This window comes from Mytilus galloprovincialis, chromosome 10, assembly GCF_965363235.1.
Source record: "Mytilus galloprovincialis chromosome 10, xbMytGall1.hap1.1, whole genome shotgun sequence".
NCBI lineage: Eukaryota > Metazoa > Mollusca > Bivalvia > Mytilida > Mytilidae > Mytilus > Mytilus galloprovincialis.
Genome location: NC_134847.1, coordinates 15,377,114 through 15,438,061, shown reverse-complemented (window position 1 = coordinate 15,438,061; position 60,948 = coordinate 15,377,114). Strand labels below are relative to the sequence as shown.

Below are 60,948 nucleotides of genomic sequence, written 5' to 3'. Positions count from 1 at the left end.
TTTCATTGTAAAAAAATTAGCCGGGGTAGTCAAAATATTTGAAATTTAATACTCAGTCATGATACTCGCGAGTATACTCGGATGAATCTTAAACATCTATTGAAAAGTTTAGGTTTAAGGTAGGATGCAGTATTTTAGTTACTACCTTTCATAAACATATTAACGAAAGACAAAAGTACTACAAACAAAGCTTGATCCTCTGTTTTTTTTCCGATTAAACACTGAATTGCCGACTGCCGTTTCAACAAATACTAGTAACCTATCATAATAGCAATTATTGTTTGTGTTCGTGTTCATGAGCCAAATCCCAATAAAATCAAAAATATTTGCATATAAAGTCCGATAAAGTAGACAATATATGTATCATCTGTTCCTAAGAAATCGGTACTTTTTATAATACGACTTTTTGCACTAGAGCTTTTTTCTTGTTCAGACATCTGGTCAACAATTTCAGATTTTTTGTTACAAGTCGTGCACATGAAAACATTCCCTCGGGAGGAAAGGAAGTTGCTGGTACTACTATAACAAATAGTATCATCAGGATAAACATATATATATGTTGTTAATTGATTTTATTTAGTATTACGAGGTGGATATTTCAACGGAACTAAAGTGAGTGGAAATTAGAAGAGAAATATCTCAAGATGTTTAACTCGCAAACGAGTATCCGAGTACTAAAACAGTACTCGAGTACTCGGCCTTCCGAGCGAGTACCCGAGTACTCGATTACTCGTTGCCCCCTCCCCCCCCCCCAAAAAAAAAAACCAACTTCAGGTACTAGACAACAAAGCAACAATCAAAACCTATGCTTTCATATATTCTCTCACTTTTGCAGCATTTTACCATGAAATTGCTTAGCAACAAACTTTATCATGTAATCTGAAAAAGCTGATATTTCAACAGATTATAACTGATGGGAGGAGCAAAATAATTTCCATGAAATGAGATGTGTCCTATGCATGGTTATACAACTATACATATATACCATTTTGTATTGACATACATTTGGTGCACGTGCACGTGGTTCCCCTGAAACTGTCCTTATACATTACGGATTCAAAAGCTGAAGTTAAAACTGATCATGGTTGTCTACAATAATAAAATTGGGAATGGCCATTTAATGGGGAATACGTCAAAGAGACAACTCGATCAAGGAGCAAAAAAAAAAAAAAAAGCCGATTGTCACCATATGGTCTTCAACAAATAAAGCAAGAAAATCCCGCACCCGGAGGTGTGCTTCAGTTGGTACGGAAGCCTTTTAGGGCCATGCTAGTCTACTTTTTGCAATTTGATATAACAAATTATAAATTTGATATGACAAATTATTAATTTGATAAAACAAATTATTATTTTGATATCACAAATTATTAAATTGAAATAACAGATTAATAATTTGATATAACTTGATATAACAATTGTAAATTTCTCTACAAATAGTGTGATTTTATCATAATAATGATTAATTAAAAGTTGAATAACCCGAACTGGCGCATTTCGTGTATTAATTGATTGTTCATCTGACTTCCAGTAACAAATATATAATGCATTTTCAAAACTCAATTTTCAGATGTAATGTTTCTATAACCCCCCCCCCCCCCCCCCCTTTTCGCTTTTATTTGAGACAATTTTCAGGACTTGTTTCTCAATTTCGCATTTGGGACCTGGTGCCTTAGAACAAACAAATATAAGAGAGAAAAGGGGGGACTATTTGATCAATTTATATTGCTTATTTTAAAGTCAAAGCGAAACGAAGACTTCTATTGAGATGTTAGTGTTTTTAGGAACATATGAACATGTAAGGAAAAAAAATGCTTTTCCTTCTTTAAAAACCCTGGCATGTTGCTTTATTAATTTCAATAGGAACATGTTTAATCCCGCTGCAAATGTTTGCACCTGTCCTAAGTCGGGAATCTTATGTACAGTAGTTGTCGTTTGTTTATGTAATTTATATGTATTTCCCGTTTCTTTTATATCGATTAGACAGTTGGTTTCTCGTTTGAATGGGTTTACACTAGTAATTTTTGGGGCCCTTTATAGCGTGTTGTTCTGTGTGAGCCAAGGCTCAGTGTTGAAGGCTGTACCTTGACCTATAATGGTTTACTTTTATAAATTGTATAATACTTGGATGGATACGGCTGCCTCTTTTGCACTCATACCATGCACATCTTCCTATATCTACGAAAGGATTTATTAAACATCCTTCAATTCATCACTGCATTTGTCTTGAATAAATTAGTTTCAACATTAATATTTTATTCTGAATTTTTTTTATTAAAAATAAAGAAACATACGTCAGATTTTGAATGATCGTGGACTTTCAGTTTCTGTTTACAAAGGCCACACAGCACCTTAATAAGTTTGTATATATAGAATAAGGATTTCAGATCATGAACAATGGCAAACACATTTAGTTCTATATCTCTAAACAGTTTAAACGTTTCACTTATATATCCTTTATGTCAAAGAGAGAAGGGGGATAACACTAATCCATGCATCAGTAATTTGACACATCAAATTTCCTTTTTTGGTATATCAAATTCATAATTTGTGATATCAAATAATTATAATCTGTTTTATCAAATTGATAATCTGTTATATCAAATAAATACATTGTTATATCAAAATCGAAAATCTGTTATATCAAATTGATCATTTGTTATATCAAATTTATAACTTGTTATAAAAATTTATAATTTGTTGTATCAAATTGTTAAAAGTAGACTAGCATGGCCCTAAAAGGCTTCCGTAAGTTGGGCCCTAAACCAAAATGTCTACTTAACTCCTAAACATATAAATGAACTAAACTTAAAAACTAACAAATAACACAGAAAGGACACCTATAGGTCACCGTACGGACATCTACAATGAGCAAAGCCCATACCGCATAGTTTGCTATAAAATGCCCCGAAATGCAGTCTCATATATCGACCTAGAACGACACGACAAACGAAACATATGGCACCTCAAAGTTGGTTGTTCTAAATTTCTTGCACTCAGTATAAATTGAATACAAATATAAAGCAAGGTCATGAAGGTTAGGATTTCTAAAACTTTTGGATGGAATGTAAATTAAAAACGTGTAAAAAAAACACAGCAAAAGGGAAAAGTTAAACAATATTATATTCTTTATTTCTTTTTCACATACAATTAAATGACTTTTCCAGCGAATAATATGTGACCTATTAAAAGGTCTACATTTATTCCACAGCGAAAGGGTCCACCATCATGTCAGCATCAGAGGGCTAAACCCTTGTTTCAACTTCCTGTGTCAATCATTGCAATGTAATCCTACAACAAAAAATTGTATACGTCTATGTTAATAGTAATATATTTTATCAAATGAAGCAGAACTTTTATTTTCTTTTTTATATAATCTTCGTTCTGTACAAAAGAATACAAGTCCATTGTAAGCTTCCTTACATTCAGTGTCAATTTGAATAAGTCTTCAGAAAAAGGCAATTTAATTTCATAATGTATATGTATAACACTGTTCTCTGTGTTCTAGAATTAGCACAGATTTGAATTTTAAATTATCCTCATGGGATTTCAAAATTAAAGGAGAACTTAATTAATAAATGAGAGTTTTTATCATTTCTAAAGTGAAAATGTGTATCATACCATCATATATGTTATGATTGGTATGATACTAAACCCCTAACGGGAAGGATTGTGCCTGATGTTCATATGATGAAATCATAATCTTTCAGTCAGTTTAATTGAAGTCTCGAGCTGGCATGTCAGTTAACTGCTAGTAGTCTGTTGTTATTTATGTATTATTGTCATTTTGTTTATTTTCTTTGGTTACATCTTCTGACATCAGACTCGGACTTCTCTTGAACTGAATTTTAATGTGCGTATTGTTATGCGTTTACTTTTCTACATTGGTTAGAGGTATAGGGGGAGGGTTGAGATCTCACAAACATGTTTAACCCCGCCGCATTTTTGCGCCTGTCCCAAGTCAGGAGCCTCTGGCCTTTGTTAGTCTTGTATTCTTTTAATTTTAGTTTCTTGTGTACAATTTGGAAATTAGTATGGCGTTCATTATCACTGGACTAGTATATATTTGTTTATGGGCCAGCTGAAGGACGCCTCCGGGTGCGGGAATTTCTCGCTACATTGAAGACCTGTTGGTGACCTTCTGCTGTTGTTTTTTATTTGGTCGGGTTGTTGTCTCTTTGACACATTCCCCATTTCCATTCTCAATTTTATTAGTTATTAATTATGCGCTATTCTTCTGAAATAAATTTTGACAGGTATTATGTTTTGCAGGTTCCATCATTCATAATAAATTCTATCGGAAATTATAAATTAAAATTTGACGTAATTTATCAAGTTAATATATAGTTAAAAGCTTTGATGCTGTTAAACAATACATGTATGTATATGTTTTCTGCCTTATGGTCGGGTTGTTGTCCCTTTGACACATTCCCCGTTCTATTCTCAATTTTATCGCTGGAAAATACAAATTGAGAAGAATTGGTATTGATAATATAATTAATTTTCACAAAACAGTTTAGTTTGCTAGCCTACCATTTTCATAAAATAGATATTGACTGCTCAAGTTCTCTCATTGACTGTTTTCCTTTTGTTATCATCATTTTAATAGCATCCTAAAACAGAACAAAATGTTTTGTAGTTTCATTAACATCATTATTTGAATCTTTTTACATCTATGCAACTTACATAACTCAAAGAGAAAATAAGAGAGGGACATTAATTGGCGATCATACACAAAAGTCATGATCTTCTTTTTTATATTCACATGTATATTAATATCGGTGCTATGCCTTTTTGTGAATTAAAATCACACTTAGTGCGGATTTGGATAGGGTTTATGGTCAACTTGCAAAATAAAGGGAACAAAAATAGAAAAAAGAAGACTTGGTGTACTTATAACTGACAGCATAAAGATCTAAGATTAAGTCATATCACCTATCACCGGGATACGGAAGACAGAATCTATAGATCCTACCTCATCTTTCAGATGTTTGTTGGCAGTAAAATCATGTCTAATCCATTCTATAAGTTCCTTCTGTTGACTTTTATCTGGAATTCTCCGAACAACTCTCAACATACTTCTATACAACTTCAAAACTTCTGACCTCAGCATAAACTAGAATATAGCAGTAAAATATTACATTTTTGGTTGCTTTTATAACTTCTGTATAATTACATTACATGTATGTTTCAGAAGAATCCGTTAATTTGATTGGATAACTACGCTTGTCATACTAAAGTTCACCTTCATATCCCAATGAAGTCTAACATTTTTGATGACACGTGCTATTACAAAAAAGTGCAAAGGTTGTGCCGTAAAGAAATAAATAATAAAAATCGATTTTTCATGATCGTATCGAAAAAATGTATTTATAAGTATTGAATGCTTCTTTTAATAATTTCATAAGGTTGTAAAAGTGTTGAGCGTGCCCACATTTTAGAATGAAGCACGGAAAAAATGTATTCGGTCAACGCTTTTACACCCCAATGAATTTTCAAAAAGAAGCATTCAATTCTTAAATAAAGAAGTTTTACACATAAATTTCCATGCCATGCAACTTATTATTTGTCAGTGTATACTGATAAACTATTATTTATCTTCATCTTAGGCCAACTAAAATTAATTAGTAGATTTTCATCCAAATTTTTGAAAAAAATGGGGCGGGTGGGAGGATTTTATTTTTTAAATTTTATTTCATATGAAAACCTTTTGCATGTTTTGTGACGAGTTCTTCATATATGCAAGTGAAATAATAAGCTTATATCATGTGTCACCAAGAGCCAATGCACGTCGAGTTTAAGGGGGACTATCGAACATGCATAGCCCAAGGCACAGGGGGTCAGTCTTTCGCAAGACTTAAGCAATGGCAGGCAAAACTATAAAGCAAGCAGCAAGTTGTAACAATTTTATATAGTAACTGGTCCAAATAATAATAATGATGCCAAAACAATTTACAAACAAATAAAGTTCAAATGTTCCAAATAATAGTCACTAATTTCACTAATTCACAGTTAAAGTTAAGTCCAAAATGTTCGTAATATTCCAAGTTGATGTTGTCTGATGAATAGGTACAGTTATGTTGAGCTGTCTTTTGAGTACGGTTTCTCCTGAGTAGCTGAGCCTGGTTGGCTTTGGAAGCACTCCTATCTGGATCACACCGACGAGACTACACTGGTAACTACATCATGACTACATTGTGACTACATCGTGACTTCAATGATTTCAAAAAGTTGACTGTACAATTTATAGCACATCTAGTAAGAGCTCAAATTATGACGAGTATTATAACTAACTATAATTTATGTAATTTGAGTAATCACAATTTACTACAAAACTGTCAAAGGTAAAATATAAGAATAATGTCAATTTAATTAAGCCAATTAAAAGATAAGTTAATTATATTACTTTTGACTTGAGTAATTAGTGACATGCTGACAGAACAAAATTTACCTGACATAATAATTTTACAATTTTCTTTTTAATAAAATCAAAATGAAATGTTTTCCAAAAATGACATAAAAAACTTAAATACAAAAACTACCCTATAACATATTTCCCTTCGCTCAAATATGTTTGTCCTCAAACATTAAAAAACAAAAGATTATCACAAAGAATGCAGTTGATTTGAAAAAGAAAATACAATATAAAATCTGAACATTAACTAAGTTGATAATCATGATAATAAGTCATTGTGATTACATAAAACAGAATAACACATAGAACATTTCATATTTAAAAAGAAGATAAAACACAGATACTCATCCTCACACACAAACATACTGGGTGCAACTTGCACAAGATGACCAAGTCTTATACAAGTGCATGGTGTAAAACTGAGTGGTCAATCCAGCTATACACCATTTGATTTACCAGTACATTCACAAGCTAAAGAATCACAAAAAGAAATCATACAAACATTGATAAAAAAAAACATTGCTATTTATATTAAGCATATACATTCAAGACATTCACAATATATATATTTACTATATTAGTTGTACACAATGGTAAGGCAGTTTTCTTTTAATGAATAATGAAAAAAGAACTCACAAAAACTATCCAAAAAACACTATATCGCGAAATCTTTAAAACAGATAATTATCATTGTAAAATTAAGTCCAAATTACATTCACTCTTTCGTTATAATATTTTACCCCTGTATCTTTTTATTCTAACTATTGTCATGACTGTTGGTTGCTGTGTCTAACAAAAGTCATGGTCTTGATTTGAAGGTACATTTTCTTGGCTAACACACTCTACAAGTTTAAATCTACTGGTTTATTTACTATCAAGTAAACTGATAATCCAGAGGTACTTTAATAAAATGGCAGCAAACGTCCGATCAAGAACATGACATTCTTCAAGTGGTCATGCATGCAGGACTTCAGTATCTGGTCACGATGTTTCTGCAGAAAGTGGCAATTGGATGACAAGTTATTTTCTTGGCATTTTCTGACAACTGTATGGAGTAGATATCGATCTTTGAACCCGGTGTTGAAAGCTTTCTGCCATAACTGTCTTTGCTATTTCTAAAGATGTGATGCTGATTCTGTGTCCAGTGTGTTCTTCTTTTACAAATGATTCTCTGCTGTAAAGGTGGTAAGGCTTGCACATTTTGATTTTTTGCAGCACCATATATTCTTAATTCTTTTCTTTCCCATGACTTCTACTAAAAATAATTTGGCTATATTAGATAAAATCTATTCACAGAATAAAAAGCAATATGCTACATAAAATGTGTGTAAAACTAAAAAAATTTCTTGAATTTATTAGCAGTCTCAATAAAATATATATTCACAACTTTTCTTTGAAGAAACGTTTTGCTTTGATAACTAGCAATTTAATTTCGAGAATTATCATGAATACTGTTATTTCAAAAGCTACTAATCTTTTAGTCTCTGTAGTAATTCTATTTTGTTCACACAGTGCAGTTGTCCTTCTTTACAATTACATGTAGCTTGCCAACTTTGGTATAGCAACTTCTAAAGTTGAAAACTGAAACTAAACAAGATTATAATTAGACTTCTGTAAATGGTAGACTATGAAAACAAAATTCATTTGAATACTACCAATGACTTTTACAGATTTAAAACTAATTATATTTTTAATCTAGTTAAATTCAATCTTGCACAATATTTGCTGAAACTATAAAAATTTGAATATAACTGTAAAGACAATCTAATTAGATTGCTGTAAAGATAAAAATAAATAAATAATATTCCAATAAGTTACTTAGCTTCAATAGTTGTTTCTCATTCTCTGCTGTTCCTTTAGTTGAATTTTATTTATGAAATTTCTTCACAAATTTTGTAAGTAGATAATTTAAAAGTAATTTTGAAAGCTGTTGCTAATAATAATGCCATGCCAAAGCTAAATGGATCGAAATGCTGCCAACGGGCCCGCCACCAAATCTGTCACCATGAGCCAATGCACGTCGAGTTTAAGGGGGACTATCGAACATGCATAGCCCAAGGCACAGGGGGTCAGTCTTTCGCAAGACTTAAGCAATGGCAGGCAAAACTATAAAGCAAGCAGCAAGTTGTAACAATTTTATATAGTAACTGGTCCAAATAATAATAATGATGCCAAAACAATTTACAAACAAATAAAGTTCAAATGTTCCAAATAATAGTCACTAATTTCACTAATTCACAGTTAAAGTTAAGTCCAAAATGTTCGTAATATTCCAAGTTGATGTTGTCTGATGAATAGGTACAGTTATGTTGAGCTGTCTTTTGAGTACGGTTTCTCCTGAGTAGCTGAGCCTGGTTGGCTTTGGAAGCACTCCTATCTGGATCACACCGACGAGACTACACTGGTAACTACATCATGACTACATTGTGACTACATCGTGACTTCAATGATTTCAAAAAGTTGACTGTACAATTTATAGCACATCTAGTAAGAGCTCAAATTATGACGAGTATTATAACTAACTATAATTTATGTAATTTGAGTAATCACAATTTACTACAAAACTGTCAAAGGTAAAATATAAGAATAATGTGAATTTAATTAAGCCAATTAAAAGATAAGTTAATTATATTACTTTTGACTTGAGTAATTAGTGACATGCTGACAGAACAAAATTTACCTGACATAATAATTTTACAATTTTCTTTTTAATAAAATCAAAATGAAATGTTTTCCAAAAATGACATAAAAAACTTTAAATACAAAAACTACCCTATAACACATGTATTGTTAAGGCCGTACAGTGACTTATAGTTGTTAATGTCTGTGTCATTTTGGTCTTTTGTGGATACATGTAGTTGTCTCATTGGCAATCATACCACATCTTCTTTTTTATATACACAAGTATGAGGAATCTTACATAATTTTTCCAATCCTTAAATGAATATATCTAATTGCGGCTTTAAAAACTTAAGAACAAAAACGTGTGAGTTAGACTACCTACACCAAATGTATTTGGGTTTCTAAACAATGGTTTGTATTTCCATAAAATGAAGCATATGCATTGGTATGCAACACAATTATTATGAGTACAGAATAAATGAAAACTCAGAGAGTGTTGAAAATAATAGGGTTGGTACTTTATATGCAAGATGAAAATATAATTATCATGCAAAACATGAACTTTATAATAAAAAAAAGTTGTTGTTTAATGACTCTTTTTGGGTGTATTGGGACATTTGCTGTTTGTCAACATAAAAAGACAGCCATGGGTGAAATCAAAGGGCTTGCATAAATAAATTGCATATGTTAGTCAACTTTTTAAATTCAATAAACGGTCATAAATCTGACAAGTTTGTGCTTGTGTTTCAACATCTTTAATCCAGTCATGTTTTCTGTATCAATGGTGTCCACGAATCTTGCGCTTTGGGTATCATTTACAGTTTAAATTTCCTGAGACAAAGTCATTGCATAAATAAAAAAGTCCGCAGTTTTCCGTAATCACAGAAATTTGTGACATACCACGATTTGCAGTCTTGGAAACAGCGTGTTTCTCGTAACACCAATATTTCACGTCATTCTCGTTATCAATCTTTACTCTCGGAAGATGATGTTGTCATCATAGAGCAGCGGAAAGGTCGACTTAATCATTTTTGTTCGATTTACTTGAGCTTTGAGGGGTAAGCGGAAGAAGGGATCCCGTAGACCGCCCTACGTCACGATTCATGAATTATGCATATTCTATTTATAGGCTATTTTTAAACGATTCGGAAAATACTAATGCTAAAAATAGAATTTTCTTAACATGAAAAACTATCTTAAAAAAACGATGCAAAATCATTAACTTTCATGGAGAGTGGTAGAGGGTTATTTTCGTGGTACGTGATTGTTTTTTTTTTATTTCACGATCAACGTGTTTTTACTTTTTTATTTAACGTACAGTCGTTCAAAACAGCGAGGTGTTCAATATGTTCTGCTTATGTAAATTTTATACGTGCTTCGTGATTCAAATGCTTATTTTGCGTGCTCAGTATTTTTCCAAAAAAAAAAAAAAAACACTAGACAGGGATCGTCAACATGGACAAGAACGAAATTGATATAATTTTGTTTCCGTGATAAAAAATGATAAGGCGGTAAGACCAATGATGTTGTTCCTTTATTTGCATTTTTAAAGTTCAGGATATCTTTATATATACTTTTCTAAAAGCTGTAAATTATTTATATCATAAATGTGTACACACTAAATAGGGAATATTAAGTAAAACAAAGACTTCATATATACAAGAGGACAGTGACTCAGTCACAAAAGGTTCACCTTAAAGTCTTTATTTTTCGTGCAACGTTCATGACAGAAATTATTTCACGTTCAACGTGAACTTAAATAGGAAAATGTTCCGCATTACAGTAGCATATATCATTGTGCCCGCATTAAGCAAATACATATTCCTTTTTGAGATATATATGATATTTCACATACTAGTATATATGACACACAGTATTGGTGCCTTAATTATGTTGTAAAGACTTGCAAATGTCCCATGCACGTGATCCCATGGCTTTGAATATACTATGGAGTTAATAATATTTTTATTATCTGCTTAATAGAGTACTTTGATGTAGGCAAATTGATAAAAAAAACATGTAGCTAACACGTTCTTAGAAACGAGACATTACCTTTACAGGATGTGAGGGGGTGGTGATAGTGGCGGTGGGGAAGGGGGTGCTGGTCTTCGTTTCCCCTGTTATTTGTTTATAATGAAGCTACATGTTCTATTAGGGCGTTCTACGGGATCTTCTGGTCGGTCTACATGATCCCCTGTTGTCTGAACCTTATATTTATAGTTATAGAACGTTCTATAGGATCTCCTATATTGTTTGTTTATCATGTATATAGCAAAGGACGTTCTACAGGATCCCCTGTTGTCTGAACATTATATATAAAGTATAGAACGTTCTATAGAATACTTTATTGTTTGTTTTTGAAGTATCTAATAGAGGAATTTTTACGTGATCCCTTGATCCCCTGCTTTCTCAACATTATGTATCTACTACAAGACGTTCTAAAGTATCCCCCGTTGTTTGTTTTTCAAGTATATACTATAGGGCGTTCTACACGATCCCCTGGTCGGTCTACGGGATCCCCTGTTTTCTCAACATAATATATCTACTATAAGACGTTCTATAGGATCCCCTATTGTTTGTTAATCAAGTATATACCAAAGGGCGTTCTACAGGATCCCCTGGGCGGTCTTCAGGATCCCTTGTTGTCTGAACATTATATATCTACTAAAGGTCGTTCTATAAGACCCCCTATTGATGGTTTTTCATGTTTATACTATAGGGCGTTCTACAGGATCCCCTGGGCGGTCTACAGGATCCCCTGTTGTCTTAACATTATATATCTACTATAGGACGTTCTATAGGATCCCTTTATTGTTTGTTTATTATTAATATACTAAAGGGCGTTCTACTGGATCCCCTGGGCGGTCTACAGAATGCACTGTTGATTGTTTTTTTTATGTTTATATTATAGGGCTTTCTACAGGATCCACTGGGCGGTCTACAGGATGCCCATTTGTTTAAAAATCTATATCTACTATAAGACGTTCTAAAGTATTCCCCGTTGTTTGTTTTTCATTTATATACTATAGGGCGTTCTACAGGATCCCCTGGGCGGTCTACAGGATTTCCTGTTTTCTCAACATAATATATCTACTATAAGACGTTCTATAGGATCCCCTATTGTTTGTTAATCAAGTATATACTAAAGGGCGTTCTAAAGGATCCCTTGGGCGGTCTAAAGGATACTCTGTTGTCTTTACATTATATATGTACTAAATGGCGTTCTATAAGACCCCCTGTTGATTGTTTTTTCATGTTTATACTATACGGCGTTCTAAAGGATCACCTGTTTTCTCAACATTATTTTTCTGCTATGAGACGTTCTATAGGATCCCATGTTGTTTGTTAATCATTTATATACTAAAGGGCGTTCAATAGGATCCCCTAGGCAGTCTACAGGATCCCCTTTTGTCTGAACATTATATATTTACTATAGAACATTCTACAGGATCCCCAGTTGTTTGTTTATCATGTTTATACTAAAGGGCGTTCTACAGGATACCATGGGCGGTCTACAGGATCCCCTGTTGTCTTTACATTAGATATCTACTATAGGACGTTCTATAGGATCCCTATATTGTTTCTTTATTATTAATATACTAAAGGGCGTTCTACTGGATCCCCTGGGCGGTCTACAGGATGCCCTGTTGATTGTTTTTTTATGTTTATATTATAGAGCTTTCTACAGGATCCACTGGGCGGTCTACAGGATGCCCATTTGTTTAAAAATCTATATCTACTATAAAACGTTCTAAAGTATCCCCCGTTGTTTGTTTTTCATTTGTATACTATAGGGCGTTCTACAAGATCCCCTGGGCGGTCTACAGAATTCCCTGTTTTCTCAACATAATATATCTACTATAAGACGTTCTACAGGATCCCCTATTGTTTGTTAATCAAGTATACACTAAAGGGCGTTCTAAAGGATCCCTTGGGCGGTCTAAAGGATACCCTGTTGTCTTTAAATTATATATGTACTAAATGGCGTTCTATAAGACCCCCTGTTGATTGTTTTTTCATGTTTATACTATACGGCGTTCTAAAGGATCACCTGTTTTCTCAACATTATTTTTCTGCTATGAGACGTTCTATAGGATCCCATGTTGTTTGTTAATCATTTATATACTAAAGGGCGTTCAATAGGATCCCCTAGGCAGTCTATAGGATCCCCTTTTGTCTGAACATTATATATTTACTATAGAACATTCTACAGGATCCCCAGTTGTTTGTTTATCATGTTTATACTAAAGGGCGTTCTACAGGATACCATGGGCGGTCTACAGGATCCCCTGTTGTCTTTACATTATATATCTACTATAGGACGTTCTATAGGATCCCTATATTGTTTGTTTATTATTAATATACTAAAGGGCGTTCTACTGGATCCCCTGGGCGGTCTACAGGATGCCCTGTTGATTGTTTTTTTTATGTTTATATTATAGGGCTTTCTACAGGATCCACTGGGCGGTCTACAGGATGCCCATTTGTTTAAAAATCTATATCTACTATAAAACGTTCTAAAGTATCCCCCGTTGTTTGTTTTTCATTTATATACTATAGGGCGTTCTACAGGATCCCCTGGGCGGTCTACAGGATTCCCTGTTTTCTCAACATAATATATCTACTATAAGACGTTCTATAGGATCCCCTATTGTTTGTTAATCAAGTATACACTAAAGGGCGTTCTAAAGGATCCCTTGGGCGGTCTACAGGATCCCCTGTTTTCTCAACATAATATATCTACTATAAGACGTTCTATAGGATCCCATGTTGTTTGTTAATCATTTATATACTAAAGGGCGTTCAATAGGATCCCCTAGGCAGTCTACAGGATCATCCCCTTTTGTCTGAACATTATATATTTACTATAGAACATTCTACAGGATCCCCAGTTGTTTGTTTATCATGTTTATACTAAAGGGCGTTCTACAGGATACCATTGGCGGTCTACAGGATCCCCTGTTGTCTTTACATTATATATCTACTATAGGACGTTCTATAGGATCCCTATATTGTTTGTTTATTATTTATATACTAAAGGGCGTTCTACTGGATTCCCTGGGCGGTCTATAGGATCCTCTGTTTTCTCAACATAATATATCTACTACAAGACGTCCTAAAGTATCCCCCGTTGTTTATTTTTCATTTATATACTATATGGCGTTCTACAGGATCCCCTGGGCGGTCTACAGGATCCCCTGTTTTCTCAACATAATATATCTACTATATGACGTTCAATAGGATCCCCTATTGTTTGTTAATCATGTATATACTAAAGGGCGTTCTAAAGGATCCCTTGGGCGATGTAAAGGATACCCTGTTGTCTTTACATTATATATGTACTAAATGGCGTTCTATAAGACCCCCCTGTTGATTGGTTTTCATGTTTATACTATAGGGCTTTCTATATGATCCTTTGGGCGGTCTGCAGGAAACTTTGGGCGGTCTGCAGGAAACTTTGGGCGGTCTGCAGGAATCTTTGCTTTTCAACATAATATATTTACTATAGGACGTTCTTTTGATTGCTTTTCATGTTTATACTAAAAGGCGTTCTACAGGATACCATGGGCGGTCTACAGGATCCCCTGTTGTCTTTACATTTTATATCTACTATAGGACGTTCTATAGGATCCCTATATTGTTTGTTTATTATTTATATACTAAAGGGCGTTCTACTGGATCCCCTGGGCGGTCTATAGAATCCCCTTTTGTTAAAAAAAAATATGTATCTGAGATAGGAAATTCTATAGGTTGCCCTGTTCTTTGTTTTTCATTTATATACTATAGGGCGTTCTACAGGATCCCCTGGGCGGTCTACAGAATCCCTTTTTGTTAAAAAAAAATATGCATCTGAGATAGGAAATTATAAAGGTTCCCCTGTTCTTTGTTTATTATGTATATATTATAGGGCGTTTATGAGTCCTTGGGCCGTCTGCAGGATCCCCTGTTTTCTCAACATTATATATCTATCATAGGACGTTCTATAGTATCCCCTGTTGATTGTTTTTCATGTTTATACAATAGGGCTTTCTATATGATCCCTAAGTCGGTTTGCGGGAAACTATGGGTGGTCTGCAGGAATCCCTGTTTTTCAACATAATATATTTACTATAGGACGTTCTATAAAACCCACTGTTGATTGTTTTTCATGTTTATACTATAGGGCGTTCTAAAGGATCACCTGTTTTCTCAACATTATTTATCTACTATAAGACGTTCTATAGGATCCCATGTTGTCTGTTAATCATTTATATACTTAAGGGCGTTCAATAGGATCCCCTAGGCAGTCTACAGGATCCCCTTTTGTCTGAACATTATATATTTACTATAGAACGTTCTACATGATCCCCTTTTGATTGTTTATCATGTATATACTAAAGGGCGTTCAATAGGATCCCCTGGGCGGTCTACAGGATTCCCTTTTGTCTACATTATATATCTACTATAGGACGTTCTATAGGATCCCCTATATTGATTGTTTGTTATTTATATACTAAAGGGCGTTCTACCGGATCCCCTGGGGCGGTCTACAGGAGGCCCTGTTGATTGTTTTTTTTTATGTTTATACTATCGGGCGTTCTACAGGATTCCCTGGGCGGTCTAAAGAATCCCCTTTTGTTAAAAAAATATGCATCTGAGATAGGTTCCACTGGTCTTTGTTTTTCATATTTATACTATAGGGCGGTCTACAGAATCCCCTTTTGTTAAAAAAAATATGCATCTGAGATAGGAAATTGTATAGGTTCCCCTGTTCTTTGTTTATCATGTATATATAATAGGGCGTTTATGATCCCTTAAACGGTCTGCAGAATGCCCTGTTTTCTCAACATTATATATCAATCATAGGACGTTCTATAGGATCCCCTGTTGATTGTTTTTCATGTTTATACTATAGGCCCATCTACATGATCTCCTGTTGTCTGAGCATTATATATTCTTCAGGATCCCCTGTTTGATTTGTATGCATCTAGGATAGAACCTTCTATAGGTTCCCCTGTTTTTTTAAACATGTATCTACTTTACGTATATACTAGAGGGCGTTTTATAGGATCCCCTGTTGTGTAATAGTCGTGTATTTGCATGCTGAAGGGCGTTCTATAGGATCTCCGGGGCGGTCTTTAGAATAACCTGCTGTTTGTTCATTATGTTTCTAGTATACGACGTTCTGTAAGATCCTCTGGGCCGTCTATATGTTCCCCTGTTGGTTGGTATTGTTTGATAATCGTGCATCTGCTATAGGGCGTTCCTTAAGATCCCCGGGTCGGTCCATAGAATCTCTAGGTTGGTCTATAGGAGCCCTGTTGTTTGTTCATAATGTATCTATTGGAGGGCGTTCTACAGGATCCCCTGGGCGGTCTATAGGATTCCCTGTGGTTTAATTTATAATTGTGTATCTGCTATAGGGTGTTCTATAGGATCCCGTTGTTAAGTAATCATGTATCTAATAGGGAGCGTTCTATGGGATCCCCTGTTGGGTCTATAGGATCACCTGTTGTGCAATATTCATGTATCTGCTATAGGGCGTTTTATAGGATCCCCAGGGCGGTCTATAGGATCCCCTGTTCGTTGTTCATGTATCTATATCAGGGTGTTCTATACGATACCCTGGGCGGTTTATAGGATCCCCGGGTCGGTCTTAGGATCCCCTCTTGTTTAATAGTCGTGCATCTGCTATAGGACGTACTTTGTTGTCCCTTTCAAAGGGGGCATATTATATTGTTATTGTTCGTTTCTTTTTTTTTCATTTCGTTTATAATATATCTTCTTAAGTGTATAATATATCTTATTGAATTAATAAGATATCTTATAAAGTATAAAAGCTATCTTTTAAAGTTGATAAGATATCTTATAAAGAGTAAATTATATAAAATATCTTATATATTATATATTATATGAGATATCTTGTATATTATATATGAGAGAGATATTTTATATATCATTTGAAATATCTGATATATTATATGAGCTATCTTGAAGTTAGCATAAATAGTAAAACGGCTTGCCATATATACTCATTGAATCTATTATCATTAATAGACAGTACATTATCAATATATCGGAAAGGGATATTAAAAGACGGGTCAATTTCTTTTCTCCTGTCTGTACAAATCCATAAGAATACGAAAACAAATAGAATTGCCATTGCGAGCAAAGGCGGATGTCATACTGTTGTCAAGTTGCCAGACGACCTTGCCATTGCTAGGTTACCGTCAGCAATTTTGAAATAAAATTTATACTAAAAAAACACAACTACCTACTGCTAGGTATATGTAGTTCTGAGGATCATACAAATTGTTGACACCTACTTTGTATATTGAATATCATGGTTCTATGCTCAGGAATACTAGAAATATATACAAAAAACTTTAAAAAAAATACTGTTGACCAGTGTTTATAGTAATCGAGACCATCTTGGACCATCCCCTTATTAAAAAGCACAACTTTATATAATGGTTTACATTATGCCATAATTCCATAAAGATGAATGTGTCTATCCTTTTCCAAGAATTTGTCAGGACAATAAAATTATGGGGAAAAAGAAAAGAAAAAGAAAAAAAAACAACCAATAACATTATGCCCCCTCGACCTTTGAAAGGGATAACATAGAACGCCCTATAGCAGATGCAAGGTTATTAAACAATAGGGGATCCTATAGACAGACACAGGGATCCTATAGAACGCACTATAGAATATGCGCGATTATTAAACAAAAGGGGATCATATAGACCGCCAAGGTATAAACAATAGGGGATCCTAAAGACAGACCCGGGGATCCTATAGAACGCACTATAGAATATGCGGGATTATTAAACAAAAGGGGATCTTATAGACCGCCCAGGGGATCGTATAGAACAACCTGTTATAGATACATGATGAACAACCAACAGGGTATCGTATAGACAGCCCAGGGGATCGTATAGAACAACCTGTTATAGATATATTATGAACAAACAACAGGGGATCCTATAGACCGCCCCGGCGATCCTTTAGAACGCCCTATAGCAGATACACAATTATTAAAAAACAAGGGATCATAAAGAACGCCTATGGGAGCATATATATATAACGCCCTCAAATAGATACATTATCAAAAAACTACAGGGCTCTTATAGACCGACCCTGGGATTTTATGAGACACCCTCTAGAAGAAACATGTTGAACAAACAACAGAAGATCCTATGGACCGACCCGGGAATCCCAAAGAATTCCCTATTGCAAATATGCGATTATTAAACAATACGGGGTCCTATAGACCGCCCAGGGGATCCTATAGAACGCCCTATAGCAGATACACGATTATAACACAACAGGTGATCCTATAGACCCAACAAGGGATCCCATAGAACGTTCTCTAGTAGATAAATCTAGTGAATACATGATAACCAAACAATGGGAGCCTTTAGACCGCCCGGGGATCCTATAGAACGCCCTATACAGATACAAAACTATTAAACCACAGGGGATCATATCGACCGCCTATGGGCGCATATATATAACTCCCTCTAATATATACATAAAAAACAAACAACAGTCTAACCTATAGAACGTCCCATAGTAGATATATAATATTCAAACAACAGGGGATCCTGTAGACCGCCCAGGGGATCCTGTAGAACGACCCTTAGTATATACACGATAAACAAACAATAGGGGATCATATAGAACGTTCTATAGCAAGTATATAATGTTCAAACAACAGGGGATCCTGTAGAACGCCCTTTAGTATATACATAATAAACAAACAATATATGGGATCCTATAAAACGTTCTATAGTAGATATATAATGTTCAGACAAAAGAGGATACTGTAGAACGACCTATAAAATAAACACGAACAACACCAACAGGGGACACTATAGAACGTCCTTTTTTTAGATAAATAACGTTGAGAAAACAGGAGATCCTAAAGACCGCCCAAGGGATCATAAAAGCCTTACAGTATATACATGAAAAACAAACTACAGGGGGACTTATAGAATTTTCTTTCTCAGATGCATAATTTTTAACAAAAGAGGATTCTGTAGACCGCCCTGGGGATCCTGTAGAACGACTTATAGTATAAACATTCAAAACAATCAATAGGGGGTCTTATAGAACGTCCTTTAGTATATATATAATGTCCAGACAACAGGGGATCGTATAGACCGCCCAGTGAATGAACAACAAACAACAGGGGATCCTATAGAACGTCTTATAGTGGATATATAATGTTGAAAAACAGGGGATCCTGTAGACCGCCCGGGTTATACTGTAGAACGCCCTATAGTATAAACATGAACAACAAAAAACAGGGGACCCTATAGAACGTCCTATAGTAGATATATTATGTTGAGAAAACAGGGGATCCTGTAGACCGCCTAAGGGATCCTGTAGAACGCCCTATAGTATACACTTAAAAAAACAAACAACAGGGGATCCTGTAGAACGTCTTATAGTAAATGAATAATGTTGAGAAAACTGGGGATCCTGCAGACCGCCCAGGGGATACTGTAGAACGCCCTATAGTATAAACATGAACAACAAACAACAGGGGACCCTATAGAACGTCCTATAGTAGATATATAATGTTGAGAAAACAGGGGATCCTGTAGACCGCCTAGGGGATCCTGTAGAACGCCCTATAGTATACACTTGAAAAACCAACAACAGGGGATCCTGTAGAACGTCTTATAGTAAATGAATAATGTTGAGAAAACTGGGGATCCTGCAGACCGCCCAGGGGATACTGTAGAACGCCCTATAGTATAAACATGAACAAAAAACAACAGGGGACCCTATAGAACGTCCTATAGTAGATATATTATGTTGAGAAAACAGGGGATCCTGTAAAGCGCCTAAGGGATCCTGTAGAACGCCCTATAGTATACACTTGAAAAACAAACAACAGGGGATCCTGTAGGACGTCTTATAGTAAATAAATAATGTTGAGAAAACTAGGGATCCTGCAGACCGTCCAGGGAATCCTGCAGAACAACCTATAGTATAAACATGAACAACAAACAATAAACAACAGGGGGCCCTATACAACGTCATATAGTAGATATATCATGTTGAGAAAACAGGAGATCCTGAAGACCGCCCAAGGGATCATAAAAGCCTTATAGTATATACATGAAAAACCAACAACAGGGAGACTTATAGAATTTCCTTTCTCAGATGCATAATTTTTAACAAAAGAGGATCCTGTAGACCGCCCTGGGGATCCTGTAGAACGACCTATAGTATAAACATTCAAATAAATCAATAGGGGGTCTTATAGAACGTCCTTTAGTATATATATAATGTCCAGACAACAGGGGATCGTGTAGACCGTCCAGTGAATGAACAACAAACAACAGGGGATCCTATAGAACGTCTTATAGTGGATATATAATGTTGAGAAAACAGGGGATCCTGTAGACCGCCCAGGGGATACTGAAGAACGCCCTATAGTATAAACATGAACAACAAACAACAGGAGACCCTATAGAACGTCCTATAGTAGATATATTGTGTTGAGAAAACAGGGGATCCTGTAGACCGCCTATGGGATCCTGTAGGGTCCCCTGTTGTTTGTTGTTCATGTTTATACTATAGGGCGTTCTACAGTATCCCCTGGGCGGTCTGCAGGATCCCCAGTTTTCTCAACATTATTCATTTACTATAAGACGTTCTACAGGATCCCCTGTTGTTGGTTTTTCAAGTGTATACTATAGGGCGTTCTGCAGAACGTCCTATAGTAGATATATTATGTTGAGAAAACAGGGGATCCTGTAGACCGCCTAAGGGATCCTGTAGAACGCCCTATAGTATACACTTGAAAAACAAACAACACGGGATCCTGTAGAACGTCATATAGCAAATAAATAATGTTGAGAAAACTAGGGATCCTGCAGACCGTCCAGGGGATCCTGCAGAACGCCCTATAGTATAAACATGAACAACAAACAACAGGGGGCCCTATAGAACGTCATATAGTAGATATATAATGTTGAGAAAACAGGGGATCCTGTAAAACGTCTTATAGTAAATGAATAATGTTGAGAAAACTGGGGATCCTGCAGACCGCCCAGGGGATACTGTAGAACGCCCTATAGTATAAACATGAACAAAAAACAACAGGGGACCCTATAGAACGTCCTATAGTAGATATATTATGTTGAGAAAACAGGGGATCTTGTAAAGCGCCTAAGGGATCCTGTAGAACGCCCTATAGTATACACTTGAAAAACAAACAACAGGGGATCCTGTAGGACGTCTTATAGTAAATAAATAATGTTGAGAAAACTAGGGATCCTGCAGACCGTCCAGGGAATCCTGCAGAACAACCTATAGTATAAACATGAACAACAAACAATAAACAACAGGGGGCCCTATACAACGTCATATAGTAGATATATAATGTTGAGAAAACAGGAGATCCTGAAGACCGCCCAAGGGATCATAAAAGCCTTATAGTATATACATGAAAAACAAACTACAGGGAGACTTATAGAATTTCCTTTCTCAGATGCATTATTTTTAACAAAAGAGGATCCTGTAGACCGCCCTGGGGATCCTGAAGAACGACCTATAGTATAAACATTCAAAACAATCAATAGGGGGTCTTATAGAACGTCCTTTAGTATATATATAATGTCCAGACAACAGGGGATCGTGTAGACCGTCCAGTGAATGAACAACAAACAACAGGGGATCCTATAGAACGTCTTATAGTGGATATATAATGTTGAGAAAACAGGGGATCCTGTAGACCGCCCAGGGGATACTGAAGAACGCCCTATAGTATAAACATGAACAACAAACAACAGGAGACCCTATAGAACGTCCTATAGTAGATATATTGTGTTGAGAAAACAGGGGATCCTGTAGACCGCCTATGGGATCCTGTAGGGTCCCCTGTTGTTTGTTGTTCATGTTTATACTATAGGGCGTTCTACAGTATCCCCTGGGCGGTCTGCAGGATCCCCAGTTTTCTCAACATTATTCATTTACTATAAGACGTTCTACAGGATCCCCTGTTGTTGGTTTTTCAAGTGTATACTATAGGGCGTTCTGCAGAACGTCCTATAGTAGATATATTATGTTGAGAAAACAGGGGATCCTGTAGACCGCCTAAGGGATCCTGTAGAACGCCCTATAGTATACACTTGAAAAACAAACAACACGGGATCCTGTAGAACGTCATATAGTAAATAAATAATGTTGAGAAAACTAGGGATCCTGCAGACCGTCCAGGGGATCCTGCAGAACGCCCTATAGTATAAACATGAACAACAAACAACAGGGGGCCCTATAGAACGTCATATAGTAGATATATAATGTTGAGAAAACAGGGGATCCTGTAGAACGTCTTATAGTATAAAATGAACAACAAACAACAGGGGGCCTTATAGAACGTTCTATAGTTGATATATAATGTTGAGAAAAAACGGGATCCGACAGACCGACCAAGGGATCCTATAGAAAATCTTATAGTATAAACATGAAAAACAATCAACAGGGGGTCTTATAGAACGTCCTATAGAAGATATATAATGTTAAGACAACAGGGGATCCTGCAGACCGCCCAAGGCATCTTAAAAGCCCTATAGTATATACATGATAAACAAATAACAGGGGAACCTATAGAATTTCCTATCTCAGATGCATGATTTTTTAACAAAAGAGGATCCTGTAGACCGCCCAGAGGATACTGTAGAACGCCCTATAGTATAAACATGAACAACAAACAACAGGGGACCCTATAGAACGTCTTATAGTAGATAAATAATGTCGAGAAAAGAGAAGATCCTTTAGACCAACCAAGGGATCCTATAGAAAGCCTTATAGTATATACATGATAAACAAACAACAGGGGAACCTATTGAAAGTATCATCTTAAATGCATAATTTTTATAAACAGGGTATCCTGTAGATCGATCGCTCAGGTATTCTGTAGAACGCCCTATAGTATATACTTGAAAAATAAACAACAGGGGAACCTTAAGAAGGTCCTATCTTAAATGCATAATTTTCATAAACAACAGGGCACCCTGTAGACCGTCCAGGGGATCATGTAGAACGCCCTATAGTATAGACTTGAAAAAAAACCAACAGGGGATACTATAGAACGTCTTATAGTAGATAAATAATATTGAGAAAACAGGGGATCCTGCAGACTGCCCAGGGGATACTGTAGAACGCCCTATAGTATAAAAATGAACAACAAACAACAGGGGGCCCTATAGAACGTCATATAGTAGATATATAATGTTGAGAAAACAGGGTATCTTGTAGACCGCCTAGGGGATCCTGTAAAACGCCCTATAGTATACACTTGAAAAACAAACAACAGGGGACCCTATAGAACGTCTTATAGTAGATAAATAATGTCGAGAAAAGAGAAGATCCTTTAGACCAACCAAGGGATCCTATAGAAAGCCTTATAGTATATACATGATAAACAAACAACAGGGGAACCTATTGAAAGTATTATCTTAAATGCATAATTTTTATAAACAGGGTATCCTGTTGATCGATCGCTCAGGTATTCTGTAGAACACCCTATAGTATATACTTGAAAAAAAAACCAACAGGGGAACCTTTAGAAGGTCCTATCTTAAATGCATAATTTTCATAAGCAACAGGGCACCCTGTAGACCGTCCAGGGGATCATGTAGAACGCCCTATAGTATAGACTTGAAAAATAAACAACAGGGGATCCTATAGAACGTCTTATAGTAGATAAATAATGTTGAGAAAACAGGGGATCCTGCAGACTGCCCAGGGGATACTGTAGAACGCCCTATACTATAAACCTGAACAACAAACAACAGGGGATCATATAGAACGTTATATAGTAGATATATAATGTTGAGAAAACAAGGGATCCTGTAGACCGCCTATGGGATCCTGTAGAACGCCCTATAGTATACACTTGAAAAACAAACAACAGGGGATCCGGTAGAACGTTCTCTTAGCCTAGTAGATACATCAAAAACAAACAATAGGGTATCCTATAGAACGTTCTCTTAGATTGGTAGATACATCAAAAACAAACAATAGTGTATCCTATAGAACGTTCTATAGTTTATATATAATTTTCAGACAACAGGGGATCTGGAGAACACGCCCTTTAGTATATACATTATAAACAAACAATATGGGATCCTATATATATTTTTTCCCAAAATTACAGGGCCAATAAAGGGTATAAAATCAGATACAATTGATTTACATAATTGGTAACAACAACAATTATAGAGGCATATACATATATATTTGGAATATAAGCATTGGTCAGAATCAAGCCAAAAACCACATATATATATTGTGAATAAAAGAATAATAAAATTACATTATATATGTATTTATTCTCAAATTGTTTACTTGACTTAGTGTCAGTGTTCATACCTGATCTCCTTAATTCAAAACAGTCACCAATATAACAGCCCAGTTTTTCCATAGAGTAACATTTTCTTGGGTCAAGAGCCATAAAAATTTAGAAGATTTATTTAAATTTATAAAATAATAACAATTGTTAGAAATGTCTTGGAAAAAATCGTCCCTTTGAATATCATAAAATGGGCATTCTAATAAAACATGAAGCTCATCTTCAACTTTACCGAATGAGCAATTAGAACAAAGACGCTCAGATCTTTCTATATGTTTTTTTGAATATCTGTTTGTCTCAATTTTAAAATGAGCGCTTATTCTTAATTTACGGAGTTAATGGTTTGATGCTTCAGTTTATTCCAAAATATGAAAGAACTTTTACATAGTTTATTTTTAACATACTGACATAAAAAACAATTGATTGGTCAAAATTTGGTAATTCAATCTCTTTCTGAATATAATCTATACTATAGAATACCATGTATTTACATAAGAACTATGTAACTGTATGTTTACAACATATAAATGCATCAAATAATAATCCTTCTTTCAAACGTTCCAGTCTATGACAATATTTTAACATTGATAAAATTATAGTAAAATACATAGGATATCTACCAATCTCTGACATTACATCTATATTACTTGACTTTCTGTTTACACCAAAAATATATTTCATAAATTTGGTATGAGCTTTTTCAGAAGAATCCTGACCAAAAACTTGTTCCTATAGAGAACGTTCTATACTATAGTAGATATATAATATTCAGACAACAAGGGATCCTGTAGAACGTTTTGTAGTAGATATATGAGGTTCAGACTACAGGGGATCATGTAGAACGACCAGGGGATCCTGTAGAACGCCCTAACCATGCTAACAGTAGCTTTATTGTAAACAAGTAACAATGGTTCCTATAGAACGTCCAGCTATAGTAGAATGGTCAGACAACAGGGGGTCAGATTACAGATTCGTTTCTTTAAACGCAGACCAGTTTAAACACCCTCTCACACTCATGTAAAGCCTTAGTACGTGTAACATGTTTAACACGTGTAAGCTACATTTTTTTTCAATTTGCCTACATAAAAATACTCTTTTAAACGGATAATAAAAATATTAGTAACTCCATAGTATATCCAAAGCCATGGGACCACGTGCATGTGACATTTGCAGGTCTTTACAACATAATTAAGGCACTAAATACTACTGTTGATCATATCTATATGAAATGTATCATGTGTATTTTAAAAAGGAATCTGTATATATATTTGCACAATGATATATGCATGATATGCTACTGTAATGCGGTACATTTTCCTTTTTTTTTCATGTGATATAAATAAAGCAAATTCACCGTGTTTCATGAAAGTTAATGATTTTGAATTGTTTTTTTTTTAATAGTTGTACATGTTGAGAATATTCTATTTTTAGAATAAGTATTTTCAGAATCGTTTATAAATAGCCTATAAATAGAATATGCATAATTCATGAATCGTGACGTAGGGCGGTCTACGGGATCCCTTCTTCCGCTTACCGCTTTGAGGATGAAACGAAATTTTAACGGTTACCGGTAACGGGAATGAACGAAATCCGGAAATCGTAAATTTTATAAAATAAAAAAATTGGGGGCGGGACGATTTCAGAGGGGCGGGCGGGGATGAAAATCTATCAATTAATTTTAATTGGCCTTATCTTATACCGGTACCTTTTCTCAATCAATCAAAGACCATAGTAATTAACTCCAGAAAATGAAAATCGTTAAATTCAAATTGGACAACCATTTTGTCATCAGTAACAGCATATTAAAATTTGGAAAGCATATACTTGTTGAACGGGTTACGAACACATGCACTTGTTTCTATCCATGGGAAGGTCGACTTTTACCACATATGGACAATAGACCTTCCCCTGGATAGAAACAAGTGTCTGTGGTTACTACTCAGAAACGAAATACAGCGTTTGTTTCTAATAAAGGGCTATAATTAAGTCATATATATATGTGTGTATATATATGGAAAATGTGAAAATCGTTAATACTCAACTAGACCTCTATTTTGTCACAAGTAACAACATTTTTGAAATTTAAAAACAATATTGTAGAATATTTTCTATAACATGGGGACGAAGTCCCCAATAACAGTAGAAAATTCAATAAAAAAAAAAAAATTCGGGAAAATTTCCCGAATTTTTCATTGTACTAATGAACTCAAAATCGTTCAATATTTTTTATGTCATGTTTTGAAATCCCGGACCTGCGCAGAAATGTACAATATACTTCCTTTTTCCGGTCTCGTTTGTATGGAACTTTGAGTAAAATATATATTTATCAGTCTAGTATAAAATAGGAAGGAACGTGCAATACCAATTTCATTTCTTATAATTCCTTGATATGAAAAAACGTTACCTAATGATAGCGTTTCTTTGTTTACATTGCATATGACGTCATAATTTAAATAACGTCACAACTAAAATCCCTAACAACAGAACCAAAATCGGAAACGTTACGGTATTTCCGTTTCTTTTTTTTTGACAAATAATTAAGTTACAAAAAAATAATTCATACAGACTTCGTCCCCATTTACAGGTAATGCCTGCCTCATATTAAGGTTATAGCACGCAAATGACATACAGTGCCAGTTTCCAACATATCTCAGTTCCGGAACCATGTGAACAGTAGAATGGAAAATCGTCAGTATCGACCATGAGCTCCATTTTAAAAATCGTGATATTAACATTCAAAAACAGCTAATTGAACCGAAGCTATTGAAATTAAGCCTATCCCAGAGGCGGATTTAGAGGGGTGTCCCGGGCCCGGGTCCCCCCCTTTTTGGGAAAAAAATTGGTTGCTTATATAGGGAATCACTGAAGCGTGACTGGAGCGGGCCCTCTCTTAGGTCACCGTCAGTCAGTGGGCCCCCACTTATGAAAATTTCTGGATCCGCCACTGTATCCACGAGCACCCGCCGTATCTGACTCATACTTTTAATAATCGGATCTCTCCATCGGAAAGGCACGGTAAAAACCTAAAAGACGCTTTGTTACAGGCTTGAGGCCCCTCATGGGGGGGTCCTAGTAATCACATAATCACCATTTTTTTGCCAATATAATCACATAATCATTAAATATTTGCTTATCTTTAGTAATCAAATAATCATAAACTAAAAATACAGTCCTAGGTAATCAAATAATCATGAAATATTTGGCTTAATAATCAAATAATCATTAAAAAAAACGGCCAAGTAATCACATAATCAAAAACCCCATGAGGGCCCTCAGGCTTATGATTATTTTTCATGGTTTGCACTGAATCTAAAATTTTCTATTTTCTACTTTCATAGCACATGTGTAACACTTCTATGTAAGATTACGACCCTTTGAAATAAAAGGGGGGTCTTTGCTTCATAAAAATTTATTAACTTTTTGACTCTTGTACACATGTGACTGTCCCAAACTATCCTACTATGGCATGCCAAAGTGGACAAAAAGAGCTATTTTTTATATTGGAAAATCATTTTTTAAATATTAAAAAATCATTTTCTAATATTAAAAAAGAAAAACACTATTTATTAATATTAGAAAATGAATTTCTAATATTAAAAAACGATTTTTCAATATTAAAAAAACATTTTCTAATATTAAAAAGTATCTTATTTTTTAATATTAGAAAATATATTTTTAATATTAGAAAATGTATTTTGTAACCATCTTTTATTTAGTACAGTGGCGTCACTTGGCGTACTAAATTCCGTGAATGATAAATATTTAATGACGTCATAAAACGCTATTACTTTTCATTCAGACGCTTTGAAAAATGATTTTCTAATATTAAAAAAAGATTTTTCTAATATTAAGAAATGATTTTTCAATATCAAAAAATTATTTTCTAATATTATTAAATATCTTATTTTTCAATATTAGAAAATGTATTTTTAATATTAGAAAATGTATTTTTTATATTAGAAAATGATTTTTTAATATTAGAAAATGATTTTTTAATATTAGAAATTTTTTTAATATTAAAAAATAGCTCTTTTTGTCCACATTGGCTTGCCATAATCCTACACATACATATATATTATGTTCAACAATATTACGTAATACGTAGTATATTTCATGCATGCATTCTGTCTTGTGCAAAGTAATTTTATTTTTGAAATCCTTTCGCCTGTTAATTGTTGCAGTATGAAAACAAACGTGAATTGTCGAAAACTACAAAATTTATGTGTATGTGGTAAGTCTTTAAAAACGTGACGATAATAGGTAGGCCCCGGTGCTCGCACACAGGCACTTGTCTCAGAAATAATATATACCTTAATATAACTAAGGTATATAGGAAAAAAATTTCTGAGACAAGTGCCTGTGTGCTCGCACCACTAATCAATTTTATATTTCCTACAACAAAGTCATCATGTACAATGTGCATTTGTTGTTTTTATTCACATGCGACACTATTACAAGGTTTGGTTGTTTTTGTATGCAAATAGTTATTTCTGATTTCTAAAAAAAATCGACATAGTTTGCATGCGGACCGCGTAGGACCCCGAAATGAACTGTCCGGCACACAAAAATAATTTCAAGCTTTGCTCAAGCAATACGGAGTTACAGGAGACTAAAGTATTAATTAAAGTGTACCTTTAGGGCGGATATGACCTTTATCGGGACTCCGGGATCAGGTGCTTTTAAGCTCAGGATTTCGGGATTGACCCTTTCGGGAGCCGGGAATTCTTTTTTCGAATTTCGGGATGTCGGGATTAAATTTATTTAACTCAGTGCGGGACCTCGGGATTTCGTGTTTTTAAGTCCGGGATTTCGGGATTGGGACCCCTCCTACACCACCACTACCCCTACCATGGGAAAAGTTTTTTTTTTTGTACCAACCACAGTCGCTTGAATTTTAGTGATATACGTGTGAAAAAAAATATTATTCATATATAACTGTATTTTTTTTTTTTTTTTTTCATACATATATAACTATATCACTAAAATTCAAGCGACTGTGTACTAACATGATTTCCTAAGTGTACCAAATTAAAGAAAATAGTTGTCGCTAGACGTTAGGTAACAACAACCAACCAAGTCTTTTAAAAAACACATATTTATTAGTATATGGCCTTAACAAATTTAGAACACTAAGAATTACCTCCCTTGGATAGTATTTCTCATCGCGCGTCTACTGTCCAATTTTTGTTTTCAGACGATTAGATAGTGCACACTTATCTTTAGGTAATACCATTATATCTATTAACATACTATACCTTTGATAAAGACATCATGTGAGGTGCTTTTGATGCCATTTTAAATTGAATCCACTGGCCATGAAATGTTTGTTAAATCGTTGTTAGATGGGAGATAACTCGATTTATTTTTATTGCAAATCAAGTGAACGAAATGAGGCATTTATATAATCATATAATTTGCAATGTTCAACTTCTAGTTGCATACATCCACTTCATATACTGTATAAATCCTATATGTTTGTTCATGCATTTGTTAAATGTATAGTGTGTTTTAAGTTTTTTACATGCTTTAAAATATATATATATATAGTATTTAACTAAGATAAGCATGCAATCGTATCAAAATTGATATTCTAATAAATATACAATATTTATAGGTCAATGTCAGAAAAGTATAAACTTTTTTGTAGAGTGGGGCGCTCATATTCGCCATGGACACAATTTCGCCGTTTTATGATTTTGAGGTGTAAAAACTTCAAAGGATGGTTGAAATGGAATAAATATGCCGTTAAATTATATTTTTATAACAAATATGATTAATTTTGAAAATGAGACTAAATTTCGGCACTTACGGCAAAGGACCGAAAAATGGACAACGATTTTCACACAATTTCCTGAATGACAAAAACGATTTCAAAGAAGCATTCCTTAGTAATTCTTTGACTGATTGCCCTAAATTTCAGCTTTTTACACCTTTCAAATGTCTGCTATTTGTCTATAATGAAATTTATTTGATAAATATTGTTTAAAGCTGCAGTTATTTGGTTTTAAATAGATATGTAAAAACGGCGAATATGTGTCCCCCCTTGACAAAAAATTAGGAAATTTCAAACACCCTTTAATCCAACAATTCAGATGATTTTACTCAAAACAAACACGTTTTCAAGCTAAGAATATTTTGCATTTGAATTTATCTTCATATAGAAATATCAGTATACTTCAAAAACATAAAGACCTGAACATAAACTGAAGAAAACATTGAAAGATATGGCGAAAATGAGCACCCCACTCTATAAGACTACGAAACTAGGGAAGGGCGAGGTTCTACCGAGCCCTTCCACAGTTTTGCGCCGAATACCAAAATGTTTATAATTTATAACATTGACCTAATATTGTTTTTTATACTGCAACCTAAATTATTACATTGATAACTAACATTTCAAATTGTAACTCACTTGTTATTGCAAAGTGTATACGGTAATACCAATTGCAAGTTTGGTTTTTATCGATGTGAAAGATGTTGAATGACTGACAAAAGATTTTACAGTATTCAGTATCTGTGCTGTTTTATTAGTGTTCATATGTATAGTCCTTTAACCATGTCGTCTCCACAGTTGTACATACTAGTCTTGCATCTTTCAAAGAGGTCCAAGATCCACTTCGTTTGAGTCGATTATTTCATATTTGTTTTTTTGACAATGAAGTAAATTCGTCCAGTTTCTGAAAAATTTACTTTTATAAGTAAATTTTTCTTATAATCCAACAAAAGTCCTCAAGTTTTGAGATGTTAATTATTTTTCCCAGGTTTGCTCAATTTTTTTTATTAGAGTTCAATGTTTCATCTCATTAATTCAACAAAGAAACTGATTGCGCAGAGATCTTAAGTATTTGCGCAAGGCCTTTAAAAATTGCTCCTTGGGTGCTTGTAAATAAGCAGTGTTCTGAAGATAACAGACAAATGGGATTTTCATTGTCCATGAAATTACACTTAAATGATTAGTTAAGACATCTGCAAAGGGCAGATAATTTAAAATTCTATTAGAGCAAAGAAATACTAAGAATTTAATAAAAGAAGACAGGATGACTTTCTTACTTATACAAGAAAAAAAATCTGAATGTCTAAGGGACATAACTCAACCAATATTTTTTTTTACCTATGCAAGTAAATAAAATTCACTTGTATAAGTATCCTACAAATTTACACAATATTGACTGCTGTACCCCTATTTTTGACATTTTTACTCTATGAGTATGTTTGTTTTGTTCATACATCGTTGACAATGTAATGGAATTTGAAGCAACTGTCATACAAGTGAGAGGTTTAGCTAGCTATAAAACCAGGTTCAATCCACCATTTTCTACATTAGAAAATGCCTGTACCAAGTCAGGAATATGACAGTTGTTATCCATTCGTTTGATGTGTTTGGACTTTTGATTTTGCCTTTTGATTTTTGATTTTCCTTTTTGAATTTTCCTCGGAGTTCGGTATTTTTGCGTTTTTACTTTTTACTTAATATAAGTATATTAATATTACTTCTTCAAGTAATTAAAAATAACTTGTACAAGTAGTACCCCTGACTGTAAGATCGGCAAAATATAATAAATCTGTATCAATCGTCGTTTTACCGGAGCTGGCAAAATAACACTATATTAAGAATAACATTTAGAATGTAAAAAGATGATATTAAACGTATATCTTGAACGGTGAATTCCCAGGCACTTGTCTCAGAAACCCCCTCCCTCCCCTTTTCCCCCTTTATATACCGTAATACAACACATGTTATATTGAGGTATAGAATGATGTACACACGAGGGAGTCATATTATTTGGTATACATTGTTTGTACGGGCGGAAGGGGATGCTTCATATTATTCAGTATATATATACGGCGTTGTTCCAAAAATATGGTTAATACTTTTTGCGCACAGCCACATGTTTCTGTCAATATGGGGTTTACTATCCATACCCGTACGTTGAGATATTTTATACAAAACTACATCCCACTTTTTCAATGACATATCCTTTATTTATGTGTCATGATTTACGTTTGATAACCGTAGTTTAAAAGAGGAGTTCCCAAATGAATTCCGAGAATTATGAGTGATGATATAGATTTGTATAGCGTTCGCTTATAAGCATGGCTCATATTTTAGTTATATATTGTATAAATCAATGATATGTTTGGTATGCAGTTGTATAAACATTGGCATTAGGGAAGGTATACGGGAATTTAGGAGGGTCTGACTGGGATGACCACAATAAAAAAAAATACAGAGATTTACAGAATATACGTTAATTCTTCAATACAATGAAAATGCTGTAATATCCAATAATACAGCAACGAACGACCACCATACATGCAGATGCACTATGCACTATGACTAACCTTAATGTTTACATTCAAATTCTGTTTCAGCAGATAGATATTCTCATGAACTTTGAAAATACATTTAAAATATAAATTGTTGCAAAGAATTGATTATTCGCACTTATTGGAGAAGGCCTTACCCCACAAAAACTGGCTGGCAAAACCATTACATTCATATAGGGACGTCGCCTTGTGGTCATACTTTTCATGTATAAAGTACATTTCATAAGGTTAAATCTCTAGATTGACAAAATGTTAAAGAAAAAACAATATCGTTAACTTTATAAAAATCCTAGCAGACTTTAAACTTTCATGAGATTTTTTACAGTGAAAGATATCATGTTTTTACACCAAATCCATTGGATATTGAATGTGTACCGATTGATATTTTAGTCTTAGATGCATGATTTTTTATTAGTTGTTATTGGTTTTCAACTAGTTGTCTGTAATTTCGGGTATTCTCAGTTCTGTTCTTTGCGTCTTAATTTGATTTGTCAGATGTATAAATACTCTGCCACGTCTAGTCTGCGTTTTGTTATATTTTCTTTTAGCTTTTTATCGATCCGATGATTTGAGCACTTTTCAACTGATTGTTATAGTTTGTTCTTGTGTTGTAAATTTCACATCACTGTGGCGATTTCTCCGCAGTGTATATGTGTCTGTCGTTATGTAGGAGCCTGTTATTGTTGTTGTTTATTGCTGGGTTTATTGTATTTTTATAGTTTGGGGTTGTATTGTTCCGTTATACTACTGTCTCCTGTTTGGGAAGGGGTCGCACCTTCAAATATGTGTTAAACACCGCCACATTATGTATGTGCTGCTTTACTGGCAGGAGTCAGACTCCTATAGTTTAGTGGACAGCTGTGGTTCATGTCTGTCATATTTTCTTTTAAAGCCGTCCATACGGTATGGTTTTTTTTATCACTGTACAGGTCATACGATTGCCTATCACTTCATTTGAACTTTGGTTGAAAGTTTTTACATAGGCAATCATACTACATCCTCTTACTTTATCTTTTTTTCATTGAAGAGGAAATAGTGAAAATAACAAAAGCTACGAGTGTAACTGTGCATGTTAATTGATTATTGTTTGTCATGATTTGTTCAATGAACCATATATTGCATACACATTTAGTGTTCCCAAAACATTCCCGAAAAATGCACATTTTGCAACTAGAAGGGTTTGGAATCAGTTTCAAAGATAGCTAGGTAGAAGAAACATGGTAATGTTCTGGTACAAATGTATTTATGCAATTTGCCAACGTAAATGAAGTGTCCAAACAACAATGCATGAAACTTAAATATGTTAAAATTGAATCCATTCATGTATCTGTCTTCTCTTTTTAGATATGGCAACTGGTACAACTACAGACGCTAACTGTGGACCATGCTTATATAACAATAAGACAGTGCCTGGAAAGGTTTGGTGTTTATCGTGCGAGGAAGGCCTATGTCAGTCTTGTTCGGAAAGTCATCAGGGTATCAAGGCTACTAGAAACCATAAAGTTATTCCGGTTGAAAAATGTCACCACGTGATTTCAATCGGACATTTGATGTCACAAACCTGTAAAACCCACAGCAAAATTCTCGATCTTTATTGCCCTTCCCATGATGCACCTGTTTGTTCTTTGTGTATATCAGAGAACCACAGAGAATGCAAAAACATCGTATCATTAGATGAAGTTGCTAAAAATGTTGTTTCATCTTCCTCGTTTTGTAATCTAGAACAAAATGTCGGTAATCTTCTCAAAAACTTATCCAAGTTGAAGAAAGAACGGGAACAGAATTTCAAACAACTTCAAAATGACAAAATAACGAAAACTAAATCCGTCAAAGAAATGAGGAGAAAACTTAATAATCGCTTAGATACCTTAGAAGAAATGCTTTTGCAAGAATTATGTTCCAAATCTGAAACCTGTGAAACAGAAATCAATAATTCGTTATCCGAAATAGAATCGAAAACTAAAGCAGCATACGCAGTACAATCCAACATCTCTCATCTAAAAGAAATGGCGACAGATGTACAATTGTTTCTTGCAATTAGAGAAATTGATAAATCAGTATCCATAGAGGCTAACTGGCTTCGTGAAATCGCAAATCAAAACAAAATGGATAAATTTACCTTGGACCTGGATACTAAACCAATGGAAGATATACTTATGACAAAATCACTAGGATCAGTTAGGATAGATCGAAGCCGAAATACTGTTTCAATAAACCATCCGAGTATGAATGAGGCACAGATACCACGTGAAGCAAAATTTTTTAAAATAGATCAAATCCGGTTACAACATAAGATATACATCCAATGCAATACTCAAAAATTGGATGAAATTCTATTTTTTGGATGTATGATTTGCAGTAATGGAGACATCATCCTTGCAGTTGGCTCAAGTAAGAAATTTATAGTTTTCAATGAAAGGGGAAATCATATACAAGACATTCCTGTACCTGGCACACCATGTGACATAGCAGAGATTTCAGATGGTCGAATTGCTGTAACATACGGAAACGGAAGTAAATTTGAGATAGCTGATATAAAGGATTATCATTATAAAACTGTTAAATTAGTCAGAACAGAAAGTACATGCTGGGGAACATCCTGTGATAATGGACAACTGGTAGTAAAGTGTACATTTCAAGGTATTGGTCTATATAACATAAATGGAAAGAAAATGCAGCATATTAAAGATGACGAAGATTTGCAGAACATGATTTATAATATTGAAATATCTCAAAAACACGTTTATTATTCTCGCCAAAATTCTGTGAGTTGTCTTGGTCTTGATGGAACCCTTATATGGAAATATGAGAGTGATACCCTGAAAAGTCCAACAGGGATAACAACAGATGGTCATGGTAATGTCTACGTAGTCGGACGAGATTCCGAAAATATATTCGTCATTTCAAAAGATGGGCAAAAAGGGAGAGAACTTTGTAAATGTAATGTTACTCCATGGTCGGTACATTTTAATAAACACAGTAACCTGCTTTTAGTGAGAGATTATAAAGGAGCAACAGTATACGAAGTCGTTTTTGTACAATAAACTTGGATGCCAGTATAGATTGATGCATTTTGTTAATATGTGCACATTGTACAAAGCGCCAAAAGGCCATGTGTATATAATCAATTACGTTTTTGATTCTGGATCATCTTATTTATGTGTACTAAGGTAAATGTGAAAGGGCTTATATAATGAAAAAAATATTTATTAATTCGTTCAAACGCTTTATGTGGTTTTTATTGATAACACAATGGGATATGCAATTTTTTGGTCCCAAGTTATTTTGCAGACACCTTAGTACACCTCGATTTCGTTTTAAAGGAGTGGTTTGTTTCATCTATTTTGTGTGTGTTTTTCTGTAATATTATTTCTTGTCTATTACATTTCTGGACTAAGAATTGCTTTATAAATCGATTTTTCACACTCAGTCAAGTGTCAAGTGTACATAGAAATTACTTTTGCCGGAATTTAGTGCATTAACCCCATTCTAAATAAGGGCTAGATATGAAAACAATCGCCTTTTTACAGGATTATGATCAAATGGCGTTTTACGGAAATAGTTACACAAACAAATGACAAAGGGTAACTCGATGATTAATTTGGGACTGCTGATCGTTCCGGAACATATTAATGAACCCGTGTTTTGGGGGCTCAGGTTTCTCATTTATGTTTCAAGAATACGGTTATCAAAGGTACCAGGATTATAATTTAATAAGCCAGACGCGCGTTTCGTCTACATATGTAAGACTCATCAGTGACGCTCAGATAAAAATAGTTAAAAAGCCAAAAAAGTTAAAGTCGAAGCGCATTGAGGACCCGAAATTCAAAAAAAGTTGTGTCAAATACGACTAAGGTTATCTATTCCTGGGATAAGAAACTCCTTATATTAGTTTTCCAAAAAAATTAAAGTCTTGTAACAGGAAATTTATTAAAATGACCATATTATTGATATCCATATCAACACCGACTACTGGGCTGATGACACCCTCGGGGATGAAACGTCCACCAGAAGTGGCATCGACCCATTGGTGTAAACGTTGTTATCTTATCATGACTGTTTTCATCTGGCCATTAAAATGTCCTTAATTCTTTTAACTTAAAGGTGTAAAGATACCAGATGGACAGTCAAACTCAAAGATTGAAAATAAACCGACAACGCCATGGCTAAAATAAAAAAAAGACAAACAGACAAACTGATTAAAGTACACGACACAACATAGAAACCTAAAGACTAAAAGGAAACCAAGAGTAAGCATAACGAACCAGATTTGCTTACCCTTCTGGAGACATCACACTAAACTCCGAAACATGTAAATAAACCAAAATTTTAAAAATGGATACACGACTAATAAAAGCCAAGGGCTACTGACTTGGGACAGACACACATAAGGTATGACAGTCATGATACATGATGTCTATTTTCCCCCGGACGAATGGAGAGTTAATTCGTAGTGCTTTGAGAAAATGTCAAAGTCTTAGTTTGTCTATATATTGAGTGAACTATTTGGTGACATCCCATTAGTCCGACAACCATTATTCCGACAGCCCATTACTCCGACAGCCCACTTTTCCGACAGCCCATTACTTCGACAGCCCATTTAATATTCCGACAATGCATCTATCTTAAGTTTATAGGTACATTTTCTATTAAAAAGACCAACTCCGTTCTCTATAATATTTGTGGTTGTACGTTTTGATTCCGATTCTTCTTCTCATGCGGGATACTTGTCTCAGTATATTGGAGTTGGTACACATGCGTTTTGCAACTGCTTAGTCCTGACCCTCGTCCCTCTTTCGTTTAAGTTTTTTTTTTTGGCTTTATCTATCTTCATTTCACTAGATCTTCGGATTCCCCCTTTCGCGCATCAGGGGAGTGAGGTTTAACCACTATTAACTACATAAATAAATATATCAGAGTTGGACAACAGTACCCGCCCTCTTTGGTCGCAACACATTCTTCTCCTTGTATGACACTCATCTGAGTTTTATTAAAATTGATTTTGTCGTGACAGTCAAAATGAGGGAAAAAAAGAGACAAATACAAACCAGGTCCTAAAAAAAGATGACAAATAGGACGAAATATGTTTTCCGAAAAGATGAGTAATTCCAGCTTCTACCAAGACACCATACCGTGCGATTTTATGAATATCATTTTCGGGAATGTGAGTCCACGAAATACGGAGACATTCAGCACTTCCAATAACAATCGATCAGACATAGTCTAAGAGATAACACTCAATATATTTGCAGGGATACCGATTTTATATCCCGAGCTTATTTTAAAATCTAGAAAAAAACATGTCTCTTTTAAAATGGTTGGAGAGGTGCAGGACTGATGAATTACAACATAACTATTTACGAAAAACAAAAATGTCAGACATGAACTAACGAAAACCACCAGACTACCAGCTACTGACTTGGGAAGGCACATTACGAACATAGCAGGGTTGAAAATTAGTTGAAAAGGGCTTAACTTATCAGATCTATACAAAGCACATACACTTTTAACACTTATACATACCGGACGTGGACATGGCTTAACAACCACAAAAATACAAAGTACAGATCTGAGAGTATTCGCAGTTATTGAAAGTTTAAGTATAAAGCCATTAACAAATATTATGACCTATAGTTGTTGATTTCTGTGTCATTTTGGTCTCTTGTGGAGAGTTGTCTCATTGACAATGATACCACATCTTTTTTTATAAATAAAAAATCATGTATCTAAGACAATGTGTGACATTTTTGTCTCGATTGTGTCTTTGTCCAATGATTTCCCTTCTCCTGGACTTACTCTTGGTTTGTCTTCTATTCATTGGTTAAGGCAGAGTCGCCCACCTAATCCTTACAGTGCCGGTTGGATTTGACCATATTGAAGTCACACAACATCCGATATACAGAATAGTTTCTGTATTTTTAAAGCAAATCATATGCTGACCCAGCCGAATTGGTTTAAATAGTTTGATGAGAATCTGTACAAATAATTCCCTGTTTTACGTAATTCGAATTCTGCATATACACACGTAATTTAAATTCTGTATAGTGTGTATTTTTTTTTTTTTACGGAATTCGAAGTCTATCCAACTTAAACATACACAAAATAGTTTTGTGTATCCGTTGTTTTTTTGTTTTTGTTTTTTTTAATTCTGTAAATAGTACTGAACACATATTAAACGATTTCTGTATATACGGAAAGGCGAGAAAATTATTACACTAATTGTAATTCGTATAGCTGTGATGTGAGGGGGAGGACAGGGGGGTACCCTTCTCCCTTCTCCCACCCCTCTTCTCCTTTCTCCTACCCCCGTTCTCCTTTCTCCCATTAGAATAAAACATCTCCTTTTGAGATATTTTTTCTTGAAATTATTAGATCATTTTTTAAAAGGAGAGATATTTTATTTTTTCTCCTTTCTCCAACTTTTTCTCCTTTCTCCCAGCCTTCCTCTCCTTTCTCCTACCCCCTTTCTCCTTTCTCCCATCCCCTTTCTCCTTTCTCCTACCCCCTTTCTCCCTGTCTCCCTTACCCCTGTCCTCCCCCTCTGATGTCAGAACTTGGTAGATTTCCTTATTTTGCGATTAACTTATCAATGTTAAAATGTTCATAGACTAGTAGGTTTGAAAGATGGAATACTATATATGATGCCTACAAGTGTAATAAACAGTTATATTTTTTTTATGGTCAATACATTGAATTTCTACAAAAAGAATTCAATTAACTTATTTGAATCAAAAACTTAGTACATTATGTGTTTTGGTTAAATATTAAAAAAAAGTTTCAAACAATGAACACTGACAAAGGCAAACTTGACACTTGTTTTTCATTTAAAGATTGTTAGATATCATTGATTTCAAGAAAAGGCAGTGCATATGTTAATCAAGAATAGTGCTCACATTAGGAATTGAAAAATGCCAGATACTGATCAAAATACCGTATTGTAAGGTCTGAGCGGTACTGTTTGAATTGTACAGCTGATAAAGTTGAGGATGAGCTTCATTTTTCAATCAAATGCTCACTTCATAATAATTTGAGGAATGATCTCTTTCAACTTTTAGCACTTGTCAGAACTATGAAAAGTTAGATAAACATGATAAATCTTTGAGATTTGTTTTGATCTTAACACAAGAAAACTTTACTATTATGGGGGAAAATTATGATTTTATTGTTAGTTCGCTTGACTTGTAGAACAGGTCTTGATACTGTTATTTGATAGCAATGTGTTAGTATTGTAATGTCTAAATGTTGACCATATCAATATACCGCCGCATCGAAAAAAGTGGGGGTATGCTGTTTTACCCCTGTCCGTCCGTCCGTCAGTCAGTCCGTCCGTCAGTTCAGACGTCCGTTCGTCCCATGAATATTTTCGTTGCATCTTTCTCATAAACTACATTACAGGGATATTGAAGACCTCAATAACGTGTGATGCTTTTTTCAGATTCATCACTCAACAACTTCCTGTTTACCAAAATATTTGGGCGGGGTATCATTGAAGTGAGTAGCTCGCACTTTCACTTATTGTTCTTGATTTATATGCTCTTTATAGACCCTGTAATTTGAAAATAAAATATTATATTCTGTTCTATTCTATATACAGATATCAAATTGAGTATGTAGAAAATATTCCAACTAATTATGTAATATATAAGGAGTATTTTTTTTTTTAAATATGTTATAACATATACGTAATTATACAGACATGCCCATTTTATTTTACCCTGATACTTGATAAGTGTCGGACTAATGGGTTGTCGGATAAATGGGCTGTCAGAGCAATGGGTTGTCGTAAAATTGGGTTGTCGGACTAATGGGTTGTCGGACCATTGGGCTGTCGGAACAATGGGCTGTCGGAATAATGGCGTGTAACCATTAATACATTTGGGGGTTTAGTCACGTTTCTCCAACATTTGATAATTAGACTAAAACAACATAAGGGATTAGGGGGTCCTCATAAGGACTTGCAGCGTGATAATTACCTGTAATTCACCTTTATCAGGATTTAACTGAAATATTGTAAAAAGGAATATTTAAAAAAAAAAATTATATCAAAACATTAACAAACCATATATTTTTGGTCGAGTATAACCCGAAACGGTTACGTAATTATTTTCATCCGTATTTGATTAACAAAATTAAAAAGGTTATTCAACAAAAAAATCCTTAAATAAACAAGGGAAATTCTAATCAAACTGTAAATTTCATAAAAAATTATGAAGAAATAATCTCGAAATTATTTTAATTTTTTTTTTTTTTTTATTAGAAGTAACATGAAAAATCGAAATGTTCACTGACTGTACCTCATTTTAGTAATTTATTCTATTACTTGATATATTTTTGTATTTGTGTTACATGTAGATGTTAAAATCTAAACCGATGCAAAACAGCCAAGTTTTATTTATGTAAAAAGTCACGAAAAGCGATTGTCCTCTAGTGCGAAGAACCATATATCTACCTAGTCGTTCTGTCTGTATATCACTAAAGCCGAAGCCAGTTTTCGTGGCATGCTGTCTTATCAGATGAAATAGTCAGTCGTATGTCTGTCCACTTTTTCAACGAAAACGGAGCTGATACAAATTGGGTACATCACGTTGCGTCTTGATCTATATAGTGTTTAACTGTGGGAACTGGCTTGGTGAATATTGTGCACTACTAGTATTTTCGATTTGTTACTTAAGCTTTGGACAATTAATGCAAGTTGACTAAGAATTTTGAATAACCTGTATCGGTGATAATAAGCTGCGTTTTGTACTTTCATATAAGATTAATGACTCACGATATATAAACTCTTAATAGCTATCAAAATATAAAATGATAATTTTTTTTCAAGTTCGCAAAATTGTAATCTATAATACATAATTATGAAAAATTGAGAACAAAATTATGAAAAAAAGCAACAAAAAAAAATGCTTCCAGCCGTATGGTAACAGATACTGGATGTGTATTGATTGATAATTTAGTCTTAGATTATTTGTTGCTTGTTTATGTATGTTTTTGTACAGTTTTTTATTGTTCTGTTGTACCAATGTCTCAAGATAAGGGGGAGTGTTGGAGCATGCAATTCGGTGGTTGTCGTTGCTGTGTAATATGTTCGGTTTTTTGTTCATAAATTAGGCCGTTTGTTTTCTCGTTTGAATTGTTAAACATTTGTTTTCTCGGGTCCTTTTAAAGCTGACTATGCGGTATGACTTTGTTCATTTTTGAAGGCCGTACGGTGATCTATATTTGTTAATGTATGTGTCATTTGGTCTCTTGTGAATAGTTGTTTCATTGGCAATCATACCACATCTTCTTTTTGATGTATAATTGTTTACTTCTGTTTAATTTGGTCTCTTGTAGAGAGTTGTCTCATTGTATTTCATACCATGCACATCTTTTTTTATATAAAATAAAAAATTACATCACTGAGTGACTGTGTTAGACTAAATGGACTTTTACAATTTTGGGAGACTATTAAAAATATATATATCGTTAAAAAATGTATACCTTTTTTAACAATATTTTGGTCAAGTTCAGGTGAATTACAGGTAGATATCAAGATCCAGTCCTTAAGAGGACCCCATAATCCCTAATGTTGTTTTAGTCTAATTACCAAATGTTGGAGAAACGTGACCACACCCATTTGGTTGGGGAGGGTCTAAAACGCGGAAATGGAAAACGCGGAAATGATAAATGAGTGTATTATAACTAATATCTTTGGAACCGCTAAGGCTAAATTAATAAGTATAACTGATTTTGAAAGCTAATATAAAAATTTATAAGATAAAATTAAAAAAATATATATTTGAATATGCTTTTTACCGAAAAGTTGACCGGAAGGCTTTCTTAGTGCGACTCTGGCAACACATTTTTGAACATTAAAACTTAAATTCACGAAAAAGCATATAACCCGGTCAAAGTCTGTAAATTGACTCTTAAAGACATTTAAATGACAAATAATATGATATAAAGAAAAAAATAAATATATTACTATAAAAGGACAAAAAGTTGACCGGAAGACTCCCGTGTATACAAATATTGAATTGAAATTTTCAACTTTGAATTAAAATTCACAAAAATATAAAAAGCCCGGTCAAAGTCTGTCAATTGTACATTTTAAATGACAAATAAAAATTTCACTTCAATATTTGTATACAAGGGGGTCTTCCGGTCAACTTTTTGTCCTTTTATAGTAATATATTTATTTTTTTCTTTATATCATATTATATGTCATTTAAATGTCTATAAGAGTCAATTGACAGACTTTGACCGGGCTTTTTATATTTTTGTGAATTTTAATTCAAAGTTGAAAATTTCACTTCAATATTTGTATACAAAGGGGTCTTCCGGTCAATTTTTTGTCCTTTTATAGTAATATATTTTTTTTTTCTTTATATCATATTATTTGTCATTTAAATGTCTTTAAGAGTCAATTTACAGACTTTGACCGGGTTATATGCTTTTTCGAGAATTTAAGTTTTAATGTTCAAAAATGGGTTGCCAGAGTCGCACTAAGAAAGCCTTCCGGTCAACTTCTGGTAAAAAAGTATATTCAAATATATATTTTTTTAATTTTATCTTATAGATTATTATATTAGCTTTCAAAATCAGTTTTATTTATTAATTTAGCTTTAGCGGTTCCAAAGATATTAGTTATAATACACTCATTTTTCATTTCCGCGTTTTCCATTTCCGCGTTTTAGACTTTCCCAATACATTTGTGTACATGCGAGAATCTCATGAATATTCATCGATTAAGTGTATAATGACCGCCCATTTCCTACGATAAGCATTGGCACTTGTCTCATTTATTGTTTTTTAAATGTCACAACATTTATTTGTACGTTAAATTTTTACATTAACGTTTTGAAGACAAGATACATGAAAAGCGTAGTTGCGGGGGAAGGGGATAAGCGTAAAAAGCGTATACGCGGTGTAAGGGGGTAAGCGTAAAAAGCGTATATGCGTGGTAAAGTATTAAGAATGTTTTTATTTAATTTCCTAGCGAGCAACACCAACAACAATGTCCAATTTGATCTCTGGCGTTGTTCAAAATTCATCTGACGTTGCAATTTCAATTGTGACGTCAATCACGTGCAGCCCATGTTCTATTCGAATTAGAACATGGCTTTGTACCCAAAGCTAAAGAAGAACGTCATATTAGAATATTAGATACCACCCATGGAAATACCGGTCTGAGGGGAAATGAAAAATAAAATCGAAGTACTGCTATTTTGACAATGTATTAGTTCGTTCCATTAACATGAACATCTCAGTGTTGTTTGTTTTGGAGAATATATCGTTAAAAAGGGAATAGTTTAAGTCAAAATGTATGTAGGTACATGTATATATAATTTACCAGCATACAATGTCCATAACTAATTTGAAGGACACTTGCAAAAACATTAGACAGTTTGATCTAATTTTTCTGAAAGGCATATACATGTCTTTTGTTTGTCATATATTGTATATATTTTCGTTTGCCATAGCATGTATATACTTCTTGCAAATAAAGTATTCATTCATTCATTCATTATTGGTATCTAACACGTAATCCTTAGACATCATAATAAGCCGTGAATTTGTCGAATTCATCTGTTAAATTATATTTAACAAAGAAATTGAGATTTTTTGAACGTTTGAGTCTTATAGAGTTTTTTGGATTTTATACATATCAAAATTGGCTGCTGGAAAAACGTGGCTGCTTTCTTGATTGGCTGCTAAAAGTGGCTGCTAGCTTGAGTCAAGTTTCTTTTCAAGACTGATTTGATCGATAGTCAATAGGAGAAACTAAAATTGTACTTTTTATTGTATACATTATTACCGGCTTTAACCACTGGGAAATTAATTAATTATGTTTTTGATGAATGCTTTGTGTTGCCAAAACTCTGTGTTCACAGTTCTTTTACATGTTATATGCACGTCCTTTTGCTTACCTGGCTTCTTTCTTTCAAAAAAAATATCAGACACGTTTTTTTGCTTTGGACCATGCAATTATTTTTAACTTTGATTACACATATTGACTTTCATTATGACTGGTTACCCTTACAGTCTCTGATCATTGAACCGTTAAATGTAATGGGGAGTTGACATTTGTTGTATGCTCTTTATTTCCAATCAAATATTAGACTCTCACCAATAACAAGCGACTAATTCAAATAAAAAAGAAGAGCAATTTCTCACTATATTTACGATAGTAATAATAAAATAGCAGAATTTAATCCATTTGTCAGACTTTGAATAACACTTGTGTAAGATTTTTTGCGCTCTCCTCCACTAAATTTTTTTTTTAATTTTCAGCACCCCTCTTTTTATATTACACATACACAAGCACACACACATACACAAACTCTTTTCGGTTAATTCCTACAACAGTGGAAAAATATAACAGCAGTACCAGTCTATTTTATAATTTAGATATTTGTTTTACGAATTGTGACAAAAGTTGAGACTTTATTGTACACTTCAAAGCTTTTCCATATAGCAATGATTTTGATTTCAGTCAAACTTTAAAAAAAATGTATATGATAAATGGTTGAGTCTTGCATTCTGTTTCCTTAAATTATTTAAAAACGTGATTACATTCTTTCCTAAATTCAAAGATTTGGTTTAAAAGTTGGCTCATTTCTATGGTAAATAATTACTAACCATATCTAGATCGATGTTGTAAATATATCCTGTGCATTAAAATTCTACACATAAAACTGAACGGTAAAAGTCAAAATCGTCATTATTGAACTTGACCTCCATTTTGTCATCAGTAACAACATATTAAAATTTGAAAAGCTTTGGTTGAACAGTTCATGAGTAAATGCACGGACGCGAGTGGAAACGCCATTTTTCAATCTTTAAAGTGGATTTTCCATTCTCAATTTTATTTGTTAAATTTGATATTGATGATTTTCACTTTCGCCGTTCATCAGTTATGGTTCTTGTGATATTGCCAGGACACAAATAAATGTTAATAAATCCGGTTTGCTGTCGTTGTGACAGCCTCTTGTTTTAATCAATTCAACGTGAAATGTCGTGTAAATATACACAATAAGAATATCAATTTACATATTTGGTTCATATATTTTCTGTAGCTATATAGTCAAGACAGTATAACCGCCAATCGAATATGTTTCGTAACGATAGTCATGATGGTTTTCTTTTTTTTTTGTCTTTGAGACGAGTCGACCAATCCAATTTGCCTGTAAACTGTAGCTGTCATTAGTCGGTGTCGAGAGTTGTTGAAAATGTCTAATAATATTAATAAGGGTACTATACATTAACGGCACAGTTAGCATAATACATAGTCCTATACGTATATATTTTATGGTTACGGTCCTGCCTGGAATTAAATGTATGTGATTTCTATAGAATGAAGATAATAACATCAATCTAAACTTTTTAATGTTACATTTCAATATAAATATAAATGTTTTTCTGTTACAAATCATGATGTATTGTTTTATGTGTACATGTCATTCTGCCTATCAAGGGCCCTTGATTGAAATAATAAATATTCTTTTTCTCATATAAAAAATAAAACAATAACTACATTTTTATGAGGATTTCACACCAAAAGACAATTTCTAATCCGCTCTACTAAACATGGCCCCAAACACATGTTAGTTACAATTCATATTGACTAGCTTCATCATCTGATCTTATTGGATGATAAAACTGAGCCTTAGCAAGGATGCCACCCAACATGTTGCATATATACAAATAGAGGATTGATCAAATTCATTGAATAAGAAGCAAAATTTAAGAAAATTAAAATCGCATGAAAAAGCTCTGAAAATTGAGATGGATTCAAGTGCTGCGTTTCTTTTATTCTGTATACAACTAATGTTGTTTCAAGCAATTAAGGGTAAGTCTTTGGTTATTTAAAAAAAAAAATCCTCCCAAGGGAAAAAGTCTAACTTAAGTTTTATTAGATAAATTCTAGAATAAAGACAAACTTGCACCTTTGATGTTAGAGCAGCAACAGCATCATTTGTACGTCTTTCGTGTCCGTCAATTGTGCAGTATGCTGCTCGATTTGTTAAAAGTCATGGTCACTGAGGAGGGTGGACTCAACAACTGAATGATAGATACATATGTATATAATGTTTTATTCTTTTATTGTTTTTTTTATTATGTATTCAACTTAATTTGTTGATTTATGTATGTCTTCAACCCCATTGGGGTATAAATGTGCATTTTTCAATAAACTTATATTATAATGTATTTATCATTTTCACGCAATGATAATGTGTTTCTATATCAAGCTCTTAACATTAAGTCTTAGATATAGCAAATAGAAAAGGAAAATGTCGAAATGATTAGGAGTTTGTGCTTTAAACATGCTGTAAATTTTGGACTGAATGAAAATATGGGGGTAACCATGGGGACTGATAGTCATTCATGCATGCATCATCGGTACCATAATTAGAAGTAATAAAACGCACGTACAAAACACATAAGTCAGGGAAAATGCTGCAGATAAAAAGTGTTAAAATCTTTTTATATTTTATTTGAGAGCAATAATTGTTTTTACAATAGCCGTGTGTAAACTGAAGGCTGTTTGCCATTTAATTTATATCAATATTTGTACAAATCATCGCTGAAAACCATGATGTCATTTGGATTTTTTTATTCAGATTTTAGTGTTTATAATACCTAATCTGAAATTTGGTTAAAAGAAAGAAAGTAACTACTTACATAATTTTCTCCTTTAGGTTCATCTGAATGGGGATATTATCAACGCGGTATCCGTGAGTATACAATGAAATGAGGGTTTGGATGGGGGGTACTTCATTTCTGTATTCTTCAATTTTTTAGGCAATTTTCCTCAGAGTCAGTCTATTCTTTAAACTTTTCGCCCATTATTCTCTATTCTTGTTTTTTTTTGTCCTGTTTTCTCTTTTCCTTTATATTTTTTTGTCCTGTTTTCTCTTTTCCTTTATATTTTTTGCCAATTATTCTCTATTCTGTAAACCTCCCATTTACACCCTTTATACTTATCCACAAGGAACAGTAAATGGGCTATGTCACAGATTTTGGTCAAATTTTGTGAACAACTTTAACTCGTTGAAATTTTGCTAAAAATCGAGAAAAAAAAAGTTGATGCATTATCTATTTTATTGTCTGAAATGTTACTGATTAAATTCTTTCACAAAGGGTGCACATTTGTATAGAAAGCATATAAAACGGGTGTTAAACGTTCTAAAATTTGTCTTAAAATCAACAAAACTCCGAATTATATAATTATTTTATATCATTAAAACGGACAATGTATCAACAACATATAGACTTGAAATCAGAGATTTCATGATTTTAACACAAACCAAGAACGTTTACGCTTATTTCATGTGCTTTCTATACAAAAGTTCAATTTTCAAAGATTTAAATCAAGAAAATTTCAGACAAAAAAAGAGACCAATGCATTATATTTTAGATTTTTAGTTAAAGTTCAAAGAGCCAACGTTGTATGCAAAATTTTACAAAAATCTGTGACATAGCCCATTTACGGTAACTTTACCTTTGACAACATCTTAAAAAAGAGTTGTGATAAAGTATTATTTTAATGTTCGAATCTGAGTGTCATCAATGTCACTCAAGATACCTTAAAATAAACAACAAATACCAAAATGACATTAACCAACCATGCATGCACTGTGTTAAAAAAGGTGACCTTACGCGCATATAGACACATATCTATTTGAAGAAGATCATGTTTCGCATGTTTAGACGTCGTTTTTTGTTTTTTTTTCTGTCGTTTTTTTTTCATTGGTCCTTTCTTTTGTTAATCACACCTCTTCTGTTTCATGTGCAATATTTAAAAAAAAAAGAATAACTAAATCCAAAAGTAAAAGCAGAGAATATTGACTTTGTGCTACTGGTTCTTATAACAGAAACCCTCACTGAAAAAAAGGAAAATTTTCTAAATTCAGTCTTTCTTAAATGCCTTTTTGAAAATGTTATTGTCATTATTTTTTTTCTAGCGCCATCATTTTGGCATTGCTTGGAAGGCAATGAAATGTGCATTAGTAAAAGGCAGTCACCTGTCGATATTAAAACGAAAGATGTGGTAAAAAACAACAGAATGGTCCCGTTTGACTTCTCGGATCTAGAAAATACAGAACGAGTAAAAATGGAGATGAGAAACAATGGTCATGCAGGTAAACATATTCCTTAAACAAATATTTCATTTATGGAAGCAAATATTCTTCGCAACAGTTTGCAAAGTAAATACGCACAAACCTATTATCGAATTTGAATTATACTTATGATAATTTAGAAAACTTTTGTTGTAAGATGTTTTTATTCTGTTGTGTTGTTATTTTCTTTCTTTTAAACCTTTTTACTATATTCTATCGTTTTTACAGTTATAATAGACTTTCCTGATCGCCAGCCATTGATTAAAAGAGGAGGTCTTCAGGAACCCCTTCAACTTAACGAATTGCATTTCCATTGGGGGAGTAATAGCCAATGGGGTTCAGAACATACAATAAATGGACACCGATATGCCATGGAAGTAAGTAAATTTGGTTATTGTTCTCCTTATAAAAATATGGAGATTTGGTATGATTGCCAATGAGACAACTATCCACAAATGTTCAAATGAAGTGGATGTAAGCAACCGTACGACCTTCAACAGTGAAAAAACCCATACCGTATGGTGGGCTATAAAAGGGCCCGATATGAAAACATATGAAACAATTAAATTGAGAAAACTGATGGCCTAATTTATAACAAAACAGTTTACGAAAAACATGTAAGACAGACCTGAGCCAACGTCAACCACTAAACTGCAGGCTCCTGACTTGGGACAGGCACATAATGAATATGGCGGGGTTAAACATGTTTTTAAGCGCTTAACCCTCACCTAATCTGGGACAGTGGTTATAGCAGTACCAACATAAAAAAAAACTATATATACAAATCAGATGAAAAAGCTCCTTGTATATTTAGACGACACACTTTATAAGTTGTCCAGACCAGATGACTATAAATACACTGATCAATATTTGAACCTAAACATACCCTATTTTTATTTTTTTTATAAAAGTTTTTATGAGTTCAGGATGGATTAACATGATAGAGAATAATGGTGAAAATAGAGAATAAAATGAAAATTACACTTTATAATTTCATGCGTATTTAGCGCTTTTCTGGATTAACCCTTACTAGGAACGCTACAGGACAAATTTGAAAAAAAAATAAAAAAAAAATGTTATTAACACAAAAATATTGGATATAAAGAGAAAAGAACAAAAAGAATACAAAATCATAGGATGTCATAAAGTTAAGAATATAATATAACGGTGGAAAATGATAGAGAAAATGGCGTAACGAATTAGCCCCCTTCTCAAAAAAAATATAGAACCTCATATAAATACTTACTTTCATCAATACTTTTTAACAGAAAATTATGCAAATGTTGGTCACAAACGAACGTGTCATTAAAAGATGTGATGATCCCTTTCTTTGGTGTATGAACTTTTGCTGAACCTATATAGATATAAGAAGATGTGGTATGAGTGCCAATGAAAAAACTCTCCATCGAAGTCACAATTTATAAAGGTAAATCATTATAGGTCAGAGTACGGTCTTCAACACGGAGCCTTGGCTCATACCGAACAGCAAGCTATAAATGACTCCAAAAATTACTAATGTAAAACCATACTAAAACCATGTATATGCATTGTACATGTTGTATTTCAGGTCCATTTTGATTTTGTCACAACTGGAAATGGACCAGTAGAATTACGAGCAGTGATTTCAGTACTAATTTATGTAAGGTCATTTTATCTCGTATAAATATCTAAAAATCAAAGTAGAGTTTACGAAGTTATAAGTATTGTGTATATGAAATTAAGGCAAATAAATAAAAAGACACATAGGCTATACACCAATTAGACAGAAAACAAACAACAAACCGATACCTTCAAGAGGTGACACATGCCCCTTTAAATACAAAATTTATAACGAAGGTAGGGTATCCATCGAATTGATTATTAATTACTTTTTGACTCAAGAGAAATGTCTATCAACACAAGACAAGAAGAAAAAAAATGATAAAGTAGGGTCAACTAGTTGGACGACTTACGGAAAATTTCGCCCGGCTATGGGTAAATGGATGTGTTATAAGTAGAAGCAGGCTTTTATTTGTACAAGGTAACCCTTAATCCTGTCAAGTTTTTATTGAAAGTTTTCTTCAACGTACAGAGAACATGAATATTTTCGAATGTGATCGGATTAAAGTCCTGGTCCTTACGGAATATGACTTTGTATTTATAACTCCTAAAATTGACTAGTTAAAACATATTTTATTATTCAAAAAGGACAAATGGATTAGACACAAGTTTTTCAAATCAGTAACGTCTTCTCCAAAGTAACGTTTTCTCCAAAGTAACGTTTTCTCCAAAGTAACGTCTTCTCCGAAACGTTTTCTCCAAAGTAAAATCTTCTCAAAACACCAAATTCACTACTTGGTACAGAAGCACAACACAAATAAAAGCACAGTATTTCGACATATGAAAAAAATTCCTGTGATACAAATAACATCTCATTTGATAATAATTGTTTTTTTATAGTGATTTTATGAATTCAGTGACAGATGATTCTCGTTACAGGCTGGCAAACACAATCCTAATTATGACGAAATAGTATCAATGCTCCCATATATAACCTCACCAGGTAAGTGAAAGAGAGACAACCTTTTTGTCACACATTAGGAATGAAAACAAATTTTTAAAGCAAACAATGTTGATAAGATTAAATACCATGTTCAATGAATTAAACAGAAAAAAATAAATAATGGCGTTTACGGCGTATTTTCATTTAAATATGTTATTTATACTATTACAGCAGATTCCAGCGAGTATGAAGATACAGGTAGATTCTTTGGTTTGCTTCCTTGCTAGCTCAACCATGAAGTCATTATTAGGTAAGGTACACAAGCCTTTGGATGGAGTCAATAGTTAAACAGAGAACCAATCAGAACTAGTGACATAATATAAACATTAACAGTTTGAAAATATTTTCAATCTAAATTTAAAATTTATTGATAAGTATAAGCAAATTCACAAGCATGTTGTAGGTGTGTTTGATTTGCCAATCTTATTTCAATCAATTACTCAGTTCATTTACAAATACAGTTATGTGAATGTACTTTACAATTGTACAATCACGGCGTAAATATCCTTCTGTTGCCTTTGAATTAGGAATTTGTCATACTGCAATAGTATATAAACAGCAAAGATAATGAATAAGAGAAGGGCCAATTTGTACATATACAAAGGGGAAACTTCGAACAAGCATTAATATTTATAGTTTCATTGCATTTTTAAGGTAAATTCATTTCATGGTTGAGCTAGCAAGGAAGCTAACCAAAGAATGTACCTTATTCTTTGTATTAACAAATATTCAATTAATAATATTAACAGTTTTATTTGCAAAATATTATTAGTTACACAGTGTGCAATTGTCCTAATACGAGAATTTATCGGGTCAATAAAATTCATATCGGGTGAGGCGAAGCCAAACCCGATATGAATTTTATTGACCCGATAAATTTCGTATTAGGACAATTGAACACTGTGTAACGAATTTATCCTGATTTTGTTATATTACATATTATTATATTCAAATTCAATGTTAGGACAATATCAATAAATATATTTTAGATATTAAATAAAAAAATGTGAAAAATAAAAAATATTATGACTACAAAGCAACTCAATTGTTTTTTGTTTTTTTTTATTAGGTCAATGGTATAAGGGAGATAATTCCAATTTACGTAATAAATAAGGGAGATAATTCCAATTGACGTGATAAAAAATTGTACTGAAATTTATTAGGACAATATCAGCCAATCAAATTGCGAGAAATTACTCTAAATCAGGATAATTTGATTTACAGGTAGTAAGATAGTCCTCGACAAATTTCCAGTCATAGATCTCTTCCCAGAATCAACCACCTGTTGGTACCGATATTGTGGAAGTTTTACAACACCTCCATGTACTGAGAACATTATATGGACCATTTTTGAACAAAGCATTTCTATGTCTGAATATCAGGTAAATAAAATATCATTTTTGTATCAAAATTATTTAACTACTCCAATTACTGTAAAAACATAAGAAGATTTAAGAATATTTATTGCTTCCTTTAAAAGCTGCGTCATATCCTACACAAGTAAAGGAAAATAATTTTGTCATTACGTATATTTGTTCGTTTGTGTGAAAATTTCTTTAATATCAGTAAAACTAATCTAACACTTGGTACATGTGGGGTTAATATCAACAATGAAACAATACAAGCTTTAGCCTTTTAAAAAAGGCTAGTCGACTCTTAGCTGATGAAAATGGAAAGTGCTCTCGCTTTGTAGATTAATTCATTTACTAGAATAGCCACGTGCATCAATCAACAAATTTTACCACACACGTGAGGTCACACGTTATGAAGTAGTATATATCGTTTAACGTTGTTGTTTACGAAACTCCAGAAGATTCGACTATTTATAGATAAAAATAACCTGTGTACCATTATCATGAATATGCATGATTAATGACCAGGCAAAATCTAATTGCTAAAATAGAGAGGACAAATCCGATACTCTACGGAATTGAAGGACATTTACTAGGTTTGAATTGTCCTAACCAATCAATAAACTTTGATTATTCACGTCTCGTAATATCTTCCAATCAGGTAGCAAGACAAATTCACGCACTGACTGTCCATCGTTCAATTCTTAATCTCGACTCCTAGGAGTCGATAACAATTAGTGCTTAACCTAGATAAAACTCGCTGTACAGGTGAAAGAACAGTATTTAAGGAGAAATGAAATAATTTTGATGTTCATAGTACGAAGAAGTGAAAATTGGTAATTCCAAATAATCAAAGCTGGTATATAGACAAGATACATATTTATTAAGAACTGAAGAGTGATATAGACAGTGGGACGACCGATAAGTTACGTTATCGCATAGCATTTCGACGTCATCCTTCAAATTCCGGAAAATACACCTCTTCGGCACATTTTTAGTGAAAAACATAACTATGATAAAAATCCAATATAAGAAACAGAAAAGTATATTATTAACAAATACAAAACAAATATTAAACTAAATCCATTTTTCAAAGTTAAAAAAGTCTGTATGTCTTCTGCTGAAGTATATGATAAAAAAACCATGTGATTTGTCATATCAGACCCTTCATTAGCCCATGGTCAAAATCCTGCCATATTTTAATCTATATGTATATGATAGAATGCTAGCAGGTGAAAAAAATCAATAAAGAACAATACTCGGAATTTGCTGAGTCATTAACATTTATCAGTTAAAACTGAAAAAAAAGTGTCTTTGCATAAAACAATGTTTGTTGGGACCATCAAGTATTGTATTTAAAATATTTCTTTAACTTTTGAAGCCTCTATCCTTTATAAACTTTACAAATTATTCTCTATTCTTTATTCTTTATATATTTCAGCATCCCGTCATTCTTTATTTCTGTATTTTTTGTTGTCCAATTTTCTAAAGTATAATATTTAAAAGGAGCACCATTCTCTATTCGTTAAACCCCATCCATGCTCTCATAGAAAGGAGGAGGTACGTCTTATGATATTTAATTAAAAGCTTATAAATAAGATATCTTGATTGATACTAAAACCAGAAAGATGTCAAGCATTTAAACATGCAATTATAAAACAAATGGAATCGGATACTTACAAAATTACAGACTTATTTTTCATCTCAATCAATATATGGTTCGTTGTAGATAAATGCATTCCGGGCCTTGATGGGAACTCCAAGTATGTTTGAAAACAATATCGTGGATACATTTAGACCTGTTCAACCATTGTGGCAACGTAAAGTAAACCTTAGCTGTCCTCGAAGGAGAAACTATGAAAATTACCGTCGTTTTGAATCTAATGACAGATGCATCAACCATGTATATAGGAGAGGAAAGAGTCAAAACACATATTCCCAGTCAACATCTAGATCCGATAACAGCGTGTGTTTATGGGTTAATTTTTACTACCAAAATTATGTTGATGAACCCTAGTTAACAAAATTAATTATTAGAATATAGAAGAAAGTTCTTTGGGAGAATTGATTGGTACGATATCATTTTTTTAAAGATAGTTCTTGTTAGTATTAGCATTATTCATGGAAAGAAATCGATAGCTAAGAGAGCAACCATTTGATATTCTGATCGCGAGGGAAAAAAGAACATGTACATTATATAATGAGGGAAAAGGGAACGAGTTTCATATATTGTTTATCTGTAAAAATTGCTGATGTTTCTGCTCTTAGATCAAAGTTTATACCAAATTATTATGTAATGAATCAAAGCAAGAGCAAATTTACTGGCTTGCTGTCTATATGTAACGCAAGTTAAAAGGAAATTATCAATTTTCGAAAATAAATTATAAAATACTAAAACTAGTTATACCAATTGTCTTTTATAATATACTATATATTTGTGTTTCGTCTGTCCTGTCTCGCTATGTTTTATCTTATGTATGTATATATTGTCCTCTTGTACAGCTGTATTTGTCTGAGGTTATGAATAAAATCTTGAAATCTTGGTAAGGGGAAAAGAGAACAAGTATTTCTTTAAAAGAATGGTATACCCTTGTACAGACAGTACGGAAAAAAAATATTCTTTCATACAAAAAGTAGGAAACGAGTGTGTCCAAGAGTGAAAATGGATTGTTGCGGTACAATGTTGCGCGAAATAAATTTATTTTACCGACCTTCATGTATCAACATGAAAATTGAAAATTATGTCCACAAAACATCCACCTGCCCTTTCATAAAATCTAATGGTCATCCCCTTACAGAAATTCACAATAATTATAATAGACTGTACATCATATTTTTACATTTGACGGGTGTTCCCGAGTAAAATTCTTGATGTAACGCAGTAATTCTTAATTATACCAATTACCTTATGGAAATTATTTTTTTTAAATTACTCAGAAAGACAAAAGCCAGGGCCGACCGTGCAAGGGCTGGATAGCCAGTCAAGGTCGTTAAAAACTTCCATAGTCGTGATGTAACACTACAAGTAGAGATTTACGGAAAGTCTCGGTATGATCAGATAAAATGAAAGGGTTCGTCTCAAAAGTTAATTGTACGGCGCACATGATTTATAAGTTATATTTTTGAGAATTGAATGCTTCTTTTTGTAAATTTTTTGGGGGTGTAAAAGCGTTGACCGAAGTACATTTTGGCGCTTCATTCTAAAAATGTACGCACGGTCAACGCTTTTACAACCCTATAAAGTTACAAAAAGAAGCATTCAATACTTATAATTACATTTTTTTAGCTATGATCATGAAAACACGAATTTTATATAATATTTTATTATTTAACTCACCTGTGCACTTTATTGTTGGAGCACGTGTCATCATGAGTGAAAAGTTGTATTAATGCAACTGCTTACGGAATAACACGTGGTGTGCAGTTAGCCAATCAGAATAAAATATTATAATGAAACATACATCTAATGTAATTATCTGCAATTAAATAAAATTTGCGAAACATATTATCAAGCAGCAAAATTTGAGTCCAGTACTGATATTCAGTAAATAGTTATCAAAGGTATCAGGCTTATAATTTAATATGCCAGCTGCACGTTTCGTCTTTATAAGACTCATCAGTGACGCTCAGATCACAAAAGTTATAATGCCAAAAAAGTATAAAGTTGAAGAGCATTGAGGACCTGAAGTTGTAAAATATTGTGCCAAATACGGCTAAGATAATCTATGCCTTGGATAAGAAAATCCTTAGTATTTCGGAAAATTCATACTTTTTTAAACAGGAAATTTATAAAAATTACCATATATTGGATATTCATGTCAACACCGAAGTGCTGACTACTGGGATGTTGTTACCCTCGTGGTGTAAACAGTCGGTACAGAGAGTTTCACGTATAGTGACATACAAGTAATTGTTAATATTATTTCGAAACAAAGACATCCAGAGTAATTTCTATCCCACGATGAATTTTTTATACGAAAATGTGCATACAATTATTTTCACGCAGTTTGAATATGTTATAAAAATATACCTTTATGATTGTGCTATTCTATGCCATTGAAAAAAACCTGAGGGTCCATGTCCTCGTTTTCAAGTTAAATCAGTTTAAATAATAATAATAATAATAATGATAATCAGTCGAAAAATACATCTTTAACCGGGTATATTATATTATTCTTTTTATTCACAAAGAACTTAAGTGTTTATTTTTACGAATAATCTATGCAAACCTGGGCAATTTTGCACGACTTAAAGCTTGAAAAATAGCAAGGTGATCCCTCAGGTGACCCATATACTTTTTCTTATATTTTTGAAAGAAGTATAGTAAAACCTTGATTTTAGCAAGTATAAAAATCCATGCCAGGAAAAATATGTTTGAGACCAGATGAGTATTTGGACCGTACGCGTACGGTCGGACTCATATCTGGTACGAGCTTGACCATACATGTATTTGGATAATATGGGTTTATTGTAGGCAAACAGAAATAAAAAAAACTTATATTGATTATTACAAATAAATATTACTACAATTAGATGAATAAAGTGAATAAGTAAACATTAAATCAATTGAAATTAAATAATTCTGTATTTAACTGTCTATCTAAATCCTATGTTGGTACTCTCGCCCGGGTGACTCTTGCTGTAACAAGGAACATCAGATTTCATACATTTACTTGTTGTTTTTTCATGCATGTTCCTTTGCATTTGCATCTCTTGCCTGCAAGAGACAATCTTGCTTGTTTTGCGGCAGCATACAATGACATTCCTTCTGCTTTCCAATGTGCAACAATAACATCTTCATGCCTTATATATCATGTACTGTAGTACGCCGCTAGATTAAAACTGACGAGGAAAGGTAACACACGGCCAGCGAAAGCTCTTTTTTTTTGAGAGCCCAGGTGGTCGTGTGGTCTAGTGGGACGGCTGCAGTGCAGGCGATTTGGTGTCACGATATCACAGTAGCACGGGTTCGAATCCCGGCGAGGGAAGAACCAAAAATTTGCGAAAGCAAATTTACAGATCTAAGTAATTGTTGGGTTGATGTTTAGACGAGTTATATATATATATATATATATACGTCTGAGTCAGTGACAACCCTACAACAGATGTATCCATCGGATCCCCATCAATGATGGTGATACATGGCTGTGTACATAATGTATATACAACTCGTCTAAACATCAACCCAACAATGTTAGATCTGTAAATTTGCTTTCGCAAATTTTTGGTTCTTCCCTCGCCGGGATTCGAACCCATGCTACTGTGATATCGTGACACCAAATCGCCTGCACTGCAGCCGTCCCGCTAGACCACACGACCACCTGGGCTCTTAAAAAATAGAGCTTTCGCTGGCCGTGTGTTACCTTTCCACGTCAGTTTTAATCTAGCGGCGTACTGCAGTACATGATATATAAGGCATGAAGATGTTTAGCTGATCTGTAACAATAACATCTTCATGCCTTATATATCATGTACTGCAGTACGCCGCTAGATTAAAACTGACGTGGAAAGGTAACACACGGCCAGCGAAAGCTCTATTTTTTAAGAGCCCAGGTGGTCGTGTGGTCTAGCGGGACGGCTGCAGTGCAGGCGATTTGGTGTCACGATATCACAGTAGCATGGGTTCGAATCCCGGCGAGGGAAGAACCAAAAATTTGCGAAAGCAAATTTACAGATCTAACATTGTTGGGTTGATGTTTAGACGAGTTGTATATATATATATATATATATATATTTACATATTATGTAACCAAAAAAAATTAGTAGTCTTTTCAGATTAGGCTGAAAATAACAGAGAATGACTGATGTCTGTGATATTCATATTACACAGAAGGTGTAATACCACCAAATCACTTTTTCTGTGTCATAAACATATGTTTTGGGTATTTCAAAGCACCATTATTTTTTTATTTGGGGTTTCTATCGAATATTTTGTAAACTTGAGGTGACATGGTTACTAAATCTTGTTCAAATGTTAAATAAGGGGAAACATTTGATTTGTTAACTTCCAGTGATGTTTATTTTCTTATATGCAATGAAATGTTATGTGAAATGTTTTCTCTAGACTAGTACTGGACAGAATAATACTTCACTCATGCCAAGTATTTCTTCATTTGAAACAAAGATAAATTCTGCACAATTTTTTGAAAAGTGCAAATTTAACAAAGACTAATAGGGGGAAATCAATGGTGGTATTACAACGGAAGGTGTTTCTGACGACTGATTTTGTTAAGGCAACTAACTGACTGATATTTGATAAATCTTCAAACTTTTGAAGAAATATTTGCGGGAATGTTTTTTTATTGTTACGGCCAGAATCACTTTTAAATTGTAGCCAACAAAAGTAACAAATCAATAATAAAATTTAGCAAGATTTATTATACAAAAAATATTACACAAATATTACTGTCAACTTAACTGTCAAAATATGAGTCCAATCTTTTATCTTTATTTGTATCCTGACATCTTCTTGGAATCCAATCTGAATATTACGTCCACTACTAAGGTCACAATCTAGTATGATGTTGTTTGTAGACAAAAAGTGTCAATCCAAATGCTGTGAATACTAATGTCTATCATGTGTAAGTCTGAAAGTTTAACTTTAGTGTATGTATATATATAGTTGTCACGGAAATCTCTAGAAGACTCTAGAAAAAGAAAGTCCTATAAAACTACAACGGAAGTTTCCAGAAAAATGTAGAAGTTCAAATAACGCATCATTTATTAGGATCACTCTGGAATTGTTATGTAAGTCAAATGGAAAGTTCCAATCATTCCATCAGTATCTGTGATTGTTCCAGTGATTTCTAAACTACACAGTTCATGCCACACAACACAAATTAGGCCAACATAAATAAATATATAATTACAATATCATAACACTAAGACGTCCAATTCAGAGTTCTAAAAAAAGGCAACTTTTTTCTTAAAACAATATAAAACTAAAAGGTTGGTAACTTATATTTATTAGGTTTTTATTTGAAAACCAGGTGCTCCGCAGGGCGCAGCTTTATAAGACCGCAGAGGTCGAACCCTGAACAGTTGGGGCAAGTATGGACAAAACATTCAAGCGTGATACAGCTCTGAATTTGGATTGTGATTTTTTTTTACACAAAACAAATGTCAAGATTTTACAAATCAATTAAAGATTTCTTCTTCAAACTTTTTAAATCTAAAATTAAATAGTTGACACAGCATAGGTTTCTGACACAGAATGAATGTGGTCTAATGAACTTATAAGTTTTTTTTTGCCTTTGAGCAATTCACTATGCTGTTGAATATTAATCCTCTCAAAAAAATGTTTGAAGAAATTTTCTTTTTATTTATGAAATCTGAAATGAGAAAAATTTAAACCCCCCCTTTTTTCACATCCCTGTTTCCCTTTTTCCAAAACTGATATCAATTCAAATTTCTAATGAAGTTTGCAACAATAACTACTCTTTTAAATACATCATAAAATATTAAAATGTAAAATAAAGTGCTTGTTATCACTGAATGGTAAAGATTGGTTGGTAGTAAAAGTGAATATACATTGTTTATTGTACAAAACAATAAAAAAAACTTCATCAGCAACATTTTATATTGGCAAATTTCCAATGAAGTTATTTACATAAAGTTATTGGCAAATAAAAATAGAAAATGACATCAGTCATGTCTGGCAAATGTCCAACATACATTATCTAAAAACATTTTAGATAAGATAAGGAAAAAAAGCTTCATCAGCAACATTTTATATTGGCAAATTTCCAATGAAGTTATTTACATAAAATTATTGGCAAATAAAAATAGAAAATGACATCATAGTCATGTCTGGCAAATTTCCAACATATATTATCAACTACTATTCTATACAAAGAAAGATAACTCCAATCGAAAATTAATTGCTATTGCACAATATTGTGCAATTAGATATTTCTTGCTATTGTGCAATAATGTGCAATTGAAAATTTCTTGCTATTGCACAATACTTGATATGGAATCCTGATTTGGACCAACTTGAAAACTGGGCCCATAATCAAAAATCAAAGTACATATTTAGATAAAGCATATCAAATAAGCCCAAGAATTTAATTTTTGTTAAAATCAAACTTAGTTTAATTTTGGACCCTTTGGATTTTAATGTAGACCAATTTGAAAACTGGACCAAAAATTAAGAATCTACATACACAGTTAGATTTGGAATATCAAAGAACCCATTTATTCAATTTTTAATGAAATCAAACAAAGTTTAATTT

General features: G+C 33.4%; 2 protein-coding genes across 2 annotated transcripts; one reads left to right on the top strand and one right to left on the bottom strand.

Annotated features, from left to right (window-relative positions):
* Positions 1-3,107: 3,107 nt before the first annotated feature.
* LOC143048996 (LYR motif-containing protein 2-like) lies at positions 3,108-29,732 on the bottom strand. Its single transcript, XM_076222821.1, has 4 exons — positions 29,645-29,732; positions 4,973-5,113; positions 4,531-4,610; positions 3,108-3,288 (listed from the first exon to the last, which is right to left on the bottom strand). The coding sequence occupies exons 1-3, from the start codon at positions 29,681-29,683 to the stop codon at positions 4,536-4,538; spliced, it is 255 nt and encodes an 84-aa protein (XP_076078936.1). The 5' UTR covers positions 29,684-29,732; the 3' UTR covers positions 3,108-3,288; positions 4,531-4,535.
* A 17,666-nt stretch (positions 29,733-47,398) lies between these two features.
* Positions 47,399-55,111, top strand: LOC143048995 (carbonic anhydrase 1-like). The gene is made up of 7 exons (XM_076222820.1): positions 47,399-47,434; positions 48,665-48,841; positions 49,049-49,197; positions 50,388-50,459; positions 51,299-51,362; positions 52,587-52,744; positions 54,444-55,111. Exons 2-7 carry the CDS (start codon positions 48,700-48,702, stop codon positions 54,729-54,731), a joined length of 873 nt encoding a protein of 290 aa, XP_076078935.1. The 5' UTR covers positions 47,399-47,434; positions 48,665-48,699; the 3' UTR covers positions 54,732-55,111.
* Positions 55,112-60,948: the final 5,837 nt, after the last annotated feature.

Excerpts from the sequence above, each read along its gene's own strand:
- LOC143048996 (XM_076222821.1), bottom strand. The coding sequence starts at position 29,683 with ATGGCATCAAAAGCACCTCACATGATGTCTTTATCAAAG. Across the intron at positions 5,114-29,644 it reads ACATGATGTCTTTATCAAAG|TTTATGCTGAGGTCAGAAGT; the intron begins GTATAGTATGTT and ends GCTATATTCTAG. Across the intron at positions 4,611-4,972 it reads ACAAACATCTGAAAGATGAG|GATGCTATTAAAATGATGAT; the intron begins GTAGGATCTATA and ends GTTCTGTTTTAG.
- LOC143048995 (XM_076222820.1), top strand. The coding sequence starts at position 48,700 with ATGTGCATTAGTAAAAGGCAGTCACCTGTCGATATTAAAACGAAAGAT. Across the intron at positions 49,198-50,387 it reads GACACCGATATGCCATGGAA|GTCCATTTTGATTTTGTCAC; the intron begins GTAAGTAAATTT and ends GTTGTATTTCAG. Across the intron at positions 51,363-52,586 it reads CCCATATATAACCTCACCAG|GTAGTAAGATAGTCCTCGAC; the intron begins GTAAGTGAAAGA and ends TTTGATTTACAG.